Source organism: Aulonocara sp. 'chitande type north' Nkhata Bay, linkage group LG13, assembly GCF_057382095.1.
Source record: "Aulonocara sp. 'chitande type north' Nkhata Bay isolate Kocher_YH1m ecotype deep benthic linkage group LG13, A_spYH_male_GT1.1, whole genome shotgun sequence".
NCBI lineage: Eukaryota > Metazoa > Chordata > Actinopteri > Cichliformes > Cichlidae > Aulonocara > Aulonocara sp. 'chitande type north' Nkhata Bay.
The window spans coordinates 22,771,445-22,841,536 of NC_141356.1; the positions used below are offsets into that span (position 1 = coordinate 22,771,445).

Sequence of the window (70,092 nt, forward strand, 5' to 3'; positions counted from 1 at the left end):
AATGACTGGTGTCAGGAAATCCTGTATTTCGTTTTGTATGTGAATTTTATGAAAAAAAAATTTGCTTCCAGCAATGCTGCACTGGCTCCATGTCTAACCTGGATAATGTGACTTCTCACTTTCTTTATATTTGACTATGCTGCCATTTTAAACAGCACATTCAGTAGAGCTGTAGGTATTACACGGAGCTCATGCATCAGCAAAATCGCTGACAATGGCAATAGCAATGAACTGCACACCCCTCTCTCCTCATGGCACAAAACTTAATTATTGGAAAAATGTTGATCAGCTAAAAAGATGCTTGGAGGTAGATCGGCATGTCAGATATTTAGTTTAAGAATAAAAGTGAAGAATAAAAGTACGTGGAGCTTAGATGTATGTGATGTCAAGAGTTTGTTAAAGCTGCCTTAAAAGCCCAGCAACACCTATTTCCAACCTCACGAAGAGTCCCGAGGGGGGTACTCACAGAGGACTGAGTAGGAGTGACCAAGTCTGTGGATTTTCTCTGGCTCAGTGAAACATTAACCCACAGTAAATCCTTTTTGTTCAGGACCAGGAATCAAACATCTCTACATGGGGGGAAATCAAACATGTCTTTGTGCGAACAAGCTGACGAGTTGAAAAGCCAACCGTCCCACTGAGCACCTCAGCAGCACAGAATCAAAGCGTTAGCCTCTGGCTCGCCAAACATTGATGATATCCATATTCATACTGACAACAGTTAAGGTGATAAAACTCCATCTATCAGTTCCGCCATTTGTCTCATCAACAATGTGATCAATAAGAAGATAATAGCCCATTTTTCATAACAGAAGCTTTAGCTCTCCATACAGCAACAAGTAGATAACTTATCTTATGTGACAATGTGTAAGCATGTGTGTGTGTGGGGCTGATGCTCCGCAGGAGCTAAACTGCTGATACCCACTGCTCATTTAAATCAGGGAGAAGTGCATCCTCTCACTTAACAGTGTGCTTTAGGAGTCAAATGGTTTCATGGATATCAGCCAGATTTTTTCCGCCTGGAATCCTGCCAGTATTTATGCAAGTAAAGAGGCTGTTCAATGCATGAAAATGTGCCACGCAGAAAGCAATAATCTGGACTGGATAGCTAAAATTATGGCATTAAAAAAAAAGTAAAAATATAAATTTGGAATTTTATTGTTCTGTTGTCTGAAGCACCCACTCAAAGACAAACACAGATAAATATTACAGTGAAAGTGTAAAATTAGAACAACCATCAATTTGTGGATTTAAATCAAGAAAATAGTTCAAGTCACTAGGGCTGTGCAACTGAGCCTTTAATCACTTAAACACCCTGTCTAAGGAGCTTGCCATCTAGTTACCTAGCTTTCCAAATCAAAACCCTTTGTTCCTTCTTAAATGACTCATAACTGAAATTATATAACAGTGCAAACAAAATGCCAAGGATGAGTAGATAGACCCTAGAAAAAAGAATTTTTTTCTCAGTGTCACATTTTACCTCACTAATGTTGCAAAGCACATTAGTCTAAAAGCCCTCCAGAGATAACGACAAGTTAGCCATACTCCCTAAAAATAGTGTCTTGGAGGCTGTGCTATGAAGGTTGGATCATCTGTGATGGTTCAAAAAGGTAGGTAGTAAACTGCTGTTGTTCACAGTCCTTCACATGATCACTGAAAAAAAACAGAACTATTACTTCAGATTCCATTGCAATTTACAGGTAATGAGTATATTATATGCTTATAGGCATATTACCAAAACCATATGCTGGAAATAAAGATGTCTATATTTTTCAGGTCAGTGCAGACATGGCTTAAACCTAGTGTATCATATATAATACATGAGTTTTTGAATTTTCTGGCAATTGTTTCATGGTTTGTGGGTAAAACATAAAGTAACAATAATGACAGGAATATATATATATATACACATCTATAATTTTTAATATATATTTTTTTTATTTTGGAGAAAAATGTGGGAAAACTGCCTCAGATTCAACTTCATCTTTTACTGTTTCATATTGACACAATGCAAAACCTAAAGGGCAGAAAGAACAACTAGATAAAACACTTCAGAAGCCGATGAATCTCCAGTGAGATTCCTGGCACTTCTGGCTGGCTACTGCAAAGAAAACAAGGAGCCGATGCCTCGCAACAGTGCTACCCAACCAGAACCCCAAGGGCCCTTTCTTAAGGACTAAGAACCTTACTCTGCCACACAGTAAGCTTGTAAAATAAGCTGTTACACTTTATATGCATCATAACCATTGCAATAATACATAGCAGATGCCTGATTTTCACAAACAGATTTCCCTAAGGTTTTTTTTTCCTGGGTATAAGCCTGTTCTTTGTCTTTAGATAATGTCCACACTTCCATAAAGACAGAATGGAATCTTTTATTAGAAAAAAACCCCACATTCAGTTAATAAAATAAGCTGTCACACCTTCTACTGCTATTAGAAGTAACACTCAAAAAGTGTGCATGCATGCTGAAAGTATACGTACTGCACTACTCCAGATTAAAATATCCTATTAGCACGCACATTTGCAGAGCCATTAGCATTTAAACATGCAGGCGCTGCGCTCCTTTCAAAATGCCATTTTTACTCTGCTGCGAGGAGAGTTCTCCAGTTGTCATAAACAACTTTCTTTTTTTTTTTTTTTTATTCAAGGACCTTTTCAAATGTCAGGGCCAATCAAACACAACACGACAGGTCTCTGGGTGGAAAAAAAAATACAGCTCAGAGGGCAGAAAAGAAAGCGGACTTATCATGCATATTCATGTCGTAGGAAGGTTCAATGACTGCTGTCTCTGAGAATTGTGAGCAGTGGCAAAAAAGGTTTGTCTGTTAAGAGACAGCTGAAAAAAGTAAGCTTTTAACTCTTTCCACCCCTTCGACCACCAAGTCCAAATGTCAGTGTCAAAGAGCCACAATGGCCAAAGCATTGTGTGCCCCCATGAGTGACTTTCAAAACCCAAACTCCATCTTTTTTTTGTCCCTTTTCTCCTCGTCAGCAAATTTGGACAGAAAAGTTTTCTCTGTGAAGTAGTGCTCAGCAGAATGGCAAACAAACAGAGCCATCTCTCCACTGGCCAGGGCCCACTTCAGCACTTTAGACATCTCTTTCAGTTTACAGCTTGCCTAAATCAGCAGGATGGATCCTCCTGACACAAGTCTATGTCAGCTGCACTGGAATAGGGTCTCTGCAGAGACACAATGGAGCTTGCTTCCTCCCCCCTACTCCTCTTTATGCCACCTCCCTCAAGAGACAGGAGAGAGCGATTAAGAAGGAACGGGGAAGAAAAAAAAAGCGAAGAATTTAAATACAGTACATGTGCCTGCACTTTCAGCCTGTGTGTATATGTGTGTAATCTGCAGGAAACTTCACCAGCTAGGAGTGCGAGAGCTGAACGCCCCACTGGTATTCTCCTCTCTATCTGTTCCTGTCTTTCTCTCTCCTTCACTTCCTGCCTCTCTTCATTAGTCTCTGTCTATTCTCTTTGGCTCCAGCGAGGCACAGTCATCCAGGAGGACATTATTAGCTGTCAGCATTAACAACCAGCGTAGCCACTGCAGAAGCAGAGTCAGTTTCTTAAAAAATGCTCGCAGAAAGCTTCTTCTCTGCCTCAGTGAGCAGAGCAGGCAGTCAGGACAGCCTGCTGTGTGCAGATGGTGCTTTGTGTTTGCTAGTTCCTGCAAAAGTGACACGCAGACACCAATCGCAAAAACGCACAGCGACTTGCACACCTAGCTGGAACCTGGTACTACTATTCATTCCTAATCCTCTGTGGTTTGCATGAAAGTTAATGGCAGGTGTTTAAAGCTCCGGCTATGCCAAGTGAGGGAGGGGAGGTAAATGGGAGAAGATCAACTCTTTTTTTTTTCTCCGCTGGCACACACACACACTTTTCCATGTTGAAAAGGTGTATTACAGTCCTGTTAGATCTCCAAAGTATGACCCTTCATCCATTGTTATCCTTCCCCTCCTCATCCTGTCTTACTCTGGCATAATGTCCATGAATGCAGTTGAGAGTAATTAGGACTTCTATGGAGGAAAATAGACAGTCATTAAGAAGGAACAGTGAATCCACAGTGTGATAGTTCGTGCCAGGTGGGAGGCTATTACACAGCCAAGCAAGAGTTAGCAAACTCCCTCGATCATAAATATAAGGAAGAGCAAACATCCACCACTGCTCTTCCACTGCTGCCAAGAGCTTTCCTACAATCATATAATGAGTTAATAATTTAGAGAAATGCTCATCTCTTTCCTCATCACATATTGTGCCACATTCACTATAATATAGGCTTCAGTCACCCCCCTTGAAAAATCTAGAGTGTGCTTATTAAAAGGCTCGAATGATGTTACAGACTCCTAGGCACACATGTTTAATGGAGCCCTAATCAACATGGTGCAGTGGTCAGGCTTTTTCCTTTTTCTTAATATATTATTCTGCACAGGGCAAAACTCATTCAAATTCTAAAACAAATATCCAGACTTTTTCTTTAATCAATCAGACATAGATGCAGAGCATGTACTGCACACTCTTCATTATGGAGAGTGCAGTGTACCTCACTTAAAAAGAAACACAACACTGCTCGAAACGCCTTATATTATTTAATGTTGAATGGGAAATACAACAACCAGATCTGTTGGGGGTTTTTTTCTTTTATTGGGGGAATACAGAGTTCACCGTACACTGTCTTCCTACAAATGCCTGTCTTTCTCCTGTTTTCCTCCACTGCTCTCCAAGTTTTTTCTGTGTCTATCAATCAGCTTTACATTCCCCTCATCTGCCATCTTTTTCTCTTTTCTTCACCTCTGTCTTTTTCTAGAAATGCGAAAAAGCCACATATACTACAGAAAAGACGAAACATAACCCAGTATTCTGTTTTGTAATGTCAGGATTTAAAAAATTAAGGAATTTAGACATATGAGATAGAAACAGCGGCTCTTATTCATTATTTAGAGCCCTGTACTTCATTAGAAAAATGTAAAGGAAGTGATGTTACATCAAAATTAACACAGAGAGCTTTTTTGCTTTTTTTTAGCAATAATTTAAATTTAAGTCATCCCAGACTTTAAGTTGTCTCTGCATGATTGTCATCCTCTAAGTCTCCGTCATTGTTCTACTCTGTCACAACTTCAAACTTTATAGTAAGTTTAGATTCGATGGCGATCAGTGAGAGCACACTGAGGCGCTGTTGAGTCTTTTACGTTTAGTTACAGCCAAATTCAAAAACATATGAAGGGCTACAAACACGTATGGGAAAAGCTGTTTTGAGATGTTTTAGAGATGTATCCTGTTCATTCTGTACAAAGCATCAGAATTGGGTCATTTCCTTTGCAAAGTTATGATCTAAATCAGACCGGTATAAGCACACGGTGCATCAGCTAGTTTATGAGCATGAATATTCACATCCTCAGCTTCCATGTGCAGTAGAATCCCAAATTTTCACTAATGCTGCCAATCTATGGTATAAACAGGCACCTCACTTGTCAATATTGAGGTTAAATGTTTCTACCACCTAAAGATCCATGCCTTTCAGTGTTACTTGTGCTCGGTAGATTCATCTGCAAACACTTTAGGCTTCTTGGTGTGCTGCAGTTCACCTTTATATGACTGGCACACAATGGGAACACTCACTGCATATCTTGTGATCAAGCTGATCTATAAGTGAATTATCCCATGTTCACAAAGAGACGAAAAGCAGTGAGTGGATCCATGTCGGCCTTTTGTCACTTTGAATATGCTTAAAACACGGTCCCAAAACTGCGCCGTGAATTTTAAGACAGCACAGCTTGGGAAAACAGTTCTGCTGCCTCTTGGCATGCATTGCATTTTCCATCCATATCAGAGGATATGTCATTAGGAACATCCATTATTGCACATAATTTCCACAAAGTGCTTTAGATGCATCTGCATGGAAACTACAGCGTGTGAATATAATGTCCACTTTAATGTTGTTAAAAAAAAATCATTTTTAAAATCTAAAAGTACAAAACACATAAAAACTGCAAAGGTCAAAGAAACTTTCTGCATCTTAGCTGCGTCCTTATATACTGTTGACATCCACCAAATTCAGAGATTAAGCTGCACATCGATTAAGGGATTTTTTTTTAAGTGAGACTGCAGCCCATTATACTGGCCCGTCATATTACTTACATATCATATGCCTGGCTTCGACAGTTTTTAGGATCTATGTTTAAACTGCCAAGCATGGCCAGTACGACCTCAGGCAGGCTTTCCCGAGTGACTCCGAATTGGTACAAAGCCAACAAATCTTTCAACTATTTTTCCCCTCCCCACGAATCCAAAATTAATGTAAGCTAGCAAGTATGTGAGAGATCAGAAGTAGAGTCTGAACTGAACTGAAAAATTGCCTGCTGTATTTCTGTGACTATATATGCTTTTTTCTTTTCACCCATTTGCTGAATCAATCCCTCACATACAGTGGATGAAAGATAAGATGTGCTGCCTCTGCCCTTTTTGTCCAAACTTGTTAATATGCTTAGTAAGAAAAGAGTCAAACTTTAAATTGATTTCAGTTAGTTGGAGATCTAAGTGATCAGTCTGGTTTCACCTTAAGTGCTTTGAGGTTACTGTTGTTGTGCTTTGGCACTATTAAAATAAAACCAAACTTGATTAAATTGAATTGAACTTAAAAACATGTCAGTAACTTCATGCTTCAGTGCCACTCTCCACTACTGCATCTCTCCCTCAAGCTTCTGAACTAGCTTGGTGTTCACCTTCCCGGTTCCAGCGGCTAAAGAGCACAAATCAAAGTTAACATGCAAGTGCAATGATCAGATCATTTTTTCACAAACACAAAAACCACTAACAAAGTGTCTTTTTCCCCATTGACGGAGAATATATAATCTTATATAATCTTCTTACACTTTTTCACCATTTAGAAGATGACATGTCAGAAGGTTGTTAGTGAGAGAGCATAATTAACCTCCTAAGCAACAATCACGAGTGGAGGCAGGTTATTTGGATCTCTGATTATGAAAGGCAGTAGGCCCTCAACTGATAAGGAAATTGCGAGCTTGGTTTAAGAGGGAAAACTAATCTGTGAAAGGGGGATTGGCATGGAAAGATTGTATTTTATGAGTAATATTCTGTGTAGGAAAATACAAACATGCTCTTGACTGGTTTCAAAAATAAATAAAAATTTTTTTAAAAACTTACTTTTGGACCCCCAAATGGTCCAAGCCCCTAAACACATACCCAGTTTGCCTCATGGATGATGCAGCTCAGCTTTTTATAGTTAATAGATAAAAAAGCTTTTGACTTTCAGGGCAGTATGAGCATTTACATCATAAGCAGGAAAGTTAATTTCTGTACATACACCATGCATTCATATTCAGAACGCAAACATTTGAGAATCTAATCCATTTCATTCCAGTAGGTATAGGCTCTTCAGTGTTTGGAGGGTATGTTAACAAACAATCTACTAAAACACATGCAGAGTGTGAATCGTGAAATATGCATGCTTCAATAATTGTTTACTGCATGTCATATCTCTATTGTAATATTAAAAATATGTTATGAAATATTGCAGAGTTAAACTCCACCACCAAAGACTCTTTGTAGTCTTTGTGTTTCCATTTGAAAATCTACATAGTAGTCATGCAATCACTAGAATAGCATCCAAATATCAAAAACAGCCGCTATTGACCCTGTTAAGTACTGTAAATGGTAAATGGCCTGTATTTATATAGCGCTTTTCTAGTCCCTAAGGACCCCAAAGCGCTTTACATATCCAGTCATCCACCCATTCACACACACATTCACACACTGGTGATGGCAAGCTACATTGTAGCCACAGCCACCCTGGGGCGCACTGACAGAGGCGAGGCTGCCGGACACTGGCGCCACCGGGCCCTCTGACCACCACCAGTAGGCAACGGGTGAAGTGTCTTGCCCAAGGACACAACGACCGAGACTGTCCAAGCCGGGGCTCGAACCGGCAACCTTCCGATTACAAGGTGAACTCCTAACTCTTGAGCCACGATCGCCCCATGTAGTCTTTCTTTACATGCGAAGAAGCAGAATAAGGTCATCTACAAAAACAGGAAAAACTACAAATGGCACAACAAAATCTAGATTTTCTAGTGGAGCTGCTACGGTAGCTCCAGCTTAGTATGGAAGTACTCTGTGTTTGGGATGGACGATCAAGGGGCAATAATTAATTCAAAAAAGGCAAAATGCAATATGCTTTCAGTCCAAGGGAGGAAACAGATCCAATTTAGGAAAGCACTTAAAATAATGACATTTGGATCTTTTTATAGAATTCAAGCTGAGTAAGTTTCAGTCCATATTAACAACATCCAAAGTATTATTTACCATTTTGTTTGAGGCCACTGACACTGCTATTGTGAAATTCAAAATGTTCCATAGGCTTATAGTAACATTAGTAGGCTACTCAGCAACTATCTTAACACTTCAGTCTGTTTCCTATCACTTTACCATATATGCTGAAATGTTCGTGTTTAAGTAGCTACTTTTTTTTTATGTAGTAGCAAATTGGGTATCCAGAATTGTATTAATCCTTTTTTTTACCAATATTAGTCCTGTTGGTAGCGATTATTACATTTATGGCATCGTGACATTCCTAATATGATCCCAGACATCCAGAAATTACGCAGCATCTCTCAAAAACAGTACAAGCAACAATGCACCTCAGTGATGGCATCACTTTGGATTTAATGTGTAGCTTTTGGCAACACTATGATTCTGCAGTTTTGCGTTTGATTGTCTCAATTAAAAATCTTAATGCTTTCAAATACAGCAGTGGGCTAGAACTTGCTTATTTCCTGGCTGCTGCATTAGCTAAACTGCAATTCAAATACATTATGTGGAATTGGCTAAGCTTTCAAAGAGGCTTGTAAGACGCCAGTGTTGCAGGACCAAAGTAAAAATAAATAAATAAAGAATACACCCATGAGAGTATGGGGAGGGGGGAAAGGGTTTGGCTGTACATAAGAGCAACCACTGAGGATGTTTTCCTTTCTCCATACTGTGTATATCCTATCAGTGGTGGCAGACAAGAGTGCATGGCACCCACATGTACAAACAGCGAGTCAGAGAGCGCAGCGACTTTTAAGCACACTGAGCAAACAGGTCTTATCAGCGAGGAGAATCAGACACCTGCTGCTGTCTGCTGCAGTCCACATCCACTCTCCCAAAACTATCCTTGACAAGCAGAAGGAAAAAAACGACACACTCAGAGACACAGCACAACAGCACAGGGAGAAAGCAGGTGCAGAAGATTTGCAAAATGCACCAATTAAACTAAACACAGCAGATTTTTAAATGTGTGTTCTTTGAGAAAAAACTATTACCAGGCAGCAGCAGTTGTTAACATAGCACAACAGTTGCTCAAAGAATAATTAAAGTACAACTGTTCCCTCATCATTGTAATGCCTCTCAAGTGCTCAGCCCTCGGTTTGCAAAGTGCACTACATCACAGCGCAATCTTTGTTTTCAGCATCAAAGCCTTAATGCAATCTGAGGATTGAGTTGTAAGATGTCTAAAGATCTGTGTCACATGCGCTGAGGTGCAAAAAAACTTGTTGTTGGGGGGTTTTTTGTTTGTTTTTTTTAACATGCAAATTTCAACTTCAAACTGTGACGAAATAAACTGAACTGGATAATTAGCTGTAGTTGATTTTTTTTTTTTCAAACAAAACTCGCATAAAGAAAATCAAAACCTAGACTTATCCGATAAAAGATTAATTGCAGTCATGCTCAAAGAGACCTGTGGTATAGTTGGTACATTTTCAGCCTCTTGCAACTGGCACAGTGCAATTTCACACCCGTTACCCCCTCTCCACAATGCACAGCAAAAAAATCACATGACAGTACAATCCTCTCAAACCAACCTACGGGAAGTTTTAGGGAGCCGTTAGTACTCTGGCCATTATGGGAATTGTCAGAAGAGCTCACAAGAGCTATTCCAGCAGCATCTAAATTACTGTGTTAAATGGAGAATTAGGCTCTGAGAATATGATTAACCAATTGTAATTGCTTTGCTTCTGTGACTTCAAAACAGGCAGTCGATGCATGATTATGATTTTCCTTTTGCTGTTGTTGTGCTTCTAGCTGTTCCTCTTTACAGAGTAATCATATCAACAACGGGACATGGATATAGTTCAAGTAAGTGCTCGCTTTCTTAATAAACAAAACATGCGACCTCTGTCCAAAGAAAAGCAAATGCCAAATAAGCGGGCACATGCCAGTAAGAGCAGCTGTGCTTTCAAAGACTATCATCTTTTCCTGCTCTGGTGCACTTGCTCCCCAGTTTGCATCTCAACTCTCCAGCATGGTATAACACAGCGGAGACACACAAATAAGTCCCTACACAAGCATGTTGCACAGCAAATCAGCCATATACAACGGTGCTCAGTACAAGCACAAATCATGTTCCTAATCACAGTACAGTGACTCCAGCAGTCACCAGGGAATATCTGTTGAGGCAAATGAGACTCCTGTTTTCCAGTACAAACACAGGCGCACAGGCACATCAACACCGAGCGCTACCATGAAGCACAAGCTGTGTCTGTGTGTGTATGTATGTATATATCATAAATATTAAAACGGTGATTTTGCATTTTCCCCTTCAGCGATGAATCAAAAGGCCTGATAGGAGCTGCCATGTACACTCTGATGCTGCCTGTGATGCATTTGCCTTGAGAGGCCAGCTTTCATATCTCAACACACACAGTCCACAAAGACAACAGGAAAGTAAGTTCAACCACCACCACAACTCCCCCATCAGAGCTGAAGGTTGGCAGATGAGGGGAGAGATAGGGAAAGGCAAACGGGGAGGGTGGTGCTGCAGGTGGGACTGAAGGAGCTGGGAAAAACAAAATCAGAATATCTGAAACTCCACATTATCTGATTCAAAGCAAGCCGAATTAAATGTTCGGCTAAATGTAGCGTTTAAAATGCAAACCCTGGGATCTGGAAGGGTGCAGGTCATGGCCTGCACATCATTAACAAAGGTCTTTTCTCCGCAGGAAGGCTCCACACTAAGTTTCCTTGCCTGTTGTGACAATGCCCAAGGGGGTAGAGCAGATGTCCGTTGCCAGCAGCACATCTGCATACAGCCTCTTATCCCCACCCCTTCACTGGCCAGACAATGGAGCCGCCCTCCTCGTCCTCCTCCTCCACTTGAAGCTTTCTTTCACTAGAGCCTCCAAATGCAGTTTAAAAAAAAAAAAGAAAAGAAAAGGGAGTGAGAGTTATGAGAATCAGTGCCTACTCTGTGCTTCTCAAAATTAAAAAATAGAAGGACCATCCTCTGTGTGAAAATGTGCAGATGCTCATATAGATATCTGATTGAGTGATTAACTTATTTGGCACTCACTAATTAGTATGCTACAGCTGATTAGAGATGTCCAAACTGATGCCAGGAAGAACTGCAAAATAGGCCTGCACCAGTACTAAACTTTTAATCAAACTCCTTCCGTGCATGTTCTTCCTGGTTTCGGATGAAAAATGAAAAAAAAAAAATCTATCAATGCAATTTTTTAAATTTTATTTAAAGCACTCATAGCTGATCTTGATTGGACGTTTAATGAATGTTCACCGTTACCTTTTAATTGCCCAGCCTCATTAGGAACTTAATAAAGCCAATTTCCACATCACTATGAAGTGGAGTATCGGCTAATGTCTACTCCCACCCTCCCTTGTCTCTCTCCTTGCTGATGGCGCAGGGACACATGGACAGCGATGCGAGTATAGCTTTCAAAACTATACCCCGGTGGAGCACACACCGACATATTTTACACCACCTTTGCAATAATCTTGAATCCTACCTCGACTGGATGTTTACTGAGAGTTCAAACGTCGGCTTTGGGGGCTCCAGAAATAGCATCGCAGGCTACGCATTTCAAATTCGCTTGTTATCTCGGATTTAGATAATGATCCACCTTTAGATGACATAAAAACTTAATCCTGAACGCAACGGGACAATCTCCGGCGCAGGGAAACGGTGCCTGGTGTCGGTTTTTACGGGGGGAAGTAGCCTCGGCTCTCGGTGTGCCTGGTTATCCTGCTGTTTACTTATACGGTTCATAAACACTCCTATTCTTTTCCTCCTGCCAGAATTGAGAGGTGTGTATCAGTTTGCTTTTCCTTTTTTCCCCCTCTCGCTTTTTGAGTGAGGCGGAGCCTTTGCCCACTTCTCCCTCACACACACACACACACACTCAACACTCTACACGCGGGCCCGCGCGCGCACAGCACAGATGAGAGGCTCTCCTTCCAGTTGATATAGATGGGACAGTAGGAATTTTCGAGAAAGGCGATTCAGACTCGACTATTATTCAGTACATTTTCCTTCGTAATGTTAAGCCTCGGTTACTACAGTTAAATATGTTTTTTTTTGGGGGGGGGGGGGGGGGGGGTTGTATTCATTGTCTTTTTCTTTGTTGTTTGTATGGTTTGTCTGAAAACTCTTGTCTTCTTACCACCAGCTCCTTTCAAACTTATTTATTGAACGTCTGAATTGAGATGCAGCAATGATTCCTTGTAATATCTTCTCCGACCAGTACAGAGACAATATATACAAATCTATACAGTGTCTCTAATACTAATTTAAGTACAGCCTATTAGTGTGCACAGGGTTTTAGTCTGAGCAGATAGACAGGATAAGCAAGTGTTATGTTCAACTCACATTGCTATTTTGTTACCCTAAAAATAAATAAATAAAATGAACAGACATTAATGCCTCACCTTTACAGCCTACACAAACAAAATGAAGCATAAGCAATCTATCATGACCTGATATATATATATATATATATATATATATATATATATATATATATATATATATAAAATGCTCAAAATAACATAATACAACATGCCTGGATAATGCTAACAGTGTTAGTCACATAACAACTAACTGACAAGACTAACAGCCTGTTAGTATATATAATTTTTAAAGTAATAGTATATACTATTAGTATATTCTAAGATGGTCACACACTGCACAGATATTTAATCAAAAACAGAATTATATTCTACAAAAAATATATATAATATGGCCCAAATTTCTAAATTGTTATGCTAGTAATTTGCCAAAATTCAACTAGCAGACCTAACATTAGCTTACCCAGATGGTGCTTTTATATGGTGTAATGTAAAATGTGCTTCATGGCTAGCACTTGAGTACTGCTTAACTGGGGGGTTTTAACTAAGTAAAAAAAGAAAATAATAACATACATATACTATTATTAGCCAAATACCACCAATTAAAGTAATACATGGAATTTTAACTCAGATGCTTATGTGCAGGTTTAAACTGTCACCTGTGTTATACTGCATAAGCCCATGCACTCTAAAATCAGTGTCCTCAGTCATGGTGGTGCAGATACTTTAAGCTACTATTAACTAAATAATTAAAGCACCTTGAGGCGACTTTTGTTGTGATTTGGCGCTATATAAATAAAATTGAATTGAATTGAATTATTGTTGCTGAAACAACTGATTGGTTATATTTTACTTATAGTTGTAAAAGTATGTCAGTAGGATTCAGCTGAGGAAGCACAGTGACCTTTTTGGATGGTTCTGGAACCCCAGGGCATGTCCATAACCCTAATGCTGAGTGTACTTCAATTATGCTAATCATGCTAGCCAAGCTTTCTAATAATAACAGCCTACTTGAATTTAAAAGTATTCTCATATAAAAACAAATTTTAAAAAAGTTAGCAAACCCGAGCTAACACTTGTCAAAATACTATCTGATGCCTAAATTCTAAAACTAACATAATACAACATGTTATGTTATGTCAGTAGTTTGCCAGATAATGTTAACTCCCATAACTAGCATTAGCCATAACCTATGGTGCTTTTCCATGTTATATAAAATATGGCTGACAGCTAAGACTTTGAATTTAATTAATTAATTTGAATTAAATAAAAATAATATATAAATTAGACCTATTAACATACAATAAGATTAGCCAAATGCCCAAATACCATCCATGAAATTGATAAATGTATTCTAGCTCAACTGCTTAATGCGCAGGTCAGAAGTATCACCCGTATTATATTACATAACCCCTTTTACACTATTTAAACACATTTAGCTGTAGGCATTAGCATAATACTGATTGATCACTTGAGATAAGCTTCACCATTCTCTTTGTTCGTGAAGTGCAGTTTAAAACCAATCTTATTTAAACAACATTTTGATTAACTGTCAGGTTAACCACATTTCATATTAAGCTGCCTCCTTTTGTTTTTATCTGAAATCCATAAACATATTAGCTTACACATAGTTGATATCAGCTCTGGGCCAACAATTAAGTAAAGAAACTTGTAATTTAGTGTTATATGATGTGATAGATAGATGAAATGCAAAGATTTTTGTTCTTCGTGCCACAGGTGCAGATAGCAGCAACTGCAGCTGTTCTTTCATGTCAAAACATGCAGCGTATATTCCTTTTTAGTTCCAGTCCCTGCAGTACAATTATTTTAGACCCTCGATTCACTCACACATTAGTGCCAGCCATATAACACGGCACAGATGGCGGAGAGCATGGTTGGATTTCCCAGTCACTTCAGTCTCTGCATAGTTTTCCAGCACGTCCAGTAGAGCTTTCCACAAAGACAAAGAAAACCACCTCAAGCAGCAGACGAATCATTTCCATACTTTCTGTTTGTATCTGCTGTACCATGTATCCTGCATGTGTGGTCCCAGGCCTGGGGGGTTTTGGCCCTGTCCTGAGACCATCCTTCCCTGTGGTCATCTTGTCTCCGGCACAATGTAACTACTGGGCAGAAACCCAAACACTCCAAAGACCATCACTAGCCAACAAGGGACACCAATAGAAGCATATGTTCACAGCGCAAAAAGAGGGGAAGGGAGGATAAAGAAACAGAGAGTATTTGTTAGCCACAAATATATTTAGAAGCTAATGACATATTACATCATTTAATGATATCAAATGACATGCGTAATGAAGTATGTAAGACCCATACATTAATGTGCTTTTATTAGACATATGTGGCAGCATCATCTGTTATCTCTGTGTCATTTTGAAGGCAAAGGGTGATTAAAATCAGCTTTTTTGTGACAAATTAAATCCTGCAAAATGCAATGTTTGCTAATCATGAGCTGATCCTCTTTAGTGTTTACTGCAGTTTACATAGTTAAAGCCCTTGCTGTAAAAACAAATATGCAAAGGCTTTATTTGCCAAAGCACATCTGAAAGTAAAAACAACCATTAGGAACTGTGCAACTGTGTGGTTCGATCCACGGCTCCTCCAGTCTGCATATCAAAGTGTCCTTGGGCAACATACTGAAGCCTCTGATGCATTTGTCTGTATGTGAATGCATTATAGGTAAAAAAGTGTGTAAAGGATATATAAAATGCGTTGTGAATGAGTGGATGCGGCTCATAGAGTACAAATGCACTATTTATATATTGATAATAATTGAATATGTCTAATTGTAGAAAAATTGATCAGTGCTATCTTCCACATTATTGAAATATTCACCACATTTGGTTTGATACAATATTATGATTTGCCTTTGTTTATACAGTAGTTGTTAGAGGATGTCAGTCAACACACACACACACACACACACACACACACGCACACACACACACACACACACACACACACACACACACACACACACACACACACACACACAGAGTTATAATCTATTCACTGTACAGTGGGTATTGGAGAGGATCAGTGGTGTGCGACTGCATATTTCTGCAGAGAGACATTATTTCTTCCCTCAGTTCCTCCTGGCAGAGATCTGAGTGTTTGACCTTTTTAAAATGCAAAGCGATTCTTCTACTCCAGAGAGTGAACGGGAGGCTCATGATTGTGCTACTAAATTTGAGGGACTTAATGCAGTAACTCAAAGAGAGGGAGAGCTGTTCTGCACCTGCTGAATTCTGACTTGGTTATGGGGATACAATAACACCTCCAAGGGTTATGTTAATCTTTAAAGGCGGGTTATTCTTATGCTGCTTCACTCTTTACCTCATTTGAATGAATATTTCACTGCAACCTTGACTCAGTCTCTCATGCTTAAATCACCTTATTGCATAGCATTTCCTTTTACTGGCTCTTGATGCTGTGTGCGTACTATAATACTTGGCTCTTTTGATTTATATGTCTTCTAATATTAAACTGTGAAGATCTTTATTCATTCAGTCCATGCATCCAATATGTTGCTATTCAAAAATAACCTTGTATAAATCAGTGTGCATAACTCCGCTACTTTTACACTGGCTACATCATTTACATCTTTCGTCCTTCCCGAGGAGGAGAAGTGCATTTAATTTAAGTTCAACTTCACCACTAGAAGACTTTATCCACAGCTAAAATGTGGAGATCATGTTAAATTGAGATTTTAACAACTTGTGACACATTCCACACATTGTAATGAGCGGCTCATGGCAGTGTAATTTACATTTGATAATAATGTCAGATTCATGGGAATATGCCATTGTACACTTAGTAGACACACAGTGAAGCAGTTTGTGCTTTTTAGATGGCACAAAATCTCATGATAATAACAATGGCCACACTCACATCTAATTATATTTCTCTGCATTAAGGCTTCTGTCATATCCGTTAAAGGACATAAGAATGCCTTCATTGCCTCATATTTATGCCTTCAATAGAATGCAAATGAGGCAGATTTACCCGTTTGACTGGAAAATAAGTGTGAAAACGGTTAATTAGACTTGTTGTGAGGTCTGCAGCAGGAAATAGAATGCTGTGATTATGAGATGTTGAAGCAGTTTTCAGGGCTGACTATATAAACAGTTACATACAGTATGCGGCGGGGCTGAAAGCAGGAAGTTACACAGGCTCTCTGTCGGAGCAGAAAATAGAATCTCCGTATTTTAGCTGTGTCACTTTGCTCTTCCTATGAGAAGACTGAGGCAGCCTTCACTTGTTGACATATTTTTGATCAGCTTCCTGTATGAATGACCCCCTTTTGTTCAAGTATGAAACACTGCATAAGCACTCTTGGATGTGTGTGTGTGGCCTATCTCTGGTTCTGTACATTGCATTATGCCTTTTACTAATGAGATTAAAATGTGGTTATGAAGGAGCAGTGTGGTGGAACTAAGAGGTGGAGCTTCTTAAGCAGTGATGAAACACTTGGTAACATTGTGCACATGCAGCAATCGAGTCAAAGCTTTTGGGGCTATAAAAGTGTGTTTCTGAAGAAAACTATCCTCTGTGGTTTGTGCATTGTTTCCCCTTATTTTAAATATATAACAAAAGACAAAAAATCAAGAATGCATAAGGCTTATTTTGCTTGAAAAACAGCTCATTTTTCTTCATGTTGCTATTTAATTACAGATACAACAGCTATGAATGCCTTCATGTAAAGCATGCATTATAAATTCATCCATCCTTGTATAAACTACTTGCTTGTTCTTTCTCTGGTGGGATACTTGAACAGACTGCTGCTTGTAGGTCTTTGTTTACAACCAGGCTAATGTAATTATTCTCACCACCTACGCACAAATTAACATGCAAGCCTTGTCGGAGGTTTGAAAAATGCATGGGGGAATGTGATTTAATGCAAGGATAGGCCTGATCTTTTGAGGCAGCCGATCGGAGCCTGGCGGACCTCACAGCTGCAGCACAGAAAAGAGCTGCAGCTAACATGCTCCAAAGTACTCTGTTAAGGCACACATGCACAGTGCAAAGACACACACACTCAGGCAAACACAGAGCTTCCCAGCTGGGTTTTAGCAGGGGAACTCTTATCTCAACTGAACAAACTCTTCAAGTGATGGGAATGTTCTCAGGATGTTATCTAGTCCTCTGTGGAAATGAGATAGCCAGCCACCTTTATCACCACCCTCAGACTCAGGAGGGCCCCTGACCGTTACTGCAACAAGGACCACTAAGGCTGCCAGGGGACACCAACCAACTGGCTGCTGAAAAAATAACACTGCCAGGGAATTGGAAGCACTGCAAGAGAAATGACTGACAGGAGATTGGAAGGAGTCTTAAAGTTTGGGTGTAGTTTAACCCAGCCAATTCGAAAGACTTTTGGACTCTATAGTTGCTGTTTAGACTATGTGCTGAGTGTTTGAACAAGATTAAGTGTTAGGCATAAGGAAAAGTCCTACTGTGAGCCTTGACATCGTATCAAAAAAGATATTGAAAGTGGGGTGAAAAATCGAAAGAAGTCAAGATAGCTAGACGTAGTTATAATTGGCAAAAGAATAAACAGAAATAAAAAATCTTTGAGATATGCGATTTAACCGCAGCATCTCCATAGCAACTCTCTTTCAAGTTACATCTTTAATGAATAGGTAATGCACAAAATGAAAAATGCACAACTTCATAATGTCAGAACGGATGCCAAAACTGATGTGGGATTTACAAAAAAAGGAAGGTAGATCTTGTTTGACAAAAACCAATTTTGCTGCACACAACAGAATGTGTCAAAACAGCGCAGCAGCCTTTTTTTTGAAAAGAAAACACACAAGCACACACGCACACACGCACACAATGTACCATGGCAACACAAATCTTCCTTCTGTTGCTGTTATTTTGACTGTCTGGCAAATCCACCTCTTGTTTTCAAAGCATTTTTTTCTCTAACAGGTGCAAAACCTCTCAACTCAACACATCAAAGAGACACATGCACCTGTGAATAAATCACAGCAAATGGTAAGAATCCAGACTAGGGCCTCCACCAACACCAAAGAGGTAGGATTCAAAGTGACTGATTTAATATTCATGAAGTGCAAGGCTTTGGTGGTTGAATGCTTGTTTACTGAGATGTGCCTTTTGTCCTTGGGAGAAGGATTGATTTTCTACCATGCAACTGTATTTACATATACTTGCCGGCTACGTGATGTAACAGGCATGCAGTAACACACTAAACATGGCACATACAGTACGCACAGCCTGACACGACTAATGATTGGCATGTTATTTCAGCGTTCTCACTCTTCTGTCGAGTATTAAAAGCCTTACTGCTCTTCTGACAGAGCTAATGAGACTTTATGATTTTGAAGTGTTGGTGGCTTCTGTGCGGAGGAGTTGTTCAAGTTGTGGCAAGTCCAAAGAAAAGTGCAGTCTGCGAAATGCACCCACAGGGACAGAGGTGCCAGACAACCAGTCGAGACCAGGAACAACCAACCATCAAACCAGAGCACAGGTGTTTTTCCTTAATAAGCGCTTCTTTCTCTCTCATCAGCAACACTGCTGGCCTTCACAAAATATTTGACAATAGTTTAGGCAAAATAGCAAAATGCTCCAGGCTGTTGTCTCAGTGACATGGCAGAAATAGGGTTAAAACAGACCTGGAAACCATCAAAAGTAATCTCCTCATCAGACATCCCCCTCCTAATTGTGCACCTGCATCAGGGGATCGTTTTTTCTGACGGCGATGTGCCAGATAATCTCAAAGTGAAATCGCAAAAGGCCCACAGATTCACACAAACATCTCTCAGCCATCTTGTCTGAGAAAAGACTGAGGTCTGCTTCACCTTTTAAAAGTGAAACAAACGCCTACAAGGTCAGCGTGGTATGTGGATCAGCTAATTACAACAGCTGAAAGAAAGCTTGTGAGAAAAATCCATCTCCCCGGTGAGTATTTAAAGAAAGAAAGCAGCTGGTCAGAGCATGCTCTGGAGAAAACATCAGCTATTGGAGAGAGTGGTCGGGGACACTCTTCACTTAAGTGCTTTTCTCTGAGCAGTGCTCGCTGTCATTGGCTCCCACGCTTCCTCCTCTCTCTTTATGGGCTGCACACACACATATCCATCCTTTTCATCCCCTGGGGTGAAACAAGCCCATGCATTATGACTCAAATCAAACTTAATTTATTTCGCATGCTCTAATTGAATATCTCCATGTTGATATGTATTGAATAAAAATAGCAGGATCATTTTTCTAATTATTCCTCCCCCCCCCCCCCCTCCCACATTTTCTCTCACAGAACATGCATATTACACAGGGGTTTTGTGGCTATTACATTTTTCATACAACTTGGCCCTTGAACAATGAACAACTCACTGGCTAGGCAGGCCAAATGGCTCATGTAACCCTGCTGCCCTCTGCTGGCAAAACTGTGAACCACCAACAGTCCTCACGTAGACTAATAGTGGCACTCAAATCAGGCCTGTGCACACTGATGTTCAGATGCATCCATAGCTACGTTAACTCAGCTTATGCTAACTTGAGTTCAAATAACATTGTGCTACATTGCTATATTGCGTTTATGAAATGTTTGTAGCAACTTTGGCACATTTAATAGAGTCAACATTAGCTGATAGTTCATTCTTCTGCCTGAGGCTGACTGAACTCTCAACAGTTGAGATACAAAAAGTACCTGCCATTGATTCTGATCATTTTATCACCAGCCTTACAATATTAGAAATACAGAGATAAAATCACTTAAGTACTAGCAAAAGTATTGAAGTAGTTTTTGCAGGTTCTAAACTTTGAAAGTAATCACTTTGCATAGTTTCTATGCAATAAATGTTACTTAAACTATGTTAATGCTTTTTCCAATCTTGGAACATTTGATATTGAGTATGCTGTGGGATAAATCTTGGTTCACAATTTTTAATGGATTACAGCTCATATGCAAGTGAAGGAAGCTCTGTGCATGCTATGGCCCTCTAATGATGCCATCTGGGCATTAAATGTAAGAATATCTTAAGGCTTGGATGGTGTTGAGCAGTTGGTAGCTGCCAGCACTTGCAGGGTGTCAGACTGGTCAGAATCGTCTCGTCCGAACCACATAAACATCTCCCCCGCCTGTGCCAAAGCTGCCTCTGCAGACTTCTGCCTGTGGTTGTGAGGGAAGCGCCGGTTTCTGGATGCAGAATCAACAACCTCCTTCACTATGAAGTCACTCTGGTAGGCTGTGGCGTTCCCTCGAGTCTCTTTGGTGCTATTGTCAGTTCCACCATGGCACAGGCAGAAACGGGAGATATGCTGTCTGCGATCATCAAGACACTTCCTTCTTCCCACACTCTGAAGTACATCAACATAGAATAGACACGGTCCCCTTTTAAAGGTATAATGTGGTGAATCTTGTGTTCAGCAAAACCTTGAACCTTTCACTACATACTTACATGAGAGAATACAATGACGTCGTCTTTTAAGGCGTGCTTGTTGTCATGGTCTGAGAAGGGATACTCTCTGGATTTCTGCAAGTTAACCCATAAAACTCATACTGGGAGAGCAACTAAATACAGAACTGTGATAGCAAGTCCAACAAAAACTATCAAGGCCACTGGCAGTGACTATGATATCAAAAGCAGTAAGGCCATGCCTTATCTACATACACACCTGCTGACTTTTCCATTTAGGATAGCGTTGAAAGTTTAAAGCCTGAGGCAACGATGACTTCACTTGAGTCAGCATGATCCCAGTGCTTGTACAGTTCTCTCCAGTCTTTGTCTCATTTTCTGATAAACCTGGATGAGCAAACTGGGAACAAAATGAAAGAAAACCTAATTACACATCTAGGTTTAGAATGCTATGATTTAATTAAACCAATGAAATGAAGACTTCTTACCCATTTGGAATCAGTGCTCACTGAAAAATGACGCTTTCCGCCTTTTACCATTTTTCCACTACAGCTTGAGGTGTTTAGACCACAATCAGTAAAACCAAACACGCACTCCACAAACTGTGCAACTTAACTACTAATGCCAACACTGGTGACCATGGAAACAGGCAGCAAACAAACTGCAATCAGATCCTAGAGATCAGAAACTGAATTCTGATGATTAAAACAAAACAAAAAACAACCCCAAAACATTTTGAAATATTTCAGATTTGTAATCAAACAGAATGAGAAATACACCACAATGAAATTCTTAGTATTTAATCAGTTAAGGAATACAACATGCAATGTTTAAAATAATAGTCTTTGTTCAGGAGAGGGGATTTAAAAAAAAAAAAAAAAGTCTCTTTATTTTCTTTTACAGGTGATAAAGAAGACAGTAACACATAATTACATACAAGAGTGTGCAGTAAACTAACACTGAGCTTGATTTTTCAAAATTACTAAATGTTTAATTCGTTGAACAGTAATTAAAATGTTAAAAAAAAAAAACAACTGAAAACTATATGAAGTTGTTTCAAAGGTTAACTGATTAAAAGAATAATAATCGTAGAACCGGAAGGGTTTGATGCATTGATCATGAAGATGATGTCCACATGTGATCAGCTAAACTTCAGGGTGACTTGTGATGTGAAACTAGGCACTCTAACTATACGTCACAAACAAATTTGCATAGTATAGTGGATCTTTAAATATATTTTTAGATAAATAATAAAAATAGATCCATGTGAGCAATTTGTCCTAACATTTGCAAAGAAAAACCAACTACATTTTCATTATTTATGTCATCATTTCATCTATAAGCACTGGGGAGAAAAAAAGTGTTCTCCCTGCGATCTGAAGGGAATATTAGGCCTGTGGTGGACCTGAGATGTGACACTGGTCTGGGAGTCCACTGTGCATATCTGTTGGATTATTGATCCCTGAGGACAAGATAGGCAGACACAAAACAATTACCACTGATTCTTTTGACCAAACATTGAATTAAAGGTCTTGAGCTGTAGATTAAAGTGGTGGGGGAAAAAAAGACTTTAATGTATTCGCTATTATTGCAACATTCATACATTTTAGAATTCATTTTAAAATCTTGGTACTGACTTTTAAAGCTTTGAATTGTGATGCCCCTGCCTACATTTCTGATCTGTTAGAACCCCACGCTCCCTCTCGCAGCCTGAGATCATCTAATCAAAGGCTGCTGCTAGTCCCACGAACACGTTTTAAGACCAGAGGAGAGAGATCTTTTAGAGCGGTGGCCTCCAGGTTGTGGAATGCTCTCCCTCCATCATTACATTGCATTGATTGCATTTATTCTTTTAAAAAGCAGCTTAAGACTCATTTATTTAGACTGGCTTTTAATTAGATTTGTGCTGAATGTTTGATTGTGCTATTTTTTTTGTTTACCTGTTTTTATTTTACTGTGAAGGACTTTGTAGTTTTTATGCTGTGAAGAGTGCTATATAAATAAATTGAATTGGAAAAAAAATCTTGCTCAAAAATAGCATTATATCAAAGTGGTTGCATATGAATTTCCTATTAAATCCTTAACTACCATTAGGTTTTATTAGTAGCTGGGTCCAAGAGTTCATATTCAGTACTTCATGTACTGTAACTCTTATGAAGTTGCCACTGCTATCTAGTTAGATGGTTAAAAGCAAACAAACAAAAAAATATCATTTTGCACTATTGTCTCATTTTTTCATTAGCACACTTGTCTTTAACCTACGACCTAAAGCTTCTTAATTTAAAGAGCAAAAAGGACGGCCTAAAAGTCAGCCATTTGTTTGCATCTAATGTGTGTTAATATCTATATGCAGATTCTTACTCTGAATGGCTGATGTAGACTGTGCTGCATCACTTGAAGAATTGGTCGGCGTGGGCTCATGCTCTTTCCCCACACCTTTCTGGAGGTGCTTCTTCAGATGTTTGGTCAAATGTTGCCACCTGGTAAAAGGGAGCAGTCCCAGACAACTTTTAAGCTTTAAAGTGTGACCATGCTATCATATAAAGTTAACATATTTAAATTTTTGAGCTTTGCAAGTCACACAGAAACTCCTGAACTCATTATCTCACCTTGCCTGAGTGATGTTGTAATTATTCAGCCTGTCCGCTTCCTTTATTTTCTCCTCCATCCATCGCTGTAATAGCCGTTCTTTCTCTCTCAGTGCATCTGCAAGAGCTTCCTTTAGGCACTGCTGATCCACACGCAGGGCTGCTAACTCTTTGGATTGACACTCTATGGTGAACTCATATTCTGAAAGGGCTTCCTTCAGGGTGTTACTCCCTTTAGCCAGAGTAAGTGCCTCTTGATGGAACTGAGACACACTGTAACAGCAAAGTATTATAATGGTGACGAACTGATCCCTTATATTCTGAATACAAAATCCCAACAATCGGCCTAACCTGGAAAATTATACTTCTTTATTTCAGTGGTTCAGTATTCCTACGAATATAAAATAAATTTATTATATGACCAAATTAACTGTTTACTACTCTAGGATTAATTGGCAACATATTGACTAATTATGGGGAAACTCAATTTGAAAAATACCTTTACTAGATCTGAAATATACCGTGAATTAACACTTTCCTCAATCTGGTCCATCATGTGTTGCTTTTACATTGTCTGTGTCACCTAGTGTGTTTTTTTAATCTTGGAATCATAGTCAGTACTAACCAAGGTATTTGAATTACCGTGATTGCCAGTACTGTACTTCATCTTCTTTGAGATGGAGGACGGTGGTAAGGTCGGAGACAGTTTGAGATAACTGGGTAGGCAAAACAAAGGGTGAAGTGACCCAGATCAAAAGCAGACAACAGCACACACCCATTAAAGATGATTATTAAAGTATTTTCTCCACTCCTCTGAACCAGTTGCAATAATGAATGTTTATTTATTTATTCATTTTTTAAAATAAAGGTCAAATGCTCTGAAAGTTGTTTCATATTGTGAGATGTGGTGTTCATGCATATCAGTGCAAATATGCTGCTCTGCATTTTACGTAAACGTCTTCCCTGTAGTAGAAAGTTTGAGCCGCTGGGGCGTTTAATCATTGGATTACTCCTCATTTAACCCACCTTATCTACCAGGTGCTCACTCTCTCTCAGCCGGAGTCGAAGCAGTGTGGCGTTTCCCCCAACCTCAACTCCATGTCTTTCTAAACTGAAAATAAAAACAAGTGAGCAGATTTAAAATACTTTACAAAAAAAAAAAATCAAGCAGAGGACAAACCGATCAGCGCAAACGCCAGATGTAGGGTAAGTTAAATTCTGCATTTCTAACCTCTGAGACTGAACATCAGCCAAAATCTCGTCGCGAAGTTCAAAGCGTTCCTCCAGCTGAGACACTAAAAGAAAACAGGCAGACGTCCTTAGGCTCTGATAGAGAGGACAACATCAAGAGAGGCAGAGAAAAGTTAATCTTACAGCTTGTGAAAACGCCAACAAAGGGGAGCTTTTCTCTGTGGTCTCTATGCTGCAGCCCTTGGCGCACGTGATTCTTCCAACTTCCCATTATAATGGACACTTTAAGGAAAAACCTGTCACGTTTGCGCATCCAGTATAGACTATACTAAAGCAGCTGGATCACAGCGTCTTCTGCCCTCACATGAAGTCTGTGTCATCCACGCAGGAATTAAATGCACTCAGCAAAGTTTCACAGCTCCTCCCTTTTCACTCACCAGCTTGACATTCCACTACTGCCTAGACATTCTTACAAGGATCCCTATTATATTATATTATATTATATTATATTATGGACAGCAGAAACATTAGTACTCGAATATAATAATTACTTAGATGCTTAAATTGTCCCTCCACTGCTAATATTTTCATGACTTATCATCTCATAATTTATAAAAATATCCCTGCACCTAAATGCTTTTGTTTGAGATGCTTTTTTACATATTTAAAAAAGTATCACAACTTTTTACAGGTTTTTAACAGCTAAATACCTGAACAGAATTGCACTGGAATTGTTTGCGTACCTCACACTGAATCAAATTGTTTAAAAAGAGAAAAGTCACACCACATGCAAAGCTCACGTTAAATTAAAAACAATGGTGTGAACAGGGAATTTCAGAATAAAAGGTATCAGAAGAATGTGCTCCACTTTTCCAGAAAGAACTTATGAAAACACTTCCGGTTCATCTATTTTTCACAATAAATCGTTTCAGATAAAATATTTTTCCTTTACTAAAACAAATATCTAAAGTTATAGCTTTAAAATGTAAATGTAAAGATGTTATTATTATTGAAAAGTTTTATTCTTCGAAACAACTGATAAAATTAGTTTTGTAACTCTTTTTGCCTTGAAACAGGAAGTTGTTGTTGGCTTATTGCTAGCGCTTGCGACTGCTCTGTCAATAGACTGGCTGCAGGCTACAGGCTTGTGTAAGTAGTCATGGAGCTAAGAGCTAAACATTAGTCGTTTACAAAGCAAGGAAAACTGTTCGCCTTCGTGTCGTTTAGGTTTAATTAGTCTAGTGAAACTTCCATTTTACAGCTTTACGTGCCAGGGTTTCTTTATCGAGGAGCTAGCTTGTCAAGCTAACTAACTTTGCCAACATGTTGACTTACCTCATTCGTTATTCGACTGATGTATAGACGGTCCACGGCTTGTCGAAGCCATGGACATGTTATTTGTTTATTAAATCGGAGTTGTTTGGTGAATTAGATCTTTGTATGTCCAGTATGAGCGCATCAGCTGGAGACGGAGAGCCTTGCACCCCCTTGGATAATGCAAAGGAAGAAGTCAGTGGTCCTACCTGCACTGGAGACAACAGTAAACATGTAAGTAACTAGTCTGCAAGGATAATCTACCATCTAGTATGTAGTATGTTGTCATGTATAACACTCTTTAATTAGTATTTGAAGTGCTAATGTTGAGTTAGGCTACAGTGGATTTATAGTGCCATCTGTAAACATCCTATAACTTTAGTGAGAGTGGGAAGCAGGTGAAGGAGAGCCTGATGAGGTGGATGAATGCTCTGGAGAGAAGAATGAAGGTCAAGAAAAGCAAGACATAATACATGTGAGTGAATAAGAGCGAGACAGGTGACAGGGGAGCGAGACAGTGTAGATGAAAGGAGTAGAAGTAGTGAAGGTAAAGGATTCCATATGCCTGGGGTCATCATCATCAAGTAACGGACAGTACACAAGAGCATTGAAGAAGTGAGTGCAAACAGGGTGGAGTGGGTGAAGAGGAGTTCCAGGTGTGATTAGTGATAAAAGGACATCAAAAAGGCCTACAAACCTACTGTGATATATGGTTTGGAGACCGCGACACTGACAAAAAGGGCATTTGGGCATTTGCAGGAGAGAGATAGTGGATTTACTGGGCAAAAGATGTTAAATATGGAGCTGGAGGAAAAAAGACAACCAATGAGATTTGTGGAAGCAGTAAAGGAGGAAATGCAGAGAGTTGGTTTGACAGAGTATAATGGTACAGATGGGTTGAAAGGAGGCAGACGATCCACTGTGGTGATCCTAAAAGGGTGCAGCTGACAGAAGAACATCAGTGTGCATACTATACTCATGATAATCAACTGCCAGACATATCCTTATTTAAATGTTACTCTGTCAGTGCTGTCCATTCATTCTCACAAGCTTGATATTGTTATTTTTAGGAATCCTCAATATGCTCAGGCAGCAGTGAAATAAAAAGCCGTGCTGTGGTCAAGTACTGCGCAGCCCCACCACCTACCAGCTATGCCCTCCTGCAGGAAAAGACCGACTTGAAGCTACCTCCTGCCAACTGGCTGAGAGAAAACCCCCAGCTGGGCAGCGCTGGGACCACTATATTAGGATCTAGCAGCAAGAGCAAGCCCTTTTCCAGGTATAATTTAGAAAAGGGGGCACGGGTTTAGTTTTTATGGGAAAGATTGAATTTGAATTGGTGTCGAGCTCATGACTGAGGTAGATAGGCACCACTTTTATCATTACACCAAGTATTAAATCTTTTGCTTAAATGTAATTTGCGAAATGGTTAACTATATGGCAAAAATAACTAAAGAGGGCACAGCATGAGTCAGAACCAAATGCAGTTAAAATTATGGATAGGTACACACTGGACAATGCAAATGCCCAATGTATACTTTGGCTTTCACCACCACTGGTGTGGGTGTGTCTGAATGAAATCATAAGAAACAAGAAATTAAGAAAAAAATGTTAGTTATATCTTATTACCTTATTTAAAAAAAAATGGTTTACTTCTCAAGATTACATTTATGAGGATATGCAGCTTTAATACATTCAGTTCTATTTCTTTGAGATGTTGCGACTATGTCTGGATGAGAGAAGAAACTAGGTAAAGTTTCTATTAGCAGCAGATATTCTTTTCCTAATTGTGAAAATCTGCTTAGCAGATCACCTGTGTTACTGGTCCTTATGCACTTGTGGAGACCCATGAAGACTGATACTCTATCCGCAATAAACGAGGTGTGGAATGGAGTATAGCATAGTTGCAAAACTATGGTTCAAACTCACAGTGGAGGACTTTTCACTACATAATTCAAAGTACTAAAACCCCCCAAGCTGCTGCACTTTCATTTAGGATGTGAGTGGGTAAATTATGGATACGCTTGAAGACGAAGACTTTAATTATTGCTATGCAGTTAGTTTGTATTGAGTAAACTGTTTTTCTTCTTTTGCAGTTTTGGGATGGCGTACGAGTTCATCGACTGCATCGGAGATGATGTTGATGTGGTTTCAGACTCAGAGGTTTGTGGAGCTGCTGCAGAGCTATTTCTTTGTTAGCTTCAGAGGCATGCACTTGATGTTAACAGAATTCTTTTTTTTTTACCTTCAGAACATCAAGAAGCTTTTGAAAATTCCCTACAGCAAGTCCCATCTGAGTATGGCAGTTCATCGTGTGGGGAGGACTTTGCTTTTAGATGAGCTGGACATTCAAGAGCTTTTCATGAGATCCTCTCAGGTACAGCCGAGCGACACTTTTTAAAATCAAGAGGATATTGCCTCCATTATTAATTTTAACTGTGAAGTAAGGGGCATCTATCAATGTTTAACATAAAAGCTTGATGAATAGGGAGTCCCAATGGATATTTTTCCAGTGATTGATTTATTTATTTTTGTGTTATTTATTTCCTGTTCCTGTTTCAGAGAAAATACATTTTTACAGAACTCTAAAACTGATGTTTTAGATTTAGTAAAAACATTGAGAACATTTCACCCTGTGCAAAATTGATGTGACACAACAGATTAGTTTCGCCCACTGAAATGTGTAAATGCAATTTTTATTTTTATTTTTTTGACAATATGCTGAAGTGAATATTGGCTAGTACCAATATTAAAATTATTATTATTGTTATTAATCATGGTAGTAACTGTTAAGTGAATATATTATTTAACTCTCAATGCAACTTATGTGTTGTAGACAGGAGACTGGACATGGCTGAAGGAGTTTTACCAGCGGCTAATAGATCAGAAGTGGCAGAGAAAAAAGAAGAGTAAAGAGCACTGGTATCAAAAAGCAATCCTGTCAAAGTTTCTCTATTATAGGTGAGGAGTTGGCTTTGCTCGAATAAATGCTGGAGTTGAACGAGAGTTATTCTTCAATCTGATAGTAAAACAACTTTTTTGTTTTCGTTATTGTTTTGTTTCTTGCAGTATAAATGGTGATGGGGCTGCTGAGCCTCAATCAGATGGCCTGAATGAAGGAGAGGAGGACAGTGGTGCTGATGAGTTCAGCTCTTCATGGCCTACAGCCTTCACTAGCACGTCTAATGCAGAAGAATCAGAAGCTCCCAAACAGGTAAGTTAAGCTTTTAGTCATCTCTGGAATTAAATTTTGTATTTGTTCCACATTCAAAAGTATTTTGTGTCACATGAGATGAAATAAAAATGAAGTGTGCTGTTAAATGTGCAGGAAAGTGTTACCGTCGACAGCAGTTTTGCTTTGGGCCAGGTGACCTCTGTTCCTAAAGAGCAAAACCTCCCGACAATCTTCAACGAAGGAGAGAACGGCCAGGTAACACAATCTTTTCATCCTTCCTTAATAGTATAATACTACAGCTAAAAGCACATGCCCTGTGTCTACATGTATCTTCTGATTTTTTATTTTTTATTTTTTTACACTTTGATGTCCCTTGCATGACAGGGTTTAAGAAATGACTTTGTACGAAACATCATGTGGACTTTTGAAGACATACACATGTTGGTTGGGTCCAACATGCCTATTTTCGGTGGTGGTCGTTATCCTGCCGTCAGTCTGAGACTCAGGTAGGATTTTAATTCATTGGTTCCTACCCAGGATCTGAAATTAGCACTCGTTAGGAGCTAAATGACAGTGCAGTCATGCATTTTAATTGTATTTCAATTTGATTCTTTTAGCTCCTTCTGGGTATTTGTCTCACCAACATAATGTTAAATTATTCTTATGACATAATGAAACAGTTATGTAATAGGTTGGCATACATTATGTAGGGCAGCGGTCCCCAACCCCCGGGCCTCGGACCGGTACCGGTCCATGACTCGTTTGGTACCGGGCCGCGAGAGTTGAGGCTCAGGTGTGAAATGTGTGGTTTTCAGGGTTTTTATCGGTTTTCAGCGTTATTTTGTTACCGTTTTTATCGTTAACTCAGCTTTCCTGGGTCTTTTCATGTGTGTTATGAATAAATCTTCTTTTTTTCGGTACCAGTACTAGTTTTATTTTGTTGTATTTATCCGCGACACCTTAAAGGCCGGTCCGTGAAAATATTGTCGGGCATAAACCGGTCCGTGGCACATAAAAGGTTGGAGACTGCTGATGTAGGGCATCATAGCATGTAAATATTGTTCCTAGAGTCATCTTTTAATTTAGGATAACTGACTTTAAGAGGTGAACCAGCATCATTGGATTCATCCTGCTACATCCTTCCTGCTCAGTCTCAAACATCGAACTCTGTGTTTTGTTTTTGTTTTTTTTTCAGGGACAACAATAAACCAATCAACATTCTGACAGGTATCGACTACTGGCTTGATAATCTGATGTGTAACGTCCCAGAACTTGTCATGTGTTTTCACGTTAATGGCATTGTTCAGGTAAGCTAAAATATTTCATACAGTAGCCATGCCTAATAGAAAATCATTAGATAAGATGATGGTACTTGGTACTTACAATTTTAATATTGATTTGTTCATCTGAGTGGTGGCTGCTGGAATAAAGCTATTTGCATAATGTGTTTTTGAGAATTTGGGACTATAAGGCTTCATCCAGAAGGAGGAGACTGTAACTCGCTGCGCAGAGATATTTGAAATTGTTCTATACTGTATGTAAGAATATAATACAACAGCACAAGAGACATTAAGGGTGCAGTGGTAAATAAAATCCTGCTTGTCCTTTTGAGATTTAATTTAAGAAGGCCTCCACAGCTTAACAATCAGCAGGCTTATGGCTTCTTTTAATCAATAACACATGTTCATTAATTAAGTTCATTTTGTGTGTCAGGTCTAAGCTGCAAATGTCATTGGGGAGTAAAACACGAACCACAAGCCTAGGCAGTGCCTGTGCCTGTATGTAATGCACTTGGTCGATGTTTCCACCAAGTTTCACTAAAGAGCAGTGTGTACAGCATATATGATCCAATTAGTTTTTGGAGCAAATCTCTGCATAAATTAGTTTTTTAAATCAGGGGAAAAATTGCCCTTAGACTTAGTCTACAAGTTCAAAACGATTTCACATTAAAAGACAAACATGTTGGAATGAAAAATCTGTTAAATGTGATAAGATGATTGGTTTAATTAAAAGGATATGTGTGAATGTAATATAGTGAGAGGAATACATAGTTCAACTTCATGCTTACGCAAGAGGTTCTCCCATATGCAATTGGTGATCCAATTAAATGGTGGTAATCCTTACTGAAACAATTTGCATATTAATTAGGATAAAGTTTTTCTTTGCTTGTGGGAAAAATAAATAAATAAATAAATAAAACAACAAGTATTGTGAGCATAAGCAGTTTGTGCTGTGGTGCTCATGGTGGGAAATTTTCTCATTGTTTTTGATTTTTACTTCAGAAATACGAGATGATAAAAACAGAGGACATCCCTCATCTGGAGAACTCGACTTTCTCCACGAGAGTCGTGAAAGACATCGCCCAAAATGTCCTTTCTTTCCTGAAGTCCAACTGCACTAAGGAGGGTCACACGTACTGGCTTTTCAAAGGTGGGGGGAAAAGTGAGCAGGAATGATCTAAAAGTTGTATTATTTTGAAAAAGTGTTTTCTAAAGTAATTTCTTAAATCCACAGCCAGTGGGAGTGACATTGTGAAGCTTTATGATCTTACAACTCTGTGTGAGGAGGCTGAGGAAGAGAAATATCAGAATCCCTTCACTCTTCCTGTGGCTGTATTATTATACAAGTAAGTATCTAAGACAGACAATACAAGCGGCCTTGTGTTGTAGGAGTCCTGCAGCTGTGAAAAGTGGTTGTAAAGTTTGAAGTGTGGGGGTGGGTGTTTGGATAGCACTGACACCTCACAGCGAGAAGATTCAGGGTGTAAACCAGTTGAATAGATGTGTGGAGTTCGCCTGTTGTCACGTGACTGCAGTTTTTATCCAGGTGCAGTTTAACAGCTGTCATGTTAGTTTGATTTCTTCTAAATTGGCCTGAGATGAGGATGTGAATGACATCTGTCTCTGTGTGATAGCCCTTTGATAAACTGTTGAGCTTTGTAAGGTGTAAATCAAATTAAACCAGTAGTTACCGGGCATGCTAGTACGTCAGTGTGTTCTTGTTGTTTTAACTTTATGTTCATGTGTGTGTGACACAGAGTGGCCAGCAACTTGATGCTAAACGCGCGACAAAACAGAAAGCACTATGGCACAATCAGAACTCTGCTGCTAAACTGTGTCAAACTTCTACATCAAGACAGACATCCTCAGGTAGGTGCAGATTTTCAGACAAATGAGAAAGTCGATACTCTTTCCAAGTTAATAACAGGTTGTTTTACGGTGGCCCTGAAAGGTCAAATGAACTGCAACTTAAGAAAACACCAGCAAAATAGAAAAAATGCTGCAAAAGGTGACAAAGCACAACAGAAGTTGAATAAAACACAAAGGAAGTAGAAAAAACCTGCGACAGACTGGCCACCTGTTCAGGTGTACCCTGCCTCTCGCCCTAAGACAGCTGGGATAGGCTCCATCACCCCCGAGACCCTGAAAAGGATGAGCGGAAGAGAATTGATGGATGGAAGTAGAAAAAACAATGGAAGTGTTTCTGAAGGACTGCACTGAGACACGGTTAAAAGAAGCAGAGGCTTCATGAATGTTGTGAGGGAGAAGAAGTGTGCTTTTGCAGTGTTTTTCTATTCGCTGCTGTTTTCTTAAGTTAAAAATAATATTTAAATTTAATACTAAACACTAACAGTGTGAGCCTCTTAAAATGTGGAGCGATGGACTTGTGGTATAAAGAGGCAAATTTTAGATGACTTTGTCCAACTATTAATGGATCTAAGTCCTTACTATCTTTCTCCTGCTTCTTCTTTGATATTCTTATTTTCGTATGTATATTCAGACAGTGGAGAAAATGCAATGTGAAACCACTTGACTAACTCTGAGTATGCCATTACTTAGATTTGATTGAACTTGACTTCAGCCCTGATCTCCTCTGTCTTCTGTCTGCTCAGATCATTGCCTCTGCCCACTATATGCTGTCAGAGCTGTTCCAGCTCGACGAGCCTCTTGAAGAAGATGGAGGGGAGTCGCTGCGGGCCGGTGGTTCAGAGGACAGCTACAGTGACGAAGACAGGGAGGAGGAAGAAGAGGAGGATCTGACGGAGGACAGCGATGATGATGGTTCCTACAGTAACTGCTCCAGCCCGCAGGATGATAGCAAAGCGGTGGCTGTGATCCGCTCTGTAGGGGAGCTCTCAGTCCCGGAGAAGTATAGATCCACTCACCAGATCAGAGTGAGTGAATCTGTAAAAGTTTCCACAGCCTTCTTAGCATCGACTGAATGGTGGAAAGTGGAGTACAGAAATAAATATCTTTATATACATACAAACTAATATTTTCTTTTTCTTTTTTTTTTTTAAACTTCTTCAGCCAAGTTGTGCTTTCCCCGTTTCTCAAGACAAGGAAGAGAGATGCAGACTTGTCCTGAGCTATGTGCTTAAGGTGACTTTCTAAATGTTTAATGTGAATGTTTGTTTGCCTGCAGTGCAAAAAAAATGTGACTTTTCAAAAAGTTTGACATTCTCTTCTATATTAAAGGGCAAATACACCTACACACATTTACACATCAAAGTCTTCTTGCAGCTCTTGGTTTATAAACTGTTTTGTTAAACTGCCTGAAGTGATCTCAGTGTCTGTTTGGTTTGTCTGATGTTTAAAAATGGGGGGAAAAAGTGTGGTTTTGAAAAGAAGTGAGGTTGTCAGATGTCTGTAGACGGTGTCCCATCTCTGCTACAGACAAGCAGCTTCAGGCTACAATAACTGCTACTGCCTGGATCTGTTATTGGACTGTTGGTGGTCAAGATGCATTATGTATAAAAGTCTAGGTGTCAATTTGGACACGTCGAAACGATATGTTACTAAATTGATTGGATACAGTTTTGTAATGCTGTAACATAATCCACAGGGATTAAAGGCGGTGGATGGCAGCATCAAGAAAGAGAGCGATCTTCCAGCTGCTGACCCCAACACACCCATCCCTCTCAAATATGAAGACAGAAGTGCTACTGGAGCCTGTGCAACTGAGAAAGGCATCTCTCTCCTGCTTGAAAGGGGTAAAAACAACTTATAATACTGCAGAAGAAAACGTGATATAGACAAACATGGTTTTCACTGAGGCTTCCTTTTCCTGTCTTCTTGCTTTTTAAGCAGCAGGTCCCTTGCAAGGGGAGCCGAAGCACACAACACGCTCAGGGATGATCCCCGGCTCCTGGCAGCATCATATGAAGCTGAAACTCTTCTTCAAAGCCTCAAAGGCCTACTACGTCCTCTCTGATGCGGCCACTAACTTGCTGAAGTATGGGCGAGCGTTGCGTTACATCAAGCTATCTCTGCAGTGTTACGGTGAGGTTCTTTAACTGTTTCATAATCAATTAATTGAAACTTAAACTACATTTCTTTGTTGTTTAATTTTAATCTCGACAGTGACAAGTTTCTTCAAAATTGTCTTCTTCCATCCCCTCATCTTCCAGATGCCTATTGTTCAGTGAGCGGTACACTGCACCCACATGTGCTGCTGTTTCACAGCCAGTGCCTGTCTCTGTGTGGGGACATCCAGCTGATGTTGGCTCAAAATGCAAACAACAGAGCAGCTTACCTGGAGGAATACAGCTACCAGACCAAAGAGGACCAGGAGATTCTGCACAGCCTGCACAGAGAGAGCAGCTGCCAGGGTCAGTCTCTAAAGAGAAATTCAGTATATTGATATTCCTGCTGCTATGGTGTGCAGTGTCTTAAATATTTCACTGTCTTCAAAGTCATTCACAATAAATTGTTTAGCAAAATGTCCTAAAAAGTATTCCATTCCTTTTATTCTCTATCTACTAGCCTTCAGCATGGCAACAGACCTAGCGATGGACCCAGAGTACCAGCTGTTTGTTAGCAGCAAGTGCTATGAGGCAGCATATGAACTACTTGTCTCTGAGCCTTTGAAAGATCTTACTTCAGATCAGCTGAGTCAGGTTCTCAAACGACTGGGGAACATACGCAATGAGATGGGAGTCTATTACATGAACCAGGCTGCAGCCATGCAGGCTGAGAAAGAGGGTAAGTTACATTACAGCAAATGCAGTTTGTTTAAAAGAGTACGGCGAGAGTTATTCTTTCTTTTTCTTTTTTTTGTAGTATATCACCAGCCTTTTTATTCTCCTGTTCCCCTTCTAGTGAAGAAGTCTGTGTCTGCAGCAGAGCAGGAGATGTGGAAAAAGAGCTTTGGCTTCTTTGAGAAAGGGATGAAGGACTTTGAAGCCATTGGGGACAGCACTAACACAGCCTTACTGCTGTGTAATACTGGCAGGCTGATGAGAATCTGTGCCCAGGCCCACTGTAACCTCTCTGGCGATGAAGGCAGAGGAGAGTTTTCACCTGAAGAGGCTCTTTACTACAACAAGGTGCCACACTGACGTTTTCTTAAATTCTTGATTAAGTGTTCTTACTAACACTCTGCTTTTTTTGTTTTTTTTTTCAACCATCTGTCTCACTGCATCTTGACTGTGCCTAATCATACTATCTTTGCAATATTACCTCAGGCTATAGACTACTACCTGCAGGCCATGAAAGCATTGGCAAGCAGAGAGAAGCACTCAGCAGTGTGGGACAGTGTAAACTGGGAATTGTCCACTACGTACTTCACACTGGCCACCCTTCTGCAGGACTACGCCCCAGTATCCAGGAAGGCCCAGGAACAGGTGGGTTTTAACACATTTGGAGCTAGGTAGAATATTAAGGCTTTAACACATTTTACATTATTAAGGATATCAAAATCGTACTTGCATATATTTTTGGCTAGTTTACACGGTACATGCAATTTATATTCACTGCAGTTCTCCCTCTTTTGCTAATGATGCATGTGTGGACACCTTCCCTTTGTTATCAGATCACTTTGGTCTACTTGTCTGACTTGTAGCCTTTTTGTGTCAGGACCAGCTCTGCGCTGATAAAGGGACACACACTGTGCATGAATTGGGTCAGCAAACACCACACACCCCACTTGAATAATCATTATAGTGAATCTTTGGCTGGAAAATGATTTCAGTCCATTAGTCACTCTTGTTGGTAGCACTTCAGTTTACAGCTTTATCCTTGCTATGCTGAATCTCTCACACTTGCAGCTGAGAAAGAATTCCTCATTTCGCCAAAAAAAGCAAGGACAAGATTTTTTTTTTTGGGGGGGGGGTATTTTTGTTTATCTGCTTTGTTTTGTTGTTTGTTTGTTTTTTATGTTTTTATCATATTGTATTATACCTGATATCATCATTTCTCAGCCATGAAAGTAAATAAATATTGTGTTTTAATCATATTTTCATCACATTTACAAGTACATTTTATTTCTTATTTTTCATACACAGTAATTTTTTATTTATCCATTCCTGTTTGTCTTACCAGATTGAGCGAGAGGTGACCGAAGCAATGATGAAGTCTCTCAAGTACTGCGACCTGCAGACTGACTCTGCTCGGCAGCCACTCTACCAGTACAGAGCCGCCACCATCCACCACCGCTTGGCTTCTATGTACCACAGCTGTTTTCGCAATCAGGTGGGAAGTTATGTAAAATTATAGAACAGTAGAAAACCATTCTCCTTTCCAATGTCTTGGATGCTCTTTGTGTTAATAATTGGCATTTATTGGCTCAATGCTTTTTATGCATGCCAAAAATAAAATATGTGACTCTGGGTAAGGAAACGACGTTCACGCTGACTAGAAAAGAACAGAAGTGGGATACGCTGCCTGTCTTTATACTTGTAGCGGTATAATGAGCTGATGGATGTCTGTGTTTCTGGCTGTAATTGTGTGACAGGTGGGGGATGAACACTTGAGAAAGCAGCATCGGAGCTTGGCAGAGCTTCACTACAGCAAGGCTGTCAGTTTATTCCTCAGCCTCAAAGACGCACCCTGCGAGCTGCTCCGCACGTTACTGGAGAGGGTGGCTTTTGCTGAGTTTACGATGGCAGGTGCGCAGCTATTCATTATGATGACTATCACAATGTTGGCTGCAATGTTTTGTTTTATTTTTGTCAGATGAGGGTTGAATTGAAAAACAGTGTTTTTTTTTTTCAAAGCCTCTTTTGATAATTCTTCATGTTGTTTGTCCACAGGTCAGAACAGCAGCACAGCTAAGCTGAAGAGCCTGACTGGGGCAATAGAGATCATGACAGAAACCCGCCATGCTTTCCAGCTGATTCATAAAGAGCTACAGGAGGAGCAGACAGAGGTGAGTTTCACAGTAGCTCATGGAGGATTTTTCCTGGCTCAGGGGTGTGATTTATGCACTTAAGCATACAGCACAGGCAGGGAGTTTCAAATTCCTTATTTAACAAAAATCTAAGTGTTTTCTGACCATTTAATAAATCGAATGAGTGTATATTATGTTAATGAAGCCCCAGTAACCCCATTACAGCTAAATTCTTCTGAGTAGTAAAAATAACTTGGTGGAAATGACTGAATTTGTAAAGCTTTGGTAACATACAGTCTTTTCCTTCTACTTCTTGTTCCATAGTTGAATGAAACAGACTCTGCTGAGTCAGCAGAGTCTTCCGACGTAGCCAATGGCCCAATGGCAGGACTGAACCTCCAGGAAGTGATGAAGTTAATTGGCGTATTTGAGCCCAGTTTCTCCTTCCTGCTCCTGCATGTGATCAAACTGATGACGACAGCGAAACGTAAACCAAGGTGAGCTCCAGTATGAAAGCTGGTTAGGAAATCTACTTAAATTTTACACAGACCTTTATTTTAATATCAGTCTTTAATGTCACTGCCTTATTGCTTACCATCATGAGATGGCAAGAAGCTATTGCTGTAAAACAGCCATAAAATAATAAAAGAAACCCATTGGGACTAGATCAAACTTTTAGGGAAAAGTTCCTGGATTTAATGAAACAAGAAACATTTAAAGGTGATATAATAAAGCTAAAATAGATCATACTCTTTACTGTTTATCACATTGTAATAATTAAGTAGCGGTCCTACCTGACAGTATACGGGTACAGCAACATTTACTATGACTACATGAAATGTATTTAAAAAGGAAAAAACAAGAACAAAAGAGATTAATTGTGAATTTAAGCACCCTTTTCATCTGCCCTTTTGAACTCTTTCATCTTTATTGCAGCAATAAGGACGATGAGCTGCTGAAAACCTATAAGAATGTATACTCCAAGCTGCTTCGTGCTGAGAAAAACGCTCCTCTTGTCAGCCGCGTCGAACTCTACGTTGAGCTCCTGCAGCAGCTGATGCAGCGGACAGGAAGTGACGACACAGGCACACGCAAGCCATAACAAGGAAGACGCTCAAGAATCTGACTCTGCTCTCTGGACCTCGCCGAACTTCCAGGGTACATTTTGGAGAAGACTTGACATCCTCAAAGATGCGATGATATAAAATAATGGCTTGTAGTCACAATAACAGGCAAACACTCAGGCCAACCTGTCTTACTCTGAATTACAGTCTCAAGGCTAACTTCACCTCCAGCGCCTTCATCTTTTTCTAACATTTGCATCACAGGTTTTAAACTGTACATTTTTGTGAAGACTTGTAAATTCAGATGCTATTATTTAATTTTATGATGGCTTAGCTAGTTTTAGGTCACTTCTAAAGCTCTTACGCATTTATGACTGTACCAAACATCTAAAATTATTATTATTTTATTTTTATTTTTTTTCTACAGACACAAAAAATGTGATGACAATTTAAAAGCGGTTATTACCAAATGTAAATGCAACACAAAGGAGCTTAAAAATAACAAGCTTAGCAAAATATTCTTTTCAATTTAATTGGCGTTTTTGATATTCAATAATGCCAGTGAAGCTGTGAATAAAATAAACTGATGTGTGACAGGCTTAAATAAGCTAAAACGTGTTATTTGCTTTTCCAAAAACTAGAATGTGCAATAAATTGGAAGCATACAGTGGAAGCTTTAGAGGTTAGTTCGTCCACAGTGCTGTTGAGTGTTTTTTTTTTTTTTTTTTTTTTTTTTTTTTTTTTTTTTTTTAAATCAGCATGGTTTGCTGTGGGATGATAATAATAAAATGTTTTTGAATTTCATACTGTGATATATTGTTTTCTCTTAAATTGTTGCTTGCTAACGATATGCATTTGACACCAGTTTGCAAAAGTACTGTATCTCTGGGGAAAAAAAAAAAAAAAGTACAGTTTGCTTTGCCATCAAACTAGCCCCTGCAATTTTCAAGGCAGCATGGCACCCTGTGGGTTATGGTCAACCGTCCTTGATGCGCTGTTCAAGCCCACCAAAGAGGTGAAAGATGTTTTCACTGTGGTGTCAGTGAACTGGGTCAGCCCTCTGGTGTCAGCTATATTCACACCAGATGGAGCTGCAGACATGTCCAGACTGCTACTGCAACTCATTAATCAGGCCGGGGACACAGTGCTATCTGTCTGATGGCTGAAGAGAGATGAGGAGGAAGGGAAGTCAGAAAATCTTTAAAGGACTCGATGGCAATGTAAAAAATCTTGAACACATATAAATGCGAATAATATGGGCTTAAAAAGAGCAATATTTTTATTTCATATATTAGTTCATTTTTTATAGCTATTCAAATATAACATACAAAGACTATATTGGGATTGGGGGTTAGGGCACAGTAACTGTGCCACAAAAAAGTAATACAATTATAGGATTCTTTACTTGATGAGCCAGTCTCTTTCTGTACTATATTGTGCAAAAAGTCCCAATAACTTGAAACAGTGGCTCCATCAGTCACTGTATAACACAGCGGTCAGAAGTCTGATCCTCATGGGATTCCTTTTGTGTTGCTGGTGGTTTCTCTTCTTGGTACTGAGAAGCCCCGTGGTTCAAAATGTTTTGCAGGATGTCTTTGCTCTCACTCGATGGTAAGTTGTAGAAAAAGTACTGTGGTGCCATCTGAATGAACCTAACGAAGGAGAGAATATTTTAGTGTTCTGTGCACCGAAAAAAACAACTGTAGACCTTCTAATTTGTGATGAATTTAACTAATGCAAACTTAATTTCAATTTGCAAAGCTGTTTTCGATCTCATTTAGTGCTGAGCGGCACACGCCTTTGTTGGAAAGAAGACTTACGGTGTGTCTGCTCCTCATATTCGAGCTACAGTGAACGGATTTGCACATGCTCGGGATGTGAAACGTAAGACAGCATGAGAAAGGCTATAGAGCTTTCTCTCCCTCCATTAAGCTGCAGCTCCACATTCTTAGAGATCTGTGCAATCCATAATCCCTTCTTCAACTAGCAGATACTTAGAAAGCAGGATTATAGGACCTCCCTCCACAACCAGCATGACCAGTCTGAGCTGAACTAGGCCTTTAAATACATACGGTTCAAAGGGGAAGGGGAATGTGTCCATCTGATTACATTTAAGCCTCCCTCAGAAGGGTGGTCTAAAAAAAAAAACTGCATCTAGTCATTTATGCAAATGTTAAAGAAGTCAACAAATGAAAATGTTAAAGGAAGGAAATGGAAACAAGGCTGAGACTTACTCCTGTGGTGTTATGTGGGTTACGGTGCGGAGGCAGTTGTCCTCTGAAAAGGAGTGTTCGTGGAACAACACCCACTCAGGCAGGCCCAGCTTGGGACTCTTGGCTCCGTAGCCAGACAGAGGATGGATCTGCGCTATGTGCTTGTGGGTTATAATAAAGTAGTTCCCAGATCCATCCACATCACGTGCCACCTGGGAAAAAGAGTTGGTGCAGGATGTGATTTCATACTTGTCATTTTTACCTTTAAATAATACAGTTTTTAAAAATAAAAACCATAGTAAATGACACACAAAAAAGCTGAATTCACACTCACAATCTGGCAGTCTATATGCAAATATGGAAATAAGTTGAAAGGGAAGGGGAGGTTAAATAAGCAGTGAGTGAAGTCAAATTTAAAGACGAGGAGTTAAACAAGTGCAAGTTCCGAAAGGAGTAGAAGTGTCGGCTGAGAGGTAGACTCTGAGAGCACAAAATACGTGGTGTTTAAAGAGTCTGATGAGGTGTTAAGATTGACAGAAGCTGAAATGTGAGCTCGAGCCAAAGCGACGTGATGAACGCAACTGAAGTGTGTGGTTAGAATTAAAATATAAATACAGCTAAGTTCAATAACTGAAGTTAGTGTGCAAAGAAGCGAAGATGCAAACCAGTGAAGTCTTTAATTAATCAGTCAAAATCTGTATTCAAAGCTGAAGGCAACATGGTGGTAAAGCTGTTGGGGCTAAATAATATAATGATAATGTTTGTCAGCTTTGATTGTTTAAATTAGTCATAAATTATTCAGCATGTCTTTAATCACCTACATGCTAAATAAATGGAAATGCATTAATATTCGAAATGGGCCCCATTCTTTGACCGTTAATTATGGAGACTAAACTCTGAGTGAAATTACACATGATTAAAACACCCTTCATAATGCTGCCATTAGTTCCACTCAGGAGAGTTTAATGTTTTTAAGAGTCTTTAGAAGGACTGTGGGTGTTTGTTGTAAGCAGAGTATTTAAATTCTCACTGCAGATCGAATACAGTTGCTGTGCTTTCTGGGCTGGAATAAAAAACAACAACAAGAAAACAGGATTTCTAACTTAACAGTTTATTCCAATATGGCCGTGTGCATGGATGGGTGCAGGATTCTCCCTACCTGCCTTGTGACCTTGACTCTGAAAAGCAGTAATGAAAATGGGAGGATGGACGCTAATAAATTACATTTTCTGACCTGCATGAAGAAACCCGCTAAGAGGGCTCTCTTAATGTTGACCGCGTTACTTCGGGAACCAAAGGCGGGCACTGAAATGGGCAGCTCGATCCTCTTCAGGGTGTCAGTGAGCTCACTGCGAATCCCGTCGGCCATCAGCAAAGCATTGTGGTCCAGATAGAAGTCTTGACACCACTTCTCTATATTACAGTCTGACAAAACAGGAAGATGGGTTTGAATTGCTGAATCGGTGGCAGTAATTAAACTCTTAAAACTGCCATGTGTTTAGTTTTTCTGCCTACTGTCTAAACCAGGGAAGTCGAGCTCATCTTACACTGTGGTTCAGCCCACTTTGATGTTAAATGGGCCAAACCAGTGAAACACCTCTTTCTGTCAGTGTAAAAAAGTTTAACTACACATTTAATCCCCGCGATATTTTAATATAAGAAAAAGAAGTGCAGTTTCAAAAATAAATCTCACTTTTTCTACTTGATTAAAAAAATGTAATTGTAAGAAATAAATGTGTAATATTACAGAAAAAACATGTCAGCTCATTTTACAGTCTAATAGAAAGCTGTGTTTTACATTTTTATAACTTTTTATAATTTTATATTTTATATTATTCATAACTTTTACTGTGAACCCACTGTAAAAATCCCAAATTTCTATAGTAGATGGTAAAAACACCAGGATCTTTCTGTTATTTATTTGTTTATCTGTTACTTATTTACTTTAGTGTTGTATAAACTGCCATGTAGGAAAAGCTGTAAAACTTATATAAATGCAATAAAAAGTCTAAAATTCATGTCCTTCCTCACATGCTCCAAGAATGTTCAGTGGGCCAGAATGGAATCTTTGGCGAGCTGATTTTGGCCCCTGGACCTTATGTTTGACACCGTTGGTCTAAACTGTAGGAAACTTATCACTGGTATAAACATTATGAGATTGTGCGTGGCGATGCTCTGCTCACTCACATGGATCCTGCTGGCACTGTTTAAAGGCCTTGTAGATATTAATCAGGGTGAAGTGGTCTCCCTCTGGGTGCTGGAACTTCATATAGCACTGGGTCGCCTCTGGTTTCAGCTCCACAGAAGGAACCATGAAGCAAGATGGCGCTAAAAGAATCCAAAAAAAAAAAGCAAAGCACGGTTTTGTAGATCTACATGACTCTTTATAGCATATTTGTGCTAAACAGCCACACAGTCACATTACCTGATAGCATAGCAGCAATGATGACCACCTCGCTGACGCAGTCAAACTCACAGGAGGCGAGCACGGTCTTTGCCATCTGTGGCTCCAATGAGAACTCAGACATGATGATGCCCATCTCAGACAGGTTGCCGTCATTATCCAGAGCTGCTAGGTAGTCGAGCTCCTCCAAAGCCTGCATGAGGCCTGCAGGATCTGGGTTGGACAGGGTTTTGGATTAAGCACCATAAAAAAAACATATGAGATAATTAATTACATTGAAATACATGTTGAGTAAAAGTGTTGTGTGCCATTTTTTCATGCCGTCCAAATAGTAATCCAAAGCACCAGGACAGCCCCCCACAGTGGACTGGCACCCCAGTGGGAATGCTTGGAGTGAATGGGCAGCAGCAGATTAGGATTTTATAATCCTCACCAACATCTGCCATGTATCACTATGCAAAATAAAGCTGTTTATTTATTTTTTATTTTCTTTTTTAAACAAATGCGTTTTTTCCCCTATAGAAATACAAACACAGACCTCAAGACAAAATGAGAGGAAGGGAAAAATTATGAAACCACAGCTGTCTATTATCTTGTGTTGTCCTTCATACCAACTCCGCCATGTCTGTGCTCTAATCAGCTAATGTGAGGCTCAGTGTCTGTGTGTTTGTGTGTTTGTGGGGGTGAATAAATCCGGGGGAACAAAAGCAAACGAAAGCAGGTCAGCTCTAAAAGGATGCACGCAGAACAGGAGCTGTCAGTTTAGCTGAAGCACGGCTCACTGCCCTCCAATACAAAAAGTTCCTGTGTGCTGGAACAAAAGGCAAAGAACTGAATGAACCGGATTTTTAATTAAGTTAGGGAACAATGGTTCAGACAAAAATCAGTTTTTCTACAGTGATTTTATGCAGATCTCACCTGGTCTGTCTATGAATTCGCAGTGACCCAGTCCGGCGATCTCCATCCTTTTCAAGAACAGCACAGTGGATGTGATGTCAGACTCCACAATATGCGGGCGTATCTGAGTAGGAAGTTGTCTATCCGTTGGATAGAGACGGAAACACTTGCCTACAGGAAGCAAACATCATTTTTTAGATGGGACAGCTGCAGTGAAGTAGCAGCCACAGATTTTGTAGCATTTTAACTTCTCACCTGCCGGACCTGCCAGTTGCCTTCGACTCTCGGTTTGACCGGTGCTGATAGGCTGAATGATGACTGAGTTTGTTCTGATCCTGGGGTTGTAGACCTACAACAGCACAGCGGGCTGTTAACCTTGATTTACGTTAACTAAGCTACATTTTGATGGCAAATATTTTCACCCCAAATAACACAGAAATATCTAGAAAATAATTTGAGAAAGACTGATGATTTAAATTGTTATCTTTACATAACACTGACAAGAGGCTAAAATTAAAACTTGACTTATTGTCTCTATTGTGTTGTGCTATAATATAAGATGTACCTTGTTTTCCAGACCAAAGCTTAAGCTTTAACATTTTTTTGTGAGACTTCAGAATATCGGTTTTTCTCTCATTTTCTTTCTGCATAGGAAGTCCCATACAATGCATTCAAATCTCTGCTTTTTCAACACATGAAACTCTCTAATTAATCAGCAACTGGGTCTCTGCATCAGCGATGTAATTTTTAACCCTGGAAATCAGCCTTCATGTAAGTGCTGATTTAAATAATGCAAATAACAACCAACTTACATATCTTTTCTCAAGCCCGGCATCAATAACAAAGCTTATCGAGCTAACAGGCCAGAAAAAGTCCTCATTTGGGCTTGAACTGAGGAACACTCGGCGGGTCTGGCTGGTTTCCTCTTCCCCCAGGACAGGCAGACTCCCAGGCTGCCCAGGGTGCACAGCTATTGGCAGTAGCTCACCCAGATCGATGGGTAAGCTCTTCCTCTCGTGGGACAGGATGTTGTGGGCCAGATCTATCTCCTGGTAGAGAGTTAACAAAAAGGAAAATCAGAGAAAGACGTGCATTAGTTTCAGGCTTCTGAATCTACTGGTCATGCGGTGATGTTTTTGGGGTTTTTTTGGGTTTTTTTTACCTGCGTTGTCACCAAAAACACAACCACATCCCCCTTCTCTCTGGAGCGATGGATCTCCAGCACGAGACGGAGAGCAGAGCAGAAATAGCCGTCGCCTGTGCTGCTGTACACCACCTCCCCTGCACCCGGGGTCTCCAGGTGAATCAAACGCGCTGCCGACCCGATAAAGTGGGCCAGGTGCTTGGGGCTGGGTGGGAAAGCTGTAAGGAGGACCACACGGAGCTCTGGCCTCTGCAGGACAATGTCCTTCAGCAGACCCAGGAGAACATCAGTGGCTACAGTCCTCTGGTGGGCCTGATCCACGACCACAACACCGTAGTGTGCGAGCAAAGGGTCTGACATCATCTCCCTCAGAAGCATGTCATCCGTGCAGTATCTTTAAAAGGCCATAAAATGATGCTTGACATTAGGAAAGAGCAAGTAAATGTACGCACAGGCACACTGTATCTATTTTGATATAGCATGAAATTAATCTTTTCTATAATGTAAGCCTGCATGCTTAAACCAGTATGTTAAAAGAAAATCCATTCAGCATCCCTGAAGGTGGCAACTTAATGAAAAACACTTTGTCTACACTTCAGCTTTGCTGCCATTAGTGTAATTTACTCTAATAATTAGTCTGAGAAGGGGGATCCTTGCCGGGTGCCTGTTTATCTTGTCTCCCTCCCCTTAATGTGCTTAGTTTCATTGTTTCCTGGCTAACCTATGAGGGACCCACATGAGGGAGTGTGACATATGGGGAGACGGGGAGACACGGAGTCGGGCAGCTGTGGACGAACTGCTGAAAAGAGCCTCTCAAGCCTTTTGTTCACCTCCCCTTTGAGAAGAAGAAAAGGCGGGGTGATTTAGCTTTGTGTGTCATGACCGTGCATTACTATAGCCGCCATGCTGAGAGAAAGACTCTGAGAAAGAAACATTGGATGTATAAAGTGGGAAACGTAGGAAGTGCTGCTGTACCACACCTGAGGACTGTGTCAGTAGTGCAGCAACTTTCAAGAGGGATGCTGTACCCAACTTCGTGACCGATGTTGACATCCATCTCGTCAGCCACTCTGAGGGCGAGATCTACAGCCTGTTGTGCATGTATCTGGGTACAAACCACCATGCCGTGCTGGAACTGGACTGACAGGCAGAATTCAGCACACCACTGAGGTATCTGTTTCAGAGTAAGATCAACAAGACAAATTGCTTACATTACAGATGCTTCCAGAAAAATGACTTAAATGTCTTGCTGTAAAAAAAAGAAAAACCATCCAGTGCTGAAGTGTTGAATACCCCACAGTACTCACTTGAGAGCTCCTTCCAGTTTTGGCAGAGCCACTGACAACAACAAACTGTTCTTTGGCCAAAGTGTCCATGAATTCACACTTTGCTTTCCACACTGGCAGTTCCTTCCTTTCTTTCAGCAGTTTGTAAAACCTGGAGGAATAAGGCAGTCCATCAAACTGATTAAGCTCCAAGATGTCGTCATATTCTTTGTCTCCTTCGTTCAAAGCTCCTGTGTCTGAACAACAGGGTGATTTCCCCTCTAAATAGTCCGCTCCAGTTAAAGTTGTAACGTCCTGCGCCATCACAACTAGGCTCCGGGTCTGTCAGGTTTACACTTCATTTACAGAGCCACAGAAATTGAGTTTGTAGGTCTCCAGCTCTCAGTAAACTGTTGGACAGCACTCAGCCCGCCTCCGCAAGTGAAGCCAAATGAAAGGCTCACCAGGCGGCCAGCCCAGTGTTGTCATGTGGCCACTAATCTCACAGAAGTGCGGACACCAACAGATGACACACACACACACACACACACACACACACACACACACACACACACACACACACACACACACACACACACACACACACACACACACACACAGATCTGTGGGCAGAGATTCAGAGTGGTCTGGTGTTTACAATGAAATCTGGCTGCGACACAAAGATCACAACTTGTGCACAGTTTAAAATGCATTTATTTATCAACTGTGGTGTAATTTAGAAATTGATTTCATCAGTGGTCATCCTACTCAAATTAAATGAACAAAAGTGCCATCAAATGAAGAACCGTAAGCAGTCAGCCCTACTTCTGTCAAATCTACTGTCTCATATTGTTAAAACTGCACTAACTGTAAGGAAAAGCACTACAAATTATTAAGATAAAATGTTAAAAAAGATCTTTGAAATATGGGTCTAATGATTTGGATCACTGCTATTTGTCATTTGGCTTTAATCTTTAACTTCTTGAAAGGCAACCAACCAATCAACTGAAAAAAATCTTTAATAAACCACATCTAATTATTTTAGCTACATTTTACATACATGAAATGACATTTCTACAAAGATCAACACTGCAGTCAGCATTTAAATAGGTCCAAACTTTTCAAATTAAAAGAAAACAAATTTATATATCAGACAAAAAAGGAAATTTGAGGAGCTAGACCCCCCCCCCCCCAGCAACCTCGGTGCAACCAGGAAATAACCTTGATGTCCAGGGATTTGTGTGAACTGTTTCGCATTTGGTGACCGATTGCAATTAGTTCCTGTGACCACTGTAGGCAACTACTTTAGAGATTGCAGGGGTTGCCAGTCTCAAAGCAGAATGACTTACAGTCTCTGGCAGGTTGGGAAAGGGTTGTAAATAACTGCCCTCTAATTTATAAAGGCAGAGAGTCAGTTTGGAGCAACGGTCTGCACTGATGTGTCAACTTACCTGAAAAAGATTATTTTTGGAACACGGGACTCAACTGAATTGGTTGTATTATGGTTATATTTCTATATAAATCACTGCCCTGAAGTGAATGCAGAACTATTTGTGCTTAAGTTCTGTTTCTGATTTATGAGGTTCTGGCTGGACCCTGAATGTAAGTAGTTAATATGAATTTATGTCTGTTTGTAGGTGACAAAAGATTCTGTGGCAAACTGACTCAGCCCATATCCACTGAGACATTTAAGGCTTAGTATGAAAATCTGACAGCATGGAGTGGCGATAGAAGTAGATGTCCAGCCTTTCTGGGTCTAGACTCTGATGTTGATTATATGATGATTTAAGGGCAGCTTAGATCTCTGAGGTTTTCCTGTTTTTGTGTGCTTTTCCAGTGCTAGTGGTGTTAACAAGTGCTGGGGGAGCTGACCTTTAATCAACTTCAGCCTGTAGTTCGAGCACATTATGGCAAGATAACGAGCTGAACCCCAGAGAGGGCGGCGCTGCAGTTGTTGTAATGAGCCATGTTTTCCAGCAGGTGGCACTGTTGAACAACTAAGATCAACTGCTGAAGCAGTGCAGGACTTCATGAGGTACCTGAAAGGACCTGCATAAAAGACGTCACTGAGAAAATGAGCCATAGCTCAGTCTCGCTCCTTTAAGTGACACAAAGAAACCCTGCTAACAGATTTCTGCTTAATAGAACGAAAAATAAAAGAAAGGACATTTGATGTCTTTCTTTTCATATTTGCTGCTTTCATCAGAGTAATATATTCAGACACTTTATTGGTTCACCTGTTCAAGGGTTCTCTAATGCAGATATCTAATCAGTGAATCGCATGGCAACAACTCAGTGCATTTAGGTATGCAGATATGGTAAAAATGACCTCCCGAAATTTACACTGAGCATCAGAAAGGTGATGCTTTTTAGTGCCGGCCTGAGTATTCCAGAAATCGATGATTTACTAGGAGTTTCCCACACAATGGTGCGGAAAAGAGAAAATATATTTTGTTTGCGTTGAGGTCCAAATGACAACAAGAGCAACTCAAATAACCGCTTGTTACCTCCAGAGTTTTTTCAATCTTTTTAAAAATCATAATGAATAATAAAAAAAGTTTAATTTTAGCTTTCAATGTTGAAAATGTTTAGTTTTAGTAGTTTTTAATTAGTATTGTAAGCAGGGCATAATAAATAAAAACAGACCTTTCTGAAAGCAGTTCACTCACAGTCTTGTACACGTTCAGAATCTCAATAAACACATCCATTAAAGGCTCATCGGGCAAGCTGCAATAAAACTGTAAAAATAAAAATTACAATTTTTTTAATATACTAAAAAATAGATACAACTATGGTATCGATTTCAAAATCCTACATCAGTTTTCAGAAAATGTGATCTCTGACATTTTAAAGTAAACGAAATTCAAACTTCCCAGAGGTTTTTAGCAGAAACCATCCATGGTATCAGCTTTAAACTCCTACGTCGCTTTGTTCTCAAGTCATTGCATTCACAAACTTGGCTGTTCAAGTTTAGTTTTTATTTTTATTTTATGTAACTAAAATGGTTTTTTCACATCTAGTTTTAGCTTTAAAACTAACTTGGTTACAACCAAGATTTGCAGAAGAACATCTCCTTTTAAAGCAGATAGGCTATAGCAGTAGAACACCGCACCGGTTACCACGCCTGTCAGCTCAGAACAGGAAACTGAGGCTACAGTTTACACAGACTCACCAAAATTGTACAATAGTAGAAAAATGGCAAAATGTTTCCTGTTCTAATGAGTCTTGTAATTTCTACTGTGACATTTGGATGGTAGGAACATAATTTGGCATAAACAGCATGAAAACATGGATCAATCCTGCCTCATATGACCCCTTCAGACTGCTGCTGGTGGAGGTTTAATGTCTTGGCACACTTTGGGTCCTAAATGCCACAGCCTGCTTGAGTATTGCTGTTGACCATGTCCATCCCTTTATGATCTCTGTGTACCCGTCTTCTGATGGCTGCTCCCAGCAGGTTAATGCGCCATGCCGTGTTAAGCTCACATCATCTCAAAGTGGTTTATTGAACCTGACAGTGAGTTCAGTGTACTCAAAAGTTCTCCGCAGGTACCACGGTCTCAATCCAATAGAGCACTTTTAAGTGGTGGAACAGGAGATTAATTTTGTGGATTTTCAGCAGACAAATCTGCAGCAACTGTTCGATGCTATCATGTCAATATGGATCAGAATACCTGAGAAATGTTTCCAGCACCTTGCTGAATCTACGCCATGAAAAGTTAAGGCAGTTCAGTTGCTAGTTGGTCAGTCGGTTTATTGCATCGTCCTTATTGGTCATGGTGGCTTCTTTGTGGATTTTAATGTGGTGTGTTGCATTCTTATAGTCATAAATCAAAGTATGAATGAAATTAAAACACCGTCTTGTAAACAGGGGACATTTAATTGGCTCTGATGTCTTCTCACAGCTTAAATGTAATCCTGACACCTTTGTCATTCTTTTAAAACGTTGGAAATCGTCCAACACCATGTTTTCACCTCCTAATGTAATAGTGGCAACGTCTCAAAGCAGTTCTTTACATTTCTGTGCTTTAAAAAAAGAAGAAGAAAACAACAACAACAACAAAAAAGAAAAACTGACATTTACACTTTACAATGGTTTTTAAACATGTTACACTTAAAATTTAATAAACACAGTACATTTAGGTTTTTACAGATGGCATAAACATTGAACAGCTAATTGACACAGCAATAAGACATATTTTCCAGCAGAGCGGTGACTCTGTTGAACACATCTGAACACATCCAAAACAAGGGAAATAAAGCATCATTTAGATACTACAAAAACACAATGCAGGTATGCAGGGCGTGACTGGCTTCAGTCTTTTGCAAGTACTTTGTACTTTTGCAAGTACAAAATGCCTTATGCAAACACTGACACGTTGCGCTGTGAAGTTAACAATTGAGTCCCTCAAGTCAACAACTAACACTGAGAAAAAAAAAAGAAAAAGAGCCTGACTCATGCTCTGGGGTGCAATGAGCGCCGCTGTGAATGCGTGAGTGAGCTCGGCGTTCGACAACAGTGAAGTCATAGAAACTCCAAAAGGAATGTCGTGAAAGCAACAAAAAGAACAGGACGGATACGGTAAAACATCTCGCTGGAAAGCTTGTGGCGTCATCCGGCTTGGCTCGCCCTCTCAAGGACGAGGCGAGCGCAAACGTTAAACATACAAACGCCAGTATTGATGTTGAATCATTCGGCGGTGGTGTAATTCTCTGGAACACAGTCAGTCTGTCAAGTCTGTTGACACTCCACAGCACTTGCCAGTATCAGGAGAAAACATGTCTAGAGTCCAACGCATGCCCCGAGCAGTATGTCAGAGGCAGGCTGAGGTGTGTGAAAATTACTTTCCTCTTTGTACTTTCCTGCAAAAATGAACTTATAAGGAATAAAAGAGCCTGGTGCACAGACTGTAAAGTGAGCGGATTAATGCCACAATAAAAATGTAGTCTACGTCTTAAAAGGGAATCAAATTCTTTTTATCCAGCGTTTAGATGATTCATGAAGAAAATAGCTGTATTTTCACAAAAATAGGAGATTTTTTTTTTAGCACTGAGGCAACAAGGACATAGAGGACTTATTTGGTGTTCAGTACGTGATAAAAAATGAAAAACTGGAGAAATAACATTGCGCCACTACTTACCGACTCGTCCTCTATCTCCATTTATCATCATCCAAGTCAAAAAACAAAATGTTTTGCACTTTGATCATTCAAGCAACGTGACGAGTTATAAAAAAGACTTTATATTTCAGCATTTTGCTTAGAAGAAAATGTATAAAAACAATCACAGAATGCAAAAACGAAGTGTCCGTAATGACGCCTCGCGTTCGTCTTTTCCTCGAGTTTCCCACGAAGAGAATCATCCCTCATCAGAGTCCTCTTTGCACAAACCGGTAGTATCCTAGTTAAATAGTTAAATAGATAAATAGTTCACTGGTACCTGAGCAAGGATGACAAAGCACCTTTTAGAGGCGTAGCATCAAGGTTTGATGTTAGCCCCCGTTTTTGCTGGGAACTCTGTGACACTTCCAATTGTCCCAAAGGTCTAACAGAGTCTCAGAAGTTAGTGCAAATTAAGAAAGTCTCCATCTATTAGTCGGAGATCTACATGTCCATGAAGTTGAGAGCTCAACAGTCCTTTTGAATCTTTGGTGGTCTGTATGGCAGTGCCGGTGCAGGTCTGAAGAGTGAACACAACACAAATAGATTACAACATTACAATGGTAATAATAAGTAACTATATAAATATCTCCTTTCAGACAGGTTGGTCTCATTTCTGAAAATGTATATTATCTAAAACATGATGATAATCTGTCCAGTTTGAATGGATCTCTAAATTCAGAGAGAAGTCAAATGGAAAACATCTTTGCTTTAGCTTATCAATAATAGATACATGGAGAGATGAATGACACCATTAGGTTCTCTTTAAGCGTCTCTTTCACTGTGCACTTCAGCTCACCACCAGTTGTGAAATCTGCTTGAGAAAGGGAGCTTGGATTGCTCAGCCCACACTGGAAAAGGATAGCGCTTTTGTTTTGTAGGGTATCGTTTCCAGTAACTAAAGTGGTCGATGCTGGAAACTGGACTGACTGTGAAAATGTAACTTGGCAAAAGAAGAATAATCTCATTGTCGATAATGACATCACTCAGAAAGAGATAATGGCATTATTTTTATTACTAGATTGGAGACAAGAAGTATATTCAGGTCTATAAGTTTTGAATAAAGACACAGTTTTTACAGTTTTTGTAGTTTTGCCTCTGTACAGCACCAAAGATTATTTTAAATCAACTACGCACTCGATACGCACTAGACAGTTGACTTGACAGGCAGTTGTCTGGCCATGTCTTGTTCCCTGGCTGTGTTGTGACAAGTGAAGCAGGCATAATATCTGAAGTCAATTCAAAGTTTTCAATTTATATTTTATACTTTTCCACTGTAATTTTAAATATGAGGCTCAAAGAAACGTCAGTGTAAGTGAAGGAGGCCATCACTAGGTTAAAAAACAAAACAAATCTATCAGTGAGAGAACAAAAGCTTTACAAGTCACCAAATAAACAATCTGGGGTACTCAGAGCTCAGTAACACTAAACCAACACAAACTCAGCATCGCTGTACAATCGAGAGATGCCTTCATGAATAGAAATATAGAGTTTACATCAAGAAGGACAGATTAGAGCCTTTGATCGAAATGAAAAGAAACTAATTCAGCCAAGCTGGATTTGTGACTCGCGTTTATTGATGATGCGACTGCCGATAGAAGTAGCAGGATGAATTCTGAAGTGTTCAAGGCTATACTCTCTGCTCAGATTCAGCCAGATTGGACAGTGCTTCACAGTGCAAATGGATAATGGCCCAAAGCATACTCCAAAAGACTCCCAAGAGTTTTTCAGGGGAAAGGAAATGGGACATTCTTCTTCTTCTATTCAACAGCCAGCTCAGTCACCTGATCCCAACAAAATAGAGTATGCTTTTCAGTTATTAAACTGGAGGAAGAGAAAGCCACAAACAAGAAGCAACTGAAGCCAGCTGCAGTATAGGTCTAGCGATATTAGACTTAAGACAATCATTGACTGCAAAGGCTTTTCATCAGATTATTAAAAACTTTCCTTATATTTAAGATTATGTCAGTTTGTCCAATTAATTTTGAGTCTCTCAAAATGTGGGACTGTGTCTAAAAATGTCAGTAATCCCCTTAAATTAAAGCTTAAAGGCTGAACTTCAATAAAACAGTGTATATTTGATTCAAATTCCAGTGTGGTGGTTTTCAGAGGCAAAACTGCAAGAAATATGACTTTTACTAGTAAACTAACTATAAGTAATCCAGAGGAATTAATAAATCCAAACTAGTTGTGCATTCTGCATGATGGTGACGTACAACTGAAATTTAATGCTGTTGCGTTAAAAGCATGCTTTGTTTGCTTCAGTATATCAAATCCTCCACTTCACTGCTTTTGTGTACAGCGATAATAAAAGTGGTTTAATAAAACAGGAAGCATCACAAATGCGAAAAGTTTATGCAGCGAAAAACAATTTTTTATTTGCCCTCATGCTTTGGGACAGAAGAGGTAATAATCCTTGTATAACCACCGTAATAGCCAGGCTAGCACTCCCAACTATAAGGAGGAAGTTATGAATATCCAACAGCATACTTCACACAGAGCGCGTCAGCAAAGCTGAATTTAATGAGTGTTGTGAGAGTTGAAAATGATGAGGTTGGTGAACAAATTTGTCAAAAGATTCACAAGTAAATGAGCGTCCCTCGCGCTCACAACAATCATTAATTAGCCTTTAATCACAAAATAACTTGAACTCCATTAGTGATGCAGCCTGTGACAGAAAAGATGACATTACTCTTTTCCCGAACTGCTACGGCTTCTTCTTAGGTGCAAAATGTCACACAAGAATTAAGTCTCTTTAAATAAACTACCAAAAACTAAGTGACAAAAAAAGCCATCAATTTAACAGAGAGATGAAGACGTCTGAAAAGGCCTTTTAAGTAGTGTATTTTTTTGTCATGCTCCACAGACCTGCTTGGTAAAGGGATGGAGGGTGGAGGCCTTGGCACAGTGGGGATAGGTATGGGAAGGGCCGCTTTCCCGGGGATGTGCCCCCCTGCTGTTGCGACACTGTTACCCAGTCGAGAGCTCCTCCCAAGTGGGTCTGCAGGTAGGGGCTTCTGGGGTGGACTGGGTTTCTCAAAGTCCTATAAAAAGAACACAAAAAGTACCAATTTAGTTCATGTACTAATTTAAAAAACACCACAAAGCACGTCAGTCTTATCTTGAGTCAGTGCACAGAGCAAGTGACCTTCTAAGCTTTTTTTTCAGTATGGATTAGTTGTGCAGCAGCTATCTGAACACAGACGCAAATGCGTTTCACTAGAGGGCACTGTGTTATCATTATCTCCTCTGAATTCCCACAGCTAACATGAGATGAATCCCAAACCTCCCCCTGCTCGCCTCCACCACCTCTGTGGCAGTGCTGTGAGAGGGTAGAAGGTTATCTGGATGAGGTGTCATCATGTGGTACTAATCTACACAGAGGGAGTGCGCAGTTGATAAACATCTGCTACCAGCTGCCTGGCTGCTATCACACACACACACAAACGGACATGCACAAAACCTTCCCACAACTGCCCACGCCATGGCACACGCACGCAGGTTTACATGAGCAAACTTTAAGTAATCTGCATGTGGAAGAAGAAAAAAATCCCCACATCATGCATGGATAAGACTCAGAAAGCTGGATGGTTTAAAACATTCATGAATGCAGCCAAGATGTGACCGAGTTTGTCACATCTACATGCAAGAGTTATAAACCTGTGTGTTCACTGCTGCGCAACCCAGACGCCTCAAATGTGACAATCTTTCATGGCAACACTAACTGCATGTATGCTTTTTTTCTTCGGTTTTTTTTTTTTTTTTTTACATAAATTGCAATAAAGAAATTCAAATGCAGTGATACTTTAAACTCACCAGACACAGTTAAAGTTTAAACTGAGCATCAGAATGAGGAAGAAAGGTGATTTGAGTAACTTTGATTTTTGGTTTCAGACAGGGTGGTCTGAATATTTCAGAAACTGCTCATCTGCTGGCATTTTCCCACGCAAACATCTCTAGGGTTTACAGAGATTAGTCCAACCCCCCCAACCCCCACCCCCAAAAAAAAAAGAAAAAAAAAGCAGCTGGGTGATTGTTGATTTCAAAGGTCAGAGGAAAATGACCAGTCTTCTTCAAGCTGACAGGAAGGCAACAATATCTCACAAGTTACAACCAAGGTGTGCAGAAGAGCATATCTGAACAAACAACATCTAGAACCTTGAGCAGATGGGCTAGAGCAGCAGAAGACCAGACTGGGTACCACTCCTGTTAGCCGAGGACAGGAAACTCAGGGTGCAATTTGCACTGCCTCACCAAAACTAGACTGGATTAGAAGACTGGAAAAATCAGGTCTGTCTGGTTTGATGTGTCTCAGTTTATGCTGTGACATTTGCATGGGATTCAGAAATTAGTATAAACAAGATGAAGTGATGCTGCATCTTACCCTGTATCAAAAATTCAGGCTGCCGCTGGTGGTGGTGTGCTGTGGCTGAGCTTTGCTTTAACAGCGCAGCCTACCTGAGTATTGTTGCTGACCATGTTCATCCCTCTATGACAACAGAGTAGCATCATTTGATGGCTGCTTCCAGCAAGTCACAAAGCTCAAACCAGTTTAAACTGGTTTCATGAACCTGACAAATGGCCTTGAATAGAAAAGCTGCTCCAGTAAACTTGCTACCACAAGGGTAGTTGTGAAGGCCAAAGGGGGTTTAACCTGGTACTAGCAAGATCAACCTAATAAAATATCCAGTGAATGTTTATATAATAGAAAAACCCCACAAAATTTATGGCATGATTGAGGGGAACACACGATTCATAAAAATGAGTTGAATAGTTTTGTGTGTGAGAACTGACTAGCTTGTGTATCAGTCCCTGACCTCAACCCCATCCACCTTAAATGGAGATATGAGTCAGACCTTACCTTGTCTAGTGTTGATGATTGAATGGATGTAAATCTATGCAGGCAAGCTCCAAAAATCGTGTGTCTATTCTTACTCACCCTGCACTTTGTCCATGGAGTGTATGTTAGTGTGTTGCTGCAGGTTGAAATAAGCAAGGAGAAACTAATATTACAGCAGCAAATACCAAATGTTTTCATTTTTTGGCAGAATAATCTGCGGTTTAATTTCTGGATAAAACCAGAAATGAAGCTGGTCCATAAAATGTCAGAAAATAAATAAAATCCTCCTAACAATTTTTCTTGCCAGTCTTTTCCAACCAGCAGTCCAAAATAAAAGCTTTACAACAGCTTTGCTGACATCTGCTCGGCCACAACAAGAGTCATGTCTGCAAGAAGCAGTTAGAACAAGAAGAGCTCTTTTCATTTACTGCATGTTGTTAAAGACAGTCATGTGAAAAAGGAAGTCTTCATAGGACATCATGCAGCCCTGTGAAAAGCACACCCTTTGGCTCAAAAGCTTATAGAACCACCTTTAGCAAGAATGAAGTGAATGTATCTGTGTGATCACTGTTAAATCACAGTTAGATCACAGTTAAAGTGCTGATCACTGCACCACTTTAACTTTTTCCTTTTCGGCATTCTGCTGCCGTACTTGGAATTATTTTCCTGTTTTATGACCTGGCCAAGCTTAAGCCGACAGACAGATAGCCTCGTATTTGAGTCCGCGGTACTTTGGTATACAGAAGAATTCATGGTTGACTCAGTGACTGGAAGGTCACATGGCTGAAAAACAAGCCCAAATTAATGCTGTGTTTGGTTTTTGCCTAACGTGGGGCGAGTTATCATGGCCAAACATCGCCTGTTTGGTCTGGTGGTCTATCCAAAGGACATTGTTGCTGCAGTCTTGTTGTTTGTTCAGATGCAAGGCTTTGTCTTGGCAGCCCTTCCAAACAAACTGTACTTGTTCAGTCTTTTACTAATTATACTCTCATGAACTTTAACATCCTAACTGAGGTCTGTAGAGTCTGAGATGCAGCTCTTGTGTTTTTCTGAGCTTTGGACGGTCTGAACTTGGAGTGAATTTGCTGGGATTACCACTTCTGTGCATAATGAAGTGCATTTGAATAGCACCACCTGGCTTCTACTTACCGGCTTAATTCTCGTGGAAGCGGTAATAGTATTCTTAAATTTTCACAGGACTGCATAGAGCTCCTTTGTGGCCAAAGCACTTTGAGCAAGCAGTAGTGCTTGCTCATAGGGGGTCATATGATTGTTGGGTTTTTCTCTGTATGTATTATTGTAGGGTCTACCTTACAATATAAAGTGCCTTTAGGCGACTTTTGTTGTGATTTGGGGCTGTATAAAAAACATTGAATTTAATCGAATTTCCTTAATTATGTAGTGTTTGTGGTAATAACGTGTATACAGTGGGATTTTTATGTGATCCAATTTGAGATATCTGTGTGAATATTGTGTATCACCCACTGTGTCCTTTCCTGTGAGCGTCGTTCCACTACTGCCAAGCTTCTACATGAATTAAGTTTAAGTGAAGACCAACTCTTTAAGGGAAGAAAATCAGGCTGTTTTCCAGGGAAAAGCAGAAAAAACTAAGATGTAAATAGACAGATGCATCCACTGTAATGCAAGATTAATCCAAGACCCATGTGCATTGTAATACCACTCTTGGCAGAAAACCTCAAACTGTAACTGGAAACTTGGTGGTGTTCACATGTCTTAATTCACAATGAAGGATTGCGCCGTCCTCTGTGGCTTGAGAAAGATCTATGAGCCCTGAGCCTACAAGCACCTTTCAAAACCCACTGGAGGAACTGAAAAATGCGCGGTCGTCTTGCCAAAAACAAAACTATTTTTCTAGGTTCCTTAAAAGATGACATTTTGGAAAGGCACGATTTTCACTCCTCGCCAGTGTGACGCTGCAGTATGCTTGTGCAGTGCAACAAAACTGATCTGTTTCATATTTATTGGACTCTACGGGTATCTGATTTGTATTTTTCCTTCAGCAAGACTAGATAAAAAAAAAAACAAACGGGTCCCATGTAGTTTTGTTTTCATCGCAACAAACGTGGGATAAAATTTACTGCCCTGGAAACACCTTGATATTAATGGACTGCGCTCGGCACAAAGAGAAACACTGCAAGACAAGGCGCTGTTTAAAATAAGACATACTGGCACAGAGAGCGGAGGTTGGGGTTTGTGTCAAGTCTTACAATAAACTTGTTAAACGCTTTCTTTTTAAGGACTGATGTCCTGTTCGTCCTTGTTGGCCTGCTATTAAATGTCAGCAGAACTCTGTCTTCTGTTTCTGACCCACATGTGCCATCTCTACTTCGCCCATCTGTTTCATTGCAATGAAACGAGCTAACAGATATTAGCAGGTAGCGGGATTTCACTGTTTTGGCAGGCAGTGAGCAGCCAATTTATAGAGCAAACAGTGGCCTTTCAGCTAAAGTACATCTTTAGTTGGCACGCAGTCATTGCAATCAAGGGTAATATGCTGCAAAGCTTAACATGGACACCACAAAACCATCCAGAAGTGGATGCGATGCCAGGTGTTTCTGCTGCTCACTAATGCAAAAGTAGCCAATGCTTTAATATATATTTAAAATACACTTACATTGTATAAAGTAATTTATGTATGTAAAAAAGCAGAAGCATCTCTTGCATGGTCAGGCATTATTATGACTGAAATATAACCGTTAGTACAGAGTCATCAATGTATAAGTGGCAGTAACAGATATTGATGGTTTTAACTACTACCCCACATAAAGTTGATCTAATAAAGGTAGCAGCTCCTTTGATTGTATATGATCATCAGGTGATTTATGGCAGAAATTTATGAAAGTTCTGCTACAAAACTTTTCTCTCGTTTTTTTGCTCTTATGTGGGATAATTGTATGTTTTTGGGACAGCAAATACAATACTTGAAATAAAGTGATTTAGGAAGCCTACAGGGGATATGCCTCTATTATAAAAACTGCAGAAGGAGGCATTTGAAAGTGTTTGGCAAATCGCTGCATTTTAAAAACCTGATCCCATTCTTGAGACAATCTATTTGTGTCTACTAATCTCAAAAAAACTTGAGCACATGTGCTCATTTAATTTCCACCATGTTATCCTCGGAGGTATACAAACCGGACCTTTCTCCGTGCTCTGCTTTAACATCTGGGACTATGTTCTAACGCAAACAGAGAAACAGATGCAAAACGAATGTCTTCCTCCTTATTTTTCTATTTTAAACAGACAGACACATCTGCCAATTTCCCTTGCACCCCGCTGTGGCTCACAAAGCGCCGTCATCCAGCACAGCTCTCCTCGCTGTGCTACTCCGGGAACAAATCGGGATTTGGATCCACCACCAGAGCGGACAGATGGATTTACTATCTCCACCGACTCTGATTCTGCCGGCTCAGCAGAAAGCAGCACCTTACTCAGGAGCTGGGTCACCGTGAGGGAGACAGATTGAATTTGTTGTCGATATGTGGGCAGGCGAACCCACTGCAGTGCAGAAATCCAGCAGGTTCTGTTATCCAACATTTAGCTTTTACAGCCTTTAAAAATGACGACACAGGTGGCTGTTCAAGTTTTAGGCCATTAGCTACAATTTGCATATATTTTACATTACTGTGGAGCATTTTTTAAGGGTACATAGCTTTTCATATTAATTCTTACCCTACAATCCATTGGTTTCTGTTACTTTTAGTAGGTTCTGAGACTTAAAATGCACTTTTCATCTGCCACAGCGAGCTCTATTCTGCTTTGTTTATTGTTGAAGTTACATTTCTATAAAACGTATCAAAGAAATCAAAAGAGAAAAAAAGTAAATCATCATGCATAACAAAATCATGCATAACAATTTCATAACACCACTGCTTCTGATTCTGATCTCCAAGCACACACACATTTATCTCAGCACAATATCTGGACCTTTCAGCCGCACCACATGAATCTTCCTCTGCAGATGGAGTCTGCCCTGTAATCATCGAACTGTGGATATTCAAATTAAGGACCGTAAGGACTTCTGATCGAGTCAGCGACTTTTTTTCCAAGGTAAAGAATTTAGCTTTTACAGATGAGGTGGGCTTAAAGTGCTTAGAAAACGTGAAATTTGAGCATCTGCTATTCCATAAGTGCTAAGCAAACTTCATCTGCTGAGGAAGATTGCTTTTTTTTGCAAACTGACTCAAATCTAAGCTGTCACAGTGTCCTTAAATGCCAGGGATTCATTGCAATTGACTGAGGATGTAACTTTAACAAAAAAAAATACCTGAATGTTCACCGTGACCTATTTCAGGGAGGCTTCAGGTCTTGGCAGGTTACTTTGGCACTTTACTGAAATGTAATAAAATTGATGGCGGCCTAGATATTGTGGAAAATAAGTGTAGAAATGTGTGGCGTGGTTGAGAATATAGTCTGGAGTAATGTAGAGGAACATATACACAACTTGAATTTAATGGGCTGTTGAGAATGTACAGTCCATTAAAGCTGTGGTCAACAAAAATAAATTGCAATTTTAAACTTTACAGTAACAATTTAAGACGAAGGCAAAGATAAAGCTTGTGAGATCAAAGGAAGTCCATTAAACCTGTTTCACGACAGCAATTATGCCATGAAGTGGCAGGTAAACAGAAGTGTTAGTGATGATATTAAACACACTTCTGTGTGAGTCACGCTGTGCTGTGAAAAAAGGGTCTGTCAGTGTTTAAATAAATAAAAGCATTTATCAACGTTTTTTTTTTTTTTTTTCACACTAACCTGGTCCACTCTGTACGACGACTGATGGCGTGGCAGGCTGAGAAAAGGTTGCACCCTAGGTGGCGGGGAGCCGGACGCGTCCGTCGGCAGGACTTTGTAGTGTGCCGGCAGAAGAGGCAGGGTGGGCTGCCCCACACTGAGAGACACCGGCATGGGCTGACTGATGTGGAGGGGCTGGTAGAGGGGCAGTCTGCGCAGGCTGTGAGAGTGGAAGTTGTGCGGTGGGAGAAGAGGCTCTGCACTCAGAAGAGATGGCTGAAAAGAGATCGCACATGTTATTTCCAGTAATACATAAATTGTAGTGAGGTAGCATACATAATAAAATGATCCTGAAACTAAAACTTAGAAATCAAACTGATTTTATACATTATGTTCAGGGACTGCGGCCAAATCTGGAACAAGGCATCTTTTCTCTCATGAGATCACAGTTTTTATATTTAGTCTTTGACAGATAAAGAATGAAACTGTAACTAAATTAAACTTTACCTGCTTTTTTAAATATAACATATGCAAATGTGAAAATTCTCATCTGACAGGCTTTTACCTTCCACTCTCTCTTACCAAGATTATTTTCTAAACCCCTGCAATTTAGTCTTGTTGGTGCTAAAATAATTAGAATGTGTGAACCGCAGACAGGCATTTTGATGATTCATTTTCTCTTATCAAGCAAAATGTCACAAATATTTCAGCTGCAGCTTCTGAACTGTGAGGACATTTCCACCCATCCATCGACGTTCTCGGGTCAGCCGAGAAACGTAACCTCATTTCCTCCCACTTCTACGACACGCTGAAATGACCTCACCTAGGAGCCACTTCGGCTGAATCCAGATCCTCGCACCAGCTTAACTGCCTCCTTTTGATAAACATTACATGTTGAAAAGCTCAAGCAGCAACTGAAAGTATTTAGGAATGGTTGCCACATGCTGTATCTGGGTCAGGTTTGTATGTTAATTCTGGATCCACGTGGACTCATTAGCGAGTCTCACTGCACACAGAACATCATCAAAATATATTTCTGAGGTGACACAAAGACTACAAAATGTCTCACACACTTGGGATTAAATCTTACTACCCTCTAGACTATATTAGATGGTGTCCTATGGCCTTTCGGCTCATGCCTCTCTTTAAAAAACAGTTATTGATATTGATGGTTTCACAGATCCTAAATTAAAGGTCCCATATTACACCCCTTATTAGCCAGTTAATTCAGGTCTCACATGTCCCTAGAAGGTGTCTTTCAAGTTTCAGCTTAAAATACCACACAGGTTGTTCAGTGTGCCACTGCTGCGTACCCATTTGTTTAAAGTCTGCTCCAAAAGGACTGTTTGAAGCACTGATCTGTTGCTGGCCAATAGCTGATGGTTTGACGGTTATTTTCACTATATTCTGAACCTTTCAGACCCTTTCAGACATGAAAATAATCAAACACACAATCTGCACAATGAAGTCATTAGGTGCAGCCTAATTTTGTCTAATGGTTCTAAAAGCTGAAGCCTGTGATATTAGGGTGAAACTGAGGTAACATAAAAGTAAAACCCAACTTTAGTCATAAAGTCTCATTAGCGTCAGAAAGCTGATGTCAGAATCAGCCAATAAAACTGGAAAACAAAATCATTAGATGTGATGTTGTGAAATTGTAAAAGTCTGACAACATGTCCTGACCAGCTGTTCACCCTCCGCTCCAGAAAAAACGAAAATAAAAAACCCCCAATAACACCAAAAATGGCCATAAAGGATTTGGCTGCTGGACAGCACACATTCACATAAAGAGAAAATGCAGATGTGTTCAAAGACAGCTGACTGACATCTGGACTTCTGACAACTGGCTGAAGTAATCAGAATAACGAGAACAGACAGACAGACAGATCGACCTCACTCAGTTATTATATTTAATATAACAATTTTTGCACATTTTTTGCAGATACTGGTGAGTGCAAACACAAACCAGATCCACACACCCACGATAAATAAATGCAAGTGCCTTTATTCTGGCACACAAACACAAGTGATAGGCAATCTCCTTCTGTGCTTATCGTTTCCAACAAACAAATCAAAGCCTATTTTCTTCCTCAGCCTGAATCAATCACCTCTGCTTCATTCTCACAGCGAAACAAACAAACAACTATTAAAGAGGCTCAAATAACAACATTACAATCTCTCATAGATAGTGTAATCTTTCAATTAAAGTTTCTCCGCATCCTTTCAACAACGACACTGTAATTAATACTGCTTCGAGTGAGAGATAGAGTGAGGCCGAATCGATTAGCCGGCATGCCATCATCTTGTTTTGTCAACGAGCATGGAAGCGTTACGGCTCTACGCCGAGGCCTGACTGCATGTTAGTGAAGTGCTCTAAGAAAATGTCATCATTACAAAAGAAACCAAACGGCCTGTGACAGAAATGAGCGCGCACACGCTCATATAGAGGAATTTCACGGTTGTATGAAGACACGGTGTAGGCCGACACGCATAAAGAAAGCTGTCTGACAGACACATTATGGAGACACTGACCTTAAAAATGTTAGCCCCGGAGGGTTTGGGGGGAGGCTTGCGCTGCGGTGTGGGTCTGTACATGGACTCGCTTCTGATGGGGCTGGTTGGCCTGGTAGCTTCCACGGATCTATGAGCACAGTGTAAGCAGTTTTTTTAATTTAGACATTTATATTTATATTTCACTACATGCCTCCTGCTATGGTATGATATAGGGAAGGTAGAGCACATTAGAAATGAAGCCTTTTCTTGTTTCTCAGTGCAGAAATATTACCCATATCAACAAAAAAGAGCGAAAAATGATAGTTGTCTGCCTATTTATACTTCCACACTCCTGCTACCACTGCTGTATTTGTATCTAACAGTGCGATCACACCCCTGATGAAGCAGATCAACTTAGAAAATCACAGTTTCAAGTTTGTAAATCTGTTACTCATTTGCTTTTAGCTCTGCTGGTGCTTTAAAAACTCCTGAGGGAAATATCAGCCTTGTCAGCAGTGAAATGATTTATAACGTTCACCAGCTTTCACTGACTGTGTTTGTTTGAGGTTTGGTGACAAATATGTGGCACGGTGGGTAAACTGTCCAGAAAAGATCGGTGGCTAAGTTCAAATATATGCACATTAGGTTAATTGGGGATTGCTTATTGGCTGTAGGTGTGACTGTGAGTGTGAATAGATCGGTTTAATCCTGAGATGGAACAGACTCCTTGCCCACATGACCCTGAATTATATAAGCAGTTACGAAAATTGTCAACTATGTATATTTTGTGTACAAGTTTCCCATAAATAAACTTGCAAGAAAACAAAAATGCACATTTTTATGAAATTTTCTTCTTCTTACGGGTTTTCAGAGGGAAATGTTACCTGAGTTTCTCCAAGGTGCTCTTCTTATTGGTGAAGAGGAAGCGCAGCAGAGTCTTCCTCTTCAGAAAGATGATTACGGTGGCTACCATTAGACTCACCAGGGTGACCAGGATTGCCACAGTAATCAGCACGCTGTCAGCTGATGCCATATATGACAACACGCACATTAATACACACACACGCACATCTACAGCACGGAACAATGACAGGACATAACGTAAAGACCGTTACAGCTCGGCCATGGCCAGCAGTTCACACAGTTCACATTTCTCTGCTCATTTCTGCTTCTCACTCTATTCCTTCTTTTTCTTTTTTTAATAAAAACTGTTTACAGTATAATGTATTACAGGGTGGAAAGGGAGTTGTGTTGCACTAGGAAAGTTACACTTTAGTCCAAACCACACATTAATCCAGAAATGACTCTGCAAGAAAGAGACGTATAAGGAGCTTTGTGTTCCTGCTTATTTCTGAGTTAGTGTTGTTGTTTGTCTGCCTAGATGAGTGACGATAGAACTTAAACTGTCCACACTACCTGCAGCTCTCATTGGCCCGCTGTCAATGCTCCCACCAAAGCCGGCTGTCTCGCAAAACGGCGGTGCCCAGTGTGCTTCACAGTGGCAGTTCTTCTTGTTGTTGCAAACCTGTAAACAAGGTACTTTTAGTGTGTATTAGATGCAATATTGACTATTTCTTTTGTCTCCGGCATCAAATAGTATCAAACGGCCTTAGATCTAACAGCAAAATAACAAGGTGCAAACTAAATTGGTCATAAACCATTAAATAAAGCAATCCAACAGAGCACTGACTGTGCTTGTGTGTGTACACTTATAATAGATAAAGCATGTGGAAGGGAGAGACTGTCCCCTAAAGCCTCGAGTTTCCAGTGCAGAAGTTTGATCCAGGAGGATTCCCTGGTGAAATAACGCAGTCCAGCTGTCAGGTGGATAGAAGAGGAGACAAATAGAGAGCTGAGCAGCTGTAGGGGATTAACATAGCACAGACGTACAGTCCAGAGACTTCCCTGCCTCCAGGCCATGGACACTCCTTTGCATCAACTGATAGGGTTAAGAGGCACTTGGGGGGTTGAGAGGGAGTTATGGATTGAGCGAGATTTATATTTGTGCGAAGGGAAATGTTACCATAATGCGTCATGAATAAAAACTGAAGCAGATGTGTGAAAGATGTGCGAAATCTAAGTAGGCATCAAATTCTTTAAAACTCTGTGGGGCAGCTATAGAGAAATGGATTACATCTCCTATATGCGCACATGTAAAAGCCATTAATTACTTTTAAAAGTCTAAGAACATCTATGTGCTTGAAATGGTAATTAGATGAAACCACAATCAGCTACTCTGGTGCACACAGACACACATTTTGATCCGATTATTTATAGAAAACGTGGCATTGATCTGTGTTTAAAAGGTGCAGAAAAAACCCCCGAAGTGCTTTTTTACCTGCTAAATAAGTAACAAAAAATAGATTCCAGCGTCAATACAGCGCATGCATTGTGAGATAAAGCAAGAGGACTTGCAGGCAAGCTCCTAAGGTAAATTCAGAGCATTACTGCTTTCCCAGTCAGGTCTCGTACTGTGCGAGGTGTTTGACAAAATGGTAGGCAAATTATTCTTGGCAGATATTTCTGCAGGAGGGGAGATGCAGCTCTACTTCGCACAGTGGGAAAATAATTTTCTCAAATTCCCCCACAAAGTCATTTTTAATGTGATTATTTTTGAGCCAATCAACACGCGGCTACAATATTTTGTTTGTTGCTGTTATTTTCCATTTACAAGCTAATTTGTTTCACAGACATTTAGCAAATTATAAGAGGATAAAAAAAAATATCTCAGAATCATAGCTTTGATTTCTTGTTGCACAAAATCTCGGCGCTTTACGATGCCGTAATTGAGTTGGTGTCTGTAAATTCATCTCGCCTGCGGTGAATGTTTGATTCACAGAACTAAACAACAAACTAAATAAATCATAAAAGCACCCTTTGCTGAATTATTAATAAGAGAAAAGGGTGATCATTTTAGAGCAGTGCGAGCTGCTTTTATGCTGCAAAAAAAGGACTATTGTGTGCAGGTGGACACCCTGACGTGCTGCACTGGCTCTTCTCCCTTTGTGTAGTAAAAAAGATGATGGACAACAATTTAAGTAGCCCCTAAATGATGCTGTAAAAGTGATTGATTTAACCTCGGTGGAACAATGAAGATTGATTGTACGTAATAGGAGAAGCTGCCATAAGTCAAAGGCTGTATTGTAAATACATTGTTGCTCTGCTGTTGTTTGCAATTACGGGGTATATGTAGCTGTTCCAAATGCAACTGAATAGATAAATACAGAGTTCTCACAGGCTTTTGACACTGTTTCAAAGGCTACAGTGTATAATTTAACACAAAAATTTGAGCTAATAGGTACTTGCACTCACCCCACGTCCACTGCACTTTCCCGAGCACTCATGCACACCAAAGACGCTGACATTCTGGCATTGCCGATTCAGGCACACCTATAAAGAGAAAAGCACCATTAAATATTTCAGGAGGTGCTGAATTCAAGAGTCCATGAAGATGAACAGAAATACTAAGAATAAGAAGAAGGGTTTATACTTCTGCAGAACAGCTGGAAAATATCTTATTTATGGACATCATAAAGGAGCATCATTGATGCCTGCTGCTAACTCAAACAGAAGAGTGCAGCTGCCCTGTGAATTTTTATCAAACGGTCTTGAAGTTGAAATTAACATGATCAATTAAAACTACAAATGCTGCATATAAATGTCATGATTAGGCTAACATCTGAAGAGACGTCTGTGGGAGATTTACAGCGAAATAAGCAATTTCCCACTCAGGTGGAAGTGCCGAATGCTGCTCAGGTAGCTGCAATGCGGTGCGGGGCTGAAGAGGCAAAAATCACAATAAGCTTTCTATTCTTTAGATCAAACAAAAACATCAGAATGTAAAAAAGACGGTTGCTTTTATGTAGAAAATAAGGCCCGCATTAGGCAAGCAGCTCTCATCTTATTCACTGCTACACAGCAAAATCTCCAGTGTTAATTTAACACTGGTGATTTTGCTGTGTATTGCTATGCAGGCTGTGAGCTGCTAACTTAATACCCTGATTGCCATGGAAATACAAATCCTTTTTTTAGAGAACAAAGGCACATGACAAACAGCCACCTCCAGGCCATCAAAGTTTCCAGGGCGCTAAGTCATGACTTGGGAGACTGTAGCCAGGAGACAAACTAACCTGGCTGACGTCCATTTTGCACACACAGCTCAATGGGGAAGGTACAAAGGCACCAAGGTACATCCCCGGAGGCAACCGAAAAAGCACACTTGTAGACCCTATTATTTAGTTCCACTGCTTGTAAGAGAAACACAGCAATTTGAAACACTTTTTATACGTAACCTTATGCAATACAGTAAATGTCTCCTGTGTTAAGAACAACCGTGTGAAACCTGGTTAATTTCTTTTGTGACACAGCCCTCACACGTTTAGCCAAGTTTCAATCACAAATGACTTTCACAAGTCCAAATCTACAGCTCTGGGGGGATTTGGTAAATGCAATCATCTAAAAATGCCTGAGAACTCCCGAGCAGGCATCAAGAATATCTGCAAGGATTTAATGCTCAATGACCTATTCTGACTTGCAGGAGCTTCACCAATCAAGTCAAGTGATAACTCCAACACCTACTATGTCCATAAAAATAATTTCAGATCATGCATACTGGCCTTAAACCCCTCCCAAAACCTGATATGACTCGAGGATCAAAAGGCATGAAAAAGGCATCGTTCTGGGGTCCAATGAAGAGTCCATGTGGTCCCAGCATGTCACTCAAAGCATTTGCTGCCAGCATCTTGGTGCCAGAAACCATGGGCCAAGCCCAGCATTTGTGACCCTGCCCCAATGGGTCAAAGCTGTTTTGGCAATATGGAAACAGATCTACTCAATAATAGGCAGGTGGGTTTAATGTCCTGGCTGATCAGTGTGTGCTCCCTCAACCGATTATCATCAAATCAGCAAATGTTGTAGATTGAAGAGGCAGTTAGGTCGGTAAGTTATCCACTCGAAAGCTATTAGCCTCCTACTTGGCAGGAGTAGGGACTGATGTCAGTGATGTGGTGAGAGAAGTTTGGAGAGGAACAAAAAGACAGAGAAAAGTTGAGAGACACACCTAATAAAACCAAGAGCTCAAAAAAAAGTCTTATTCAGCCCTAAGCAAGATGTGCAAAAATGCTCAGTGGATTCACACAGTTAGCTTTATTGGCCATTTTCTATAGGAAGTGAAAACCTTGCTGTACGGTCGGGTACTCCTCAAGGGAATGCAACTTCAGGTTCATGCACTTGCGAGCCTTTTAGCATCTCTAGAGAATATGAATTAAACTGCATCCTGTTTTTATAGGACAACAAACAACAAGCTAACCGATACTGTAGTTAATGAAAAAAAAGAAAAGAACAATATTATAAAATTCTGCTGTAGATACTGGGGTATAATGGTGAGCAGTACTCGATTCATTACATTAAATCTTGAATATAAATAAAGTTTTAACGGTTGAATTGAAGGCCTTTACATTACTGATCACTCACCATGTTGTCTCCACACTTTGTGCCAGCCAGCACCAGTCCAGGGTCAGGCATGTCATCGCCCAGGTAAACATGTGTTCCTCGACACAGAATACGTCCTCCTTCTTGCAGAGGGATGTTAGTTTCAATGGAAACGGCATTTGTTCCGATCACTGGGCGGTTGGCTCCACCCTGGCACTGGATTTTACCACACTTTGCATCACTGCATGGAGCACATACACATACAGAAACACACACACATAGTACAACTTAAAAAAAAAAGCCATAATGCTGCTCTGTCAATCACAGTGGAAGATCAGTAACTGCAGAGGAGGATGAAAGAGTGCTGAAGGGGCCTGCAGTGATTCAGTCCTCCGGTCATCAAAGCAATTACATCAATTAACAAAAAGCTTGATTACAGAATTTACCAGAAGGGAGAAGATCTTAAGAACAATTAGCTGACAAAAATAGAATAAATTGATTCATGAATACTTTCTTAATTAGCTGCTATCTTTCTGAAATTACATTATTCAGCCATGCAAACTTTAGATTGAAGATCACGTCACAGCATAATGATGATTGCCAATGACACTACGTGAGCTAATTAGCTTTGTTTTCCACAGTAATTTCTCTTTACCTTTACCACATCAGTGCAGCCGCAGCATTACCTTGCATCACATTTGGCAAAGGAGCCTTTGGAGTCCTTCCCGCAGTTCCCGTAAGGATCGCCTGCAGAGTTGACTCTCTCAAAGCAGATCCCAGGGGCGGGCTTTGCTCCTTTGTACAGAGACAAACAAGAAACCACCCCCCACAATGTAATCATGAAAATGAAACAATGTTTTACCTTAGAAAAGCAAAGATTATGCATAAATTTGCAGGTGGCAAGCATCCACTGATTTACCTGCTCCCCACAGAGTGATGCATTGCTGCTCGTGAGTCTGGCAGATGCCATTGTAGCAGTAGCCGTCAACGTTGTGGCAGGCATGTCCATCAT

At 40.1% G+C, this 70,092-nt stretch overlaps 5 protein-coding genes across 11 annotated transcripts in view; 1 reads left to right on the plus strand and 4 right to left on the minus strand.

Annotated features, from left to right (window-relative positions):
- Positions 1 to 20,316: 20,316 nt before the first annotated feature.
- Positions 20,317 to 21,704, minus strand: tex36 (testis expressed 36). The gene is made up of 4 exons (XM_086259254.1): positions 21,531 to 21,704; positions 21,302 to 21,442; positions 21,085 to 21,159; positions 20,317 to 20,983 (listed from the first exon to the last, which is right to left on the minus strand). Exons 1-4 carry the CDS (start codon positions 21,579 to 21,581, stop codon positions 20,663 to 20,665), a joined length of 588 nt encoding a protein of 195 aa, XP_086115380.1. The 5' UTR covers positions 21,582 to 21,704; the 3' UTR covers positions 20,317 to 20,662.
- Positions 21,705 to 21,826: 122 nt separating this feature from the next.
- LOC147316072 (autophagy-related protein 16-1) lies at positions 21,827 to 25,211 on the minus strand. Its single transcript, XM_086259253.1, has 7 exons — positions 25,005 to 25,211; positions 24,862 to 24,925; positions 24,657 to 24,741; positions 24,273 to 24,346; positions 23,652 to 23,903; positions 23,404 to 23,522; positions 21,827 to 22,504 (listed from the first exon to the last, which is right to left on the minus strand). The coding sequence occupies exons 1-7, from the start codon at positions 25,132 to 25,134 to the stop codon at positions 22,431 to 22,433; spliced, it is 798 nt and encodes a 265-aa protein (XP_086115379.1). The 5' UTR covers positions 25,135 to 25,211; the 3' UTR covers positions 21,827 to 22,430.
- On the plus strand, positions 24,691 to 39,247 carry edrf1 (erythroid differentiation regulatory factor 1). 5 transcript variants are annotated; one of them, XM_086259248.1, is made up of 25 exons: positions 24,691 to 24,836; positions 26,270 to 26,369; positions 27,206 to 27,414; positions 28,232 to 28,298; positions 28,387 to 28,512; positions 28,972 to 29,096; positions 29,205 to 29,349; positions 29,464 to 29,565; positions 29,695 to 29,816; positions 30,506 to 30,617; positions 31,593 to 31,740; positions 31,825 to 31,936; positions 32,348 to 32,459; positions 33,203 to 33,484; positions 33,621 to 33,692; positions 34,156 to 34,303; positions 34,401 to 34,592; positions 34,721 to 34,921; positions 35,076 to 35,638; positions 35,777 to 35,935; positions 36,633 to 36,782; positions 37,045 to 37,198; positions 37,343 to 37,458; positions 37,744 to 37,916; positions 38,356 to 39,247. In XM_086259248.1, the coding sequence occupies exons 2-25, from the start codon at positions 26,271 to 26,273 to the stop codon at positions 38,519 to 38,521; spliced, it is 3,855 nt and encodes a 1,284-aa protein (XP_086115374.1). In that variant the 5' UTR covers positions 24,691 to 24,836; position 26,270; the 3' UTR covers positions 38,522 to 39,247. The 5 variants fall into 5 exon arrangements, with proteins under 5 accessions (XP_086115374.1, XP_086115373.1, XP_086115371.1 ...); XM_086259247.1 differs by lacking the exon at positions 24,691 to 24,836 and adding an exon at positions 25,840 to 25,970; XM_086259249.1 differs by lacking the exon at positions 24,691 to 24,836 and having other exon boundaries at positions 25,983 to 26,369; positions 34,398 to 34,592; positions 35,076 to 35,294; positions 35,412 to 35,638; positions 38,356 to 39,246.
- Positions 38,082 to 46,879, minus strand: dhx32b (DEAH (Asp-Glu-Ala-His) box polypeptide 32b). 2 transcript variants are annotated; one of them, XM_086259251.1, is made up of 11 exons: positions 46,449 to 46,877; positions 46,122 to 46,315; positions 45,160 to 45,535; positions 44,810 to 45,046; positions 44,253 to 44,346; positions 44,019 to 44,168; positions 43,122 to 43,313; positions 42,884 to 43,024; positions 41,931 to 42,121; positions 40,718 to 40,908; positions 38,082 to 40,135 (listed from the first exon to the last, which is right to left on the minus strand). In XM_086259251.1, the coding sequence occupies exons 1-11, from the start codon at positions 46,728 to 46,730 to the stop codon at positions 39,961 to 39,963; spliced, it is 2,223 nt and encodes a 740-aa protein (XP_086115377.1). In that variant the 5' UTR covers positions 46,731 to 46,877; the 3' UTR covers positions 38,082 to 39,960. The 2 variants fall into 2 exon arrangements, with proteins under 2 accessions (XP_086115377.1, XP_086115378.1); XM_086259252.1 differs by having other exon boundaries at positions 39,992 to 40,618; positions 46,449 to 46,879.
- A 3,401-nt stretch (positions 46,880 to 50,280) lies between these two features.
- Positions 50,281 to 70,092, minus strand: part of adam12b (ADAM metallopeptidase domain 12b) — a 102,624-nt gene continuing 82,812 nt past the window's right edge. The window contains exons 14-23 of one of the 2 annotated variants that reach the window (XM_086259257.1): positions 70,000 to 70,092; positions 69,767 to 69,875; positions 69,123 to 69,321; positions 66,963 to 67,040; positions 65,067 to 65,175; positions 64,535 to 64,673; positions 63,690 to 63,798; positions 61,179 to 61,433; positions 54,434 to 54,609; positions 50,281 to 52,085 (exon numbers count right to left, since the gene is read on the minus strand). The exon at positions 70,000 to 70,092 is cut by the window's right edge and continues 103 nt beyond it. In XM_086259257.1, coding sequence (XP_086115383.1) covers positions 52,034 to 52,085; positions 54,434 to 54,609; positions 61,179 to 61,433; positions 63,690 to 63,798; positions 64,535 to 64,673; positions 65,067 to 65,175; positions 66,963 to 67,040; positions 69,123 to 69,321; positions 69,767 to 69,875; positions 70,000 to 70,092 — 1,319 coding nt within the window. In that variant the 3' untranslated portion in view covers positions 50,281 to 52,033. Of the gene's footprint in view, positions 52,086 to 54,433; positions 54,610 to 61,178; positions 61,434 to 63,689; positions 63,799 to 64,534; positions 64,722 to 65,066; positions 65,176 to 66,962; positions 67,041 to 69,122; positions 69,322 to 69,766; positions 69,876 to 69,999 lie in introns of both variants that reach the window. The other variant, XM_086259256.1, reaches the window with a different exon arrangement.

Excerpts from the sequence above, each read along its gene's own strand:
- dhx32b (XM_086259251.1), bottom strand. The coding sequence starts at position 46,730 with ATGGCGCAGGACGTTACAACTTTAACTGGAGCGGACTATTTAGAGGGG. Across the intron at positions 45,047-45,159 it reads TGTTTTTGGTGACAACGCAG|GAGATAGATCTGGCCCACAA; the intron begins GTAAAAAAAACC and ends ACTCTCTACCAG. Across the intron at positions 44,169-44,252 it reads GCAACTGGCAGGTCCGGCAG|GCAAGTGTTTCCGTCTCTAT; the intron begins GTGAGAAGTTAA and ends TGCTTCCTGTAG.
- edrf1 (XM_086259245.1), top strand. The coding sequence starts at position 26,262 with ATGTCCAGTATGAGCGCATCAGCTGGAGACGGAGAGCCTTGCACCCCC. Across the intron at positions 26,370-27,205 it reads CTGGAGACAACAGTAAACAT|GAATCCTCAATATGCTCAGG; the intron begins GTAAGTAACTAG and ends TGTTATTTTTAG. Across the intron at positions 37,459-37,743 it reads TACAGGAGGAGCAGACAGAG|TTGAATGAAACAGACTCTGC; the intron begins GTGAGTTTCACA and ends CTTGTTCCATAG.
- tex36 (XM_086259254.1), bottom strand. The coding sequence starts at position 21,581 with ATGGTAAAAGGCGGAAAGCGTCATTTTTCAGTGAGCACTGATTCCAAA. Across the intron at positions 21,443-21,530 it reads TGAGCACTGATTCCAAATGG|TTTGCTCATCCAGGTTTATC; the intron begins GTAAGAAGTCTT and ends TTTTGTTCCCAG. Across the intron at positions 20,984-21,084 it reads ACGTCATTGTATTCTCTCAT|AGTGTGGGAAGAAGGAAGTG; the intron begins GTAAGTATGTAG and ends GATGTACTTCAG.
- LOC147316072 (XM_086259253.1), bottom strand. The coding sequence starts at position 25,134 with ATGCGCAAACGTGACAGGTTTTTCCTTAAAGTGTCCATTATAATGGGA. Across the intron at positions 24,742-24,861 it reads GCTGATGTTCAGTCTCAGAG|TTTAGAAAGACATGGAGTTG; the intron begins GTTAGAAATGCA and ends TTTTATTTTCAG. Across the intron at positions 22,505-23,403 it reads GTCTACATCAGCCATTCAGA|GGATCAATAATCCAACAGAT; the intron begins GTAAGAATCTGC and ends TCTTGTCCTCAG.